General features: G+C 33.7%; 2 protein-coding genes, 1 long non-coding RNA gene and 2 pseudogenes across 3 annotated transcripts; 4 read left to right on the top strand and 1 right to left on the bottom strand.

The window, feature by feature from the left end:
• Positions 1 to 455: 455 nt before the first annotated feature.
• LOC112040086 (beta-hexosaminidase 2-like) lies at positions 456 to 11,070 on the top strand (annotated as a pseudogene).
• A 2,126-nt stretch (positions 11,071 to 13,196) lies between these two features.
• On the top strand, positions 13,197 to 16,489 carry LOC112040082 (beta-hexosaminidase 2). Its single transcript, XM_024072984.2, has 2 exons — positions 13,197 to 14,084; positions 15,480 to 16,489. The coding sequence occupies exons 1-2, from the start codon at positions 13,280 to 13,282 to the stop codon at positions 16,430 to 16,432; spliced, it is 1,758 nt and encodes a 585-aa protein (XP_023928752.1). The 5' UTR covers positions 13,197 to 13,279; the 3' UTR covers positions 16,433 to 16,489.
• A 107-nt stretch (positions 16,490 to 16,596) lies between these two features.
• Positions 16,597 to 22,126, top strand: LOC111999372 (G-type lectin S-receptor-like serine/threonine-protein kinase LECRK1; annotated as a pseudogene).
• A 1,721-nt stretch (positions 22,127 to 23,847) lies between these two features.
• Positions 23,848 to 28,716, bottom strand: LOC136067189 (ankyrin repeat-containing protein BDA1-like). Its single transcript, XM_065772692.1, has 3 exons — positions 28,683 to 28,716; positions 26,245 to 26,923; positions 23,848 to 25,799 (listed from the first exon to the last, which is right to left on the bottom strand). The coding sequence occupies exons 2-3, from the start codon at positions 26,851 to 26,853 to the stop codon at positions 25,032 to 25,034; spliced, it is 1,377 nt and encodes a 458-aa protein (XP_065628764.1). The 5' UTR covers positions 26,854 to 26,923; positions 28,683 to 28,716; the 3' UTR covers positions 23,848 to 25,031.
• Positions 28,717 to 50,911: 22,195 nt separating this feature from the next.
• LOC136067204 (uncharacterized) lies at positions 50,912 to 52,897 on the top strand. Its single transcript, XR_010628714.1, has 5 exons — positions 50,912 to 51,090; positions 51,277 to 51,462; positions 51,688 to 51,789; positions 51,964 to 52,075; positions 52,693 to 52,897. It is a non-coding gene; the product is annotated as an uncharacterized LOC136067204 (long non-coding RNA).
• The last annotated feature ends 8,051 nt before the right edge of the window (positions 52,898 to 60,948 follow it).

Here is a 60,948-nt window from a genome sequence, read left to right as displayed (position 1 = left end):
GTCAACCAACTATGGTAGAATTAAGGTTTCAAAATTTAAATAAAACAATTCTACAATAATAAAAAATTATTTTGCGATGAACATGATTATGAAATGCATTTCTCTTCATTAAGTTAGTTCAAATTACAAAATAATGATAACAATGAGACCTCCCTTAAAAAAATAATCACGCGCAATGCGCGGGTCTGCGACTAGTTTATATAAAAGAGCGGATTTGGAATAAGCTTCAAGGTTGGAAAGAAAAATTATTGTCACAAGCTGGGAGGGAGATTCTGCTGAAAGTTATTGTGCAAGCAATTCCAACCTTTGCAATGAGTTGCTTTAAATTACCCACGAGCCTTTGTCATGATATTGAGGTGATGATAAAAAATTTCTTTGGGGGACAACGAGGTGATAGTAGGAAGATTCATTGGAAGAAGTGGGAGACTTTATGTTTGCCAAAAAATGAAGGTGGGATGGGGTTCAAAGAACTTCAGAAATTCAACGAAGCCATGTTGGCAAAACAGGCTTGGAGGTTAATTCATGACAAAAATTCTCTTTTCTACCGAGTCTTCAAAGCCAAGTTTTTCCCATCAGGTGACATATTTTCTGCCCAAGTTAAGACAGGTTCTTACGCTTGGCGTAGTATCCTTAGTGCCCGGAAAGTGATTGCTACTGGTGCTAGGTGGAGAATAGGGACTGGTCAAAATGTCAAAGTGTATCAAGATTGCTGGTTGACAGGGGAAGGCTCTGGTAGGATTATTTCCTCAGCCTCTTCCTTACCTGTTGATATGGTGGTAGCTGATCTCATCGATGACAACACAGGTTGTTGGAATGGGATGATATTAGATACCTATTTTCTGCCCTTTGAAGCTCAGAAAATCAGGTCGATCCCCATTTGTTTTACCCCTCAGGAAGACATTTTAATTTGGCCAAAGTCTAAGGATGGGATGTATTCAGTTAAATCGGGGTATCAATTGTTGTGTGCTATGGAAAGGAGTGAAGTAGCTTCGGTTTCAGATAATGGAGAAGTAAAGAAATTTTGGTCCGCCCTCTGGAGATTAAATGTGCCTAATAAAGTCAAGTCTTTTGCTTGGCGGGCCTGCTCTGACTGCCTCCCAACTCTAAACAATTTGGCAAGAAGGAAAATAGTTCAATCCAATGTTTGCCTCAGCTGTAAGAAGGAGCCTGAGTCGGTGGTGCATGCTTTGTGGGGCTGTGGCAACATACGAATGGTCTGGGGAACTAACTTTGATGAGTTGCGTAATGCAACAAATCAATTTTTTTCTTTCTTTGATCTTTTCAGGTTGGCGCTGCAGAACAAAAAAGGAGCTGAACTCTTTATCACATACTGTTGGTCTATTTGGAATCGTCGAAACAAGTTAAGAGTCAAGGAAGCAGTAATACCTCTGGAGAAGATTGCGGACCAAGCTCAACAATATCTCACGGAATTCTAGCAAAGTCGAAGCAAACCTGTCAGCAAGAAATTGCCGAAAAAAAGCATTTGGAAGCCACCTGATCCTGGTACCGTGAAAACAAATTATGATGGTGCCGTTTTTGAAGACTTGGGAGCAGCGGGCATTGGTGTTGTGGTCCGAAATTCCTCTGGTTCTGTTATGGCAGCCTTATCCGAGATAATTCCTTGTCCATCATCAGTTCTGGCACTGGAAACTATTGCAGCTCGAAGGGCAGCACACTTTCTCCAAGAACTCAATATACGTGGTTCAATATTGGAAGGTGATTCAGAAACCTCAATTTCGGCAATCAAAAACCAATGTTTTCACCACCCTGACGTTGGTCACATAATAAAGGACATAATGTCTTTAGTTGGTTCTTTCCAGTATTTTTCTTTCTCTCATACACGACGGCAAGGCAATGCTCTAGCACATGCTCTAGCCCGGAGAGCGAGACTTTCTTTTCCTATTTCAGTTTGGAAGGAGTTTGTTCCTCCTGATATTTACAAAGTGTATGTTTCAGATTTCCTAGCAATAAAATAACGGTCTAACTTATCGCCGGATTCTCAAAAAAAAAAAAAAAAAAAAACAAAGGCAGCGTTTGGAGATTTGGAAAGCAAAAGAAACAGGTATGAACAAAAACGCAAATTAAATTTGATAGCTTTTTTCTTTGTCATGTTTATAGTCACGCATTAAATATATTAATTGTTTACTCTATATGTAAAATGAAAAAATAAAAATAAAAACCCAAATCTTAGCATTAGTTTCTAATTGTGATACATTTATAGTTTAAGCAAACAATATTATGGACACAACCATTCTTAGTGAATGTTTGGATAGCGACAAGCGTCCAGCATTTTGCGCATGGGTCTCGTGCACTATTCACGGGGAGCCACAAACCTCTTTTTTCAGTAAAACTTTCATTAAAAATGAGTCACATGACACTATTCACACATTTAAAAATTATTTTGCTACAGTGTTTTAGTTTTCAGTTTTTAGCAATAAGTGGTATCCAAACACACCCTCACATCCAATTTTATAAGTTGTTGACATGTACAATTGTGAGTGGTTAATAAAAAGTGTTGGGTTCAAATTGGCAGAAAATATTCATCACTCATGGTTGTATAAATTAACGAGTTATAAAATTTGGTATGCATCAAGAATGATTCTTTGATTAGACCAAAAAAAGAAGTATGGTACTATAGTGGACTAGTAGCTTTTAATGTAGATTGTTAACTTTTGAGTGATTACTAAAAGGGGCAAAATTTGGTTTTAAACATATTTGAAATTATCTTTTCCAACTCATTACATGATGTTTATATAAGATTATATATGTGTATTATTTAAACAAGTCACATGCCTCATAAAAAAAGTCATGTGACTAGAAGTCTAGACTACATATGAATGGTCTCTTTAGTTGCTACATAATGGAATGAAGCAAGATAACTCCAAACATGTTTAGAGTTAAACCTTTTCCAATTGGTTTATAATTAAATATAATTATAGCCTTTCTTTATTTATTTATTTTTTTTAAATTGATAGTATTTGTTTGAGCAATTAAATTAAGTAAGTGATTATTATATACTTGTTTGGTTTTAATTGATAATAATAATCTAGAAAAATTCAGTTCAATTGTTTGGTTTTAATTGATAATAACTTAGGATTGATTATTATTATTATTATTATATATACATATAAAGATTGCTAAAAAATTTAGTTATGAATTAATTACAAATAAAATTCCAACTCGATAAATACATATATATATAAATTTGTGAGTTTTTTTTTTTAAATGTTCTTTACATTAATAATTAACATTGAGAACCAAAAAAAAGAAAAAAAAGAAGAAGCATAATTCCAACAGGAAATATTAAGAAAGATGCACCAGTATGGCTCCCAAGTTTCCACCTGCATGGCTTACATCTATAATTAATACTAAACTAGTTAAGTTTCCGCACGATATGCGGTGTAACTCATTATTCGTTTTCTCTAATATTTCAATAAGATTTAGTTTAACTGCCTGACATCTCAATTTTTAATAAAAACATTCAAATTTAGATCTCTCGCCCTCAACTATCGATGTATAAAAAATAAAAAATAAAAATTCAATAAATTTTCTTGTAAAAAAAAAAAAAAGGTAATCTTTAGTTATTTTATAGTCAAAATAGAAAGACACTAACAATAGTGTAGAGATTTGATCATAGTATATATACGTGCGCTTAAATTTAAAATTGCATGATATATTGGGTCATATAAATAGACATGTTTCTTGCCTACAAAAAAATGCGAATATCCTTCAATTATATTTTTTTACATTTTGGATTTTGTGTTAGTAAAGTTATTTATTTTTTTCCCTTTTTTTTGGACATTATTTCAATAGTTGCAAAGATAACTAAAATTTTAGTAAGAATACCATATTTCAAATCAATTGTTCCCCACGTAAAATAAAAAATAAAAAAAATTCTCATATAAATCTTAGAAAAATGATATTGAAATTTCATTATGCTTAAAATAATTAATATTACAAAATAAACATATTCATTCTATTAGTTATCTTTCTAATTACTTAGAATAAATACTAAAATGTTAGTTTTGCGTACACACACACACACATATATCACATGTCACTGAAAGGAAAAAGGGTTAAAATAAATTTTTATTAAATTCACAAATATATAATTTTTTTTAAAAAATTTTGTGTCAATTTTTGTCAAAGCAACTAAACATGAGGAATAATGTTATATTGTTAATCTAATATTATTATTCCAACTAATTCTCAAAAAAATATTATTATTCCAACTAAAAATTATTTCTTAAATAAAGTTTATAAAAATAAATAAATTAATTTAATATAAATAATTAATGCACAACTATAAATAATTAGTATATACATTTACTCTATCAGCTGATTCAATGAACTAATAATTTGATATAAATGCAAATTCTTTAAAGTAGAAGCTTAAATAAAAAGAACTTCAAGAAATGTGCTATTTGACACAATCTCATGCTCTCTCTCTCTCTCTCTCTCTCTCTCTCTATATATATATATATATATATAGAGAGAGAGAGAGAGAGAGAGAGAGAGAGCATGAGATTGTGTCAAATAGCACATTTCTTGAAGTTCTTTTTATTTAAGCTTCTACTTTAAAGAATTTGCATTTATATCAAATTATTAGTTCATTGAATCAGCTGATAGAGTAAATGTATATACTAATTATCTATAGTTGTGCATTAATTATTTATATTAAATGAATTTATTTATTTTTATAAACTTTATTTAAGAAATAATTTTTAGTTGGAATAATAATATTTTTTTGAGAATCAGTTGGAATAATAATATTAGATTAACAATATAACATTATTCCTCATGTTTAGTTGCTTTGAAAAAAATTGACACAAATTTTTTTTTAAATTAAATATTTGTGAATTTAATAAAAATTTATCTTAACCCTTTAAATTTCCTGATTCCTTTCAGTGACATGTGATATGTGTGTGTGTGTGTGTGTGTGTGTGTGTGTGTGTGTGTGCAAAACTAACATTTTAGTATTTATTCTAAGTAATTAGAAAGATAACTAATAGAATGAATATGTTTATTTTGTAATATTAATTATTTTAAGCATAATGAAATTTCAATATCATTTTTCTAAGATTTATATGAGAATTTTTTTTTTTTTTTNAAAATTCAATAAATTTTCTTGTAAAAAAAAAAAAAAGGTAATCTTTAGTTATTTTATAGTCAAAATAGAAAGACACTAACAATAGTGTAGAGATTTGATCATAGTATATATACGTGCGCTTAAATTTAAAATTGCATGATATATTGGGTCATATAAATAGACATGTTTCTTGCCTACAAAAAAATGCGAATATCCTTCAATTATATTTTTTTACATTTTGGATTTTGTGTTAGTAAAGTTATTTATTTTTTTCCCTTTTTTTTGGACATTATTTCAATAGTTGCAAAGATAACTAAAATTTTAGTAAGAATACCATATTTCAAATCAATTGTTCCCACGTAAAATAAAAAATAAAAAAAATTCTCATATAAATCTTAGAAAAATGATATTGAAATTTCATTATGCTTAAAATAATTAATATTACAAAATAAACATATTCATTCTATTAGTTATCTTTCTAATTACTTAGAATAAATACTAAAATGTTAGTTTTGCGTACACACACACACACATATATCACATGTCACTGAAAGGAAAAAGGGTTAAAATAAATTTTTATTAAATTCACAAATATATAATTTTTTTAAAAAATTTTGTGTCAATTTTTGTCAAAGCAACTAAACATGAGGAATAATGTTATATTGTTAATCTAATATTATTATTCCAACTAATTCTCAAAAAATATTATTATTCCAACTAAAAATTATTTCTTAAATAAAGTTTATAAAAATAAATAATTAATTTAATAAAAAAAAAAAAAAAAAAAAAAAAAACTGCTTCCCAAAATTTATCTTCCAAAATTCAAACTAAATAGCAAGATTTGGGTCCTTTGATTTCGATTTAAGTTCCTAAATCTAAAGATTTGTATTTGGGCCTTTTAATACTCTGCTTTAGTCCACACACATAGAACCTCTTTTAAAATTTTCTGAATCTAATAATCACAAGCTTTGGCATAATTAAAAGATATAAATGTGTTTGGTGAGGTAAATGAAGTCTAAACAAAGCTTGCTAGGGACATGGTTTTGTAGTAGATTAGAGGTATGCCTAATTTTATCTTTAGATAATAATTGAAATTTTGGTTGCTAGATTTTTGAATGGCAACCTTGAGCAATAGGCTTTTTTTTGGATATTACATCAGTCTAATTTGCTATCGAATTTAGATAATCTGATAAACTAATATAAGCTTTTTCAAGCCTTTTAAGAGAGGTGATCGCTTAAAAACCAGCTAAATTTGAGATTTTTCGTTATTTAGCATTAAATGTGTTTAAATAGCTTTTCATAGCTTGAGATGATTAGGCTGAAATTTTAGGGACATAGAGAAAATTATACCTTTTTTTGGTAAATACAACAAATTATTCAAATATTCCCTTTTGTGTTTGTTGCTTGTTCATGGACTCATGGCTTTTGCAAGATTTTCAAGCCCACTTGACAAATCCACCTCTTGGGCCCATAGGTAAGCTCAAATAGGTCATACTCTTTGCTTTCATACCATGTTCCTTCAAAAATCCCATTAAAAAAATTAACAGATTTAGTCCAAACGAAAAAAAAAAAGAAAAAAAGAAAAAAAGAAGAAAGTGATGGACCCAAATATAAAAATGGCCAACGAAAACTTCAAGTTACGGTCACTAAATTATAAAAATAGATTGGGGTGACCAAATTATTACATTTTAAATATTTGAAAATAATGGACCAAAATCGAACATAAACAATATCTGAGGGACTAAAAGTGTAATTTACCAGAAAAAAACAGAAAAAATTGATGCATGAAAATAGCAAGTCTCTACAAACCAGAACAATTTATAATCAACTGAAAGGACTATTTTGTCAATTTCTTTTCAATCCCTTGACCCCAAAAAGGGTCCAATATTAATATATCCAAAATTCACAATACAACTGGTCTTATCTTCTTCATCCTATATTAAATACAAACTGGAAGGCTAAGTTTTCTACTAATAATAAAGATTACCTGTCAAGAGGTAAATTGACTTGACTAAACAAAGTAGATCTTAAATTATACTCATTCAATATTATTTCTTTTATTAGGCTTCAGCTAAGACAAAGTCCATCACTAGTAGCACACAAGCAAAGTCCCAAATAACAACCAAACAAAACTCCTGACCAACAATAAAAGCAACACATGTATTAACAAAGACTTCAAACAAAAAGTTCTATCAACATAGCATAAATCACAACTTTTATCACAATTATTCACGTGAAAATCTGTAAGCGGTGAAAAAAAAAATTGTAAATCCATGTAAATTCATATAAAAGTGACAGACAAGCAATTACAATCTGCCACATAGAATAATTGTGACATTTTATGTACTATTATAATTTCTCAAACTTTAAACTTAGTACCCGTTTGATAACGTTATTTAAATATTATGAAAATATGTGTTGTATTGTTTAAATAACGAAAACTGTTATTTAAACAACATGGCCGAATAGGCTTAGTCTAAGCAGTTAAAAAAAAAAAAAAAATTTAGTCTAAGCAACGTGTCACAAAGAAAACCATGTCCATGTCAATCATTGTTTTCATAGTGCTCAAACCCCTCCCCTTGTGAACAAAGGAAACATGCTTCTTCGGTTCTTCCTTTCTTCAATTCCATTCTCATAATTTCCACAGGACTAGCAGTGTTGTCCGTCCCAATCTCAACAGTTGAATCTACAATCCAAGTATGGCCAAAGCCACGAACTTTTTTATGGCCACAACCACAAGCCACTCTTCTCTCTCCCACCTTCACCATTTCAACTCCCAACCAAATACATATACACCTCTCCTCCACCATCAAGCGCTACCTCAATCTCATTCAAACCGAGCACCACGTTCCCTTAGTCCCTCCCACTCTCAACTTTACTACCTCCACCCCTCCTTTACAGACCCTTTTGGTCTCTGTCTCAGACCTCACTGCCCCACTTCACCACAACGTGAATGAGTCCTATACACTCACTATTCCCACATGGGGTCCTGCTAATTTGACTGCAGAGACTGTGTGGGGTGCCATGAGAGGCCTTGAGACTTTTTCTCAGCTCGTTTGGGGTGACCCTTTACGTGTAGCTGTGGGGTTGTATATATGGGGTGCACCACTTTTTGCTCACAGAGGGGTTTTGTTAGATACTTCAAGGAATTACTACCCAGTTGAGGTTATATTGAGGACCATTGGGGCTATAAGTGTGAATAAGATGAATGTGTTTCATTGGCACATCACTGACTCACACTCTTTCCCACTTTTGGTGCCGTCTGAGCCTGATTTGGCAGCTAAGGGGTCATATGGTCCTGACATGCTGTACACTCCTTATGATGTCAACAGAATTGTGCAGTTTGGCTTGGAGCATGGGGTTGGAGTGGTTCCAGAGATTGACACACCCGGTCAGTGAAACTTTTCTCGTTTGCCTTTACTTTTTTGTTTGATATCCTACTCTTTTTCTCTTTTCAGTGCGAAATTTCTGGGATTGTATTGCTAGTTATAAAGGTCGTATCTAGTACACAAAATTGTGACTTTTATGGGTTTGAGAGAGGTATTTTGTAGGACAATTAAACAAATTCTTAGCTAGCTGGAATTGTATATGCATAAGAACTTTGGAATCTCAGACTACATTAAAGATACTAGAATGAGTTCAAACACTGGATATGCAGATCTAACTCATCTAAGTGCATTCCAGAAGTGGCAAAACTTAGGTATAGTCTTGTACTTTGGGTTCCTAAATCATATTCCACAACACAAATGTATTGACCAAAGACCAATGCAGTGTGAATAGCGTCATACTATCATCCTCTGCCAAGGACAATTGAATTCAACCATGTGGTTTATTGGCCAATACAAACACAATTGAATTTACTTGAGGAACCTAAGGTTTAGTACATAGAGAACTGTACCTAAATTTTACCCCTCCAAAATAGTTATCTTCTTTAGCAGGTTCAGAAATCAATCAGGAAACATCGAAAGACAAAGCGATTGAATCTCACTATTTCTGGTGAACCTTTTATCCCAAAAAAGGAGAGAAATGAAAAAGGATTATGTTTAGTAAACTTGTTTCAACAACCTATTTACTACAATCAGCCTAAATCTAATCTAACAAGCCCCATATATGCATCTCTTGAGCTTATAATTAAAAATTAGAATGCTTAGATAATTTCTGATGAACAAGTGACCTTTGTTCAACTTACAAAAACATTGCATAGTAGCAAAAACAAGCAGATATTCAAAGCTGCCAGGGGTACAAACAGATCTTACACAACGACAAACAATACAGATAAAACTAACCATAACTACCATTACCATCTAATTAATCAACAAAACATGACAGAAATCACACCCTAAGCTTTTCTACAGTGACATTTATTCCTCTTAAGAAAACATCCCCCACTAACTGCATAGAATTTTATTTTGCATTACTGCAAAAATTCCCACGAAATCAACCTAAGCCCTCACCTCCTATTCAATTGAATGATGCTTTCCTCTGCCTTAACTTGTCCATGGTGATTCTTCCTTTGGCGTCAAATATGATAAAGGGAAGCAGCCCAAGCTAGTTTACACAGGATATTGGATTATCAAGCATTGAGCTTCCCATTAGATGCTTTCATTATTTTTTCTTTGTTTGCCAAAACTTTTTATTCATTTTATATATTTGAATTTGAATATGTACAAGATATAATTTCGAAATCAAACTCAAATATAATTGGAGAAACCTTGATAATTCTTATATTACAATATGGTGAATATACACGAGCTAATACAGCTTTTGACAGTGGGATTGGGTGAGGCTTATTGAAAGACATAAAACACAAGATGATTCAAATGATTGAACCATTTAATCCAGAACCATAATGCATACAATGATATCAAGTAAATTTCAGTCTATTCCTTTTTACTTAGTTAAACTTTAGTAATTGTTGTGCTGAAATGGAAGGAGTTAATTTTTTTTTTTTACTTGCAGCCCATACAGGATCATAGGCAGAAGCCTACCCTGACATTATAACATGTGCAAACATGTTCTGGTGGCCAGCAGGAAGCAAGTGGGAAGACCGTCTTGCCTCTGAACCTGGAACAGGCCAATTGAACCCCTTAAACCCCAAGACTTACCAAGTCCTGAAACGAGTTACTAACGATGTAGCCACCCTATTCCCAGAACCATTCTACCATGCTGGAGCTGATGAGATCATCCCTGGTTGTTGGAAAGCCGATCCGGCCATTCAGTCCTTCCTCTCAAATGGTGGAACTCTCAATCAGCTACTCGAGATCTTTGTCAACTCTACTTTTCCTTATATTGTATCCCTCAACCGAACAGTGGTCTATTGGGAAGATGTTATATTGGATGCTAATATCAAGGTACCAACCACAGCTCTTCCTCCAGAGCATACCATCTTGCAAACATGGAACAATGGCCATAATAACACCAAAAAGATTGTTTCTTCTGGTTACCAGGCTATTGTATCATCCGTGGATTTCTATTATTTGGACTGTGGGTATGGTGGCTTTCTAGGGAATGACAGCCAGTATGATCAACAAACAAGTGATAACTCTGGAAATGGAGGATCATGGTGTGCACCTTTCAAGACATGGCAAACCATATACAACTATGATATAACATATGGGTTGAGCAAGGAGGAGGCCAATCTAGTGTTAGGTGGGGAGGTGGCATTGTGGTCCGAGCAAGCAGACCCTACAGTTTTAGACGCAAGAATATGGCCAAGAGTTTCAGCAATGGCAGAGACACTATGGTCTGGGAACCGAGATGAGACAGGTAAGAAAAGGTATGCTGAGGCAACAGATAGGTTGAATGAGTGGAGATATAGAATGGTGCGAAGAGGTTTTGGAGCTGAACCCATTCGGCCGCTTTGGTGCATTAGGAACCCTGGCATGTGCAACATAGTTCAGTCTGTTGCTTAAGTATTTCCTTCTTATATGCTTGAAAAATAATAATACTAATAATAGTCAATGATTTGATTTTTTGTGTTACTTTACTTGGTAATGCATTAGTTGAGGATGATGAGTGGTAATGTTATTTAATTTTCCAAATATATTGAGCCTTCAACTTATGTGACAAATGGTTTGTCTCCTCTCTTGTTTTAAATCACTCTACTGTGTGCAACACAGTTTTAAGCAATAAGCCTCCTCAACTTAGATCAATCTAATGTTCTAATAATATTGTTACCGAACTTATTTATTGATATTTCTTTCACAATTTGTACCCTACATATCAATCTTTCTCTTGGCTAGCACTAGCTTGAGAGGGTGTTATGTGAATGAATTAAGATTATGGTGTAGCTATAGAGGAAAAGAATGACAAGAAAGTGGTGTTTTGGCTATGATACTTTCGTTGGTGGAGCTATAATACACTGGAACAGGTAATCTTGTACTCTAGTTTGTCACGGTGATTGGATGATTAAATTTTTGTTTGATGTTAACAAAATGCTTCCTGCAGTGCAGAAAACAGAGAAAGAACAGAGCAGTGAAACAAGGACTCCAGCCGCAATATATATATATATATATATAATATCAATTTTTTGTAGTCACATCTTACTGTTAAATCTTCATTATTTATTTGCAATTGTTTATGAGATATATAGGTTTGCTAGTAATATATTTGTTGCGTGGAAAGAAGAACATGGACTTGCCGTAGGAACTTGTTTTGCATATTGCTTATTTAACTCGGAACCAAGAATAAGCATGTGAAAGAATATGACAAAGCAACATTTGTCTGGTGACTTTCTTTGTTTTTGTTTTTTCCACCAAGCAGAAATACAAAGAAACGACAAAATTTAAGTAGATTAATTAATTCCAAAGCCACTTCAAAAAGAATTCTTTAAGGGCAAGACTAGCTGCTTCCCAAAATTTCTCTTCCAAAATTCAAATTATATTAATTTACTCATTCTTTGGGTAGCAAGATTTGGGCCTTTTGATTTGGATTTGAGTTTATAAGTCTAAATACTTTGATTAAATAGTTTAAATGTCAATTATTTGTATTTGGGCCAAATTCATCAAAGATTTAAAAACTTGAAATCCTTTGAATTTTTTGTTAGACAATTGAAATCTTTGGATTTGAAATAAGATTTAGCACCTTTAATTTTAGATTTAACACTTCAAAAATTTTAAATCCCCCAACTCCCCAAAAATTTTCATAGATGTTGAAGGAGAGGAGAACTACTTATGGTACCACACACGCATACAAAACCCCTTTTAAAATTTGTTGAATCTAATAATCATAAGCTTTGATATAATTAAGAAATATAAATGTGGTTGGTGAGGTAAATGAAGTCTAATTAAAGCTTGGGTTGGAACAAAGTTTTGTAGTAGATCATGGGTATATCTAATATTATCTTTAGATAATAATCGAAGATTTTGGTGATTGGATTTTTGAAATGACAACCTTAAGAAATAGGCTTTTTGGGATATTATGTCAATCTAGTTTACTATAAATTTTGGATAATTTGGTTAGTTATGCAAACTTTTTTGAGCATTTTCAGGAGAAATGATCGCTTAAAAATCACTTAAAAGAAAGACAAAATAATAATAATCATAATAATAATAATAAAGAGATAGTATTCACTTTTTTTGTGTGGGCAAAATATAGATTAAATGGAAGAGATGTATAAAAAAAAAACCGAACGGAAGAGAGAATAACAATATTTTTTTATTATTATTATAAATTGTCACGTTAAAGTATAGATTTGTAGGAGGATTTTAATATATAAGTGAAGAGAAAAATAAGATAGAAAGTATTGAAAATAAATACATGATGTAATAGTTAATGTACTTCAACGTAAACGTAACATTAATAAATACTATATTTTAATTTTTAGATATATAAAAATAAAAATAGGTATAGATATATAAATATAAATTGGACGGCAGGTTTTCCGCAAATATTAGAGATTACAAGTCGAAGAAGGGGTAAATTGACTGATAAACAAAGTAGATCTTAAATCATACTACCATTCAATGTTTCTTTTCGGCTTCGGCAAAGTAAAGGTCAATTCACTAATAAAGAAAAGCAAAGTACCAAAGAACAACCAAACAAAACTAAGACCAACAACCGAAGCAACACAAGTACTATTTAACTATATCTAGGCCACAACATGGAAAGTCAAGTAACTGTTTTCAGAGGGCTTCAATCCCTCGTAATTTGGTCAAAAAGTCTCTCTAACTCTAACCCACCTAACATTTTATGGTAAACAAAAAATCCATGTTTCTTCATTTCTTCAATTCCATTCTCATTATCTCTATAGGACTAGCAGTATTGTCCTTTCCAATCTCAGCGGTTGAATCCTCAATCCAAGTATGGCCAAAGCCACGAACTTTTTCTTGGCCACAACCACAAGCCACCCTTCTCTCTTCCACCTTCACCATTTCAGCTCCCAACCAAACGCATATACACCTCTCCTCCGCCATCAAACGTTACCTCAATCTTATCCAAACAGAGCACCATATTCCATTAGTCCCTCCCGTACTCAACTTCACCACCTCCACCCCTCCTTTACAGACCCTTTTGGTCTTTGTCTCAGACCTCACTGCCCAACTTCACCATAACGTGAATGAGTCCTATACACTCACTATTCCCACATGGGGTCCTGCCAATTTGTCTGCAGAGACTGTGTGGGGTGCCATGAGAGGCCTAGAGACTTTTTCTCAGCTCGTTTGGGGTGACCCTTTACGTGTGGCTGTCGGGTTGTATATATGGGATGCACCACTTTTTGGACACAGAGGGATTATGTTGGATACTTCTAGGAATTACTACCCAGTTGAGGACATATTGAGGACAATTGGGGCTATGAGTGTGAATAAGATGAATGTGTTTCATTGGCACATCACTGACTCACACTCTTTCCCACTTTTGGTGCCGTCTGAGCCTGATTTGGCAGCTAAGGGGTCTTATGGTCCGGACATGCTGTACACTTCTGATGATGTAAACAAAATTGTGCAGTTTGGCTTGGATCATGGAGTGAGAGTTATTCCAGAGATTGACTCACCCGGTCAGTAAAAATTCTCTCTTTTTGCCTTTACTTTTTTGCTTGCAATCCTACTCTCTTTCTTTTTGGTACAAAATTTTTGGGATTGTATTGCTAGTTATAAAAGGTCCTGTCTAGTACACAAAATTGTTACTTTTACAGGTTTGACAGAGGTAATTGGTAGGCCGTCTCTTACCCAATTTTGCATTGTATTGCAAAGAAACTACTAAACAGATTCTTAGCTAGCTGGCATTGGTTATGCAGATCAACTCATCTAAGTCTTATTCCGGGCAAAACTTAGGTTTAGTTCCTTAAGAGTTGTACTTTGGGTTCCTCAATTGTATCCAAGAACAAGATTGTATTGACCTATGCAGTGCGAATAGTGTCATACTGTCATCCTCTCCCAAGTACAAATGAATTAAACCAAAAATGAATTCAGCCATGTTGTTTTTTGGCCAATACAAACACATGATTGAATTTAATTGAGGAACCTAAGATTTAGTACATAAAGAACTTTACCTAAGTTTTAACCCTCCAAAATTATGGTATTCTTAAACAGGTTCAGAAATCAATCAGGCAACTTCAAAAGACAAAGCGGTTGAATCTCACAATTTCTGATGAACCTTTTATACCATAAAAGGAGAGAAATGAAATTGTGTTTAGTAAACTTGTTTCAAACAACCTATTTATTACAATCAGTCTAAATCTAACCCAACAAGTCCCATATATGCATCTCTTGCCCTTGTAATTAAAAATTAGGATGCCTAGATAATTTCTTGATGAACAAGTGACCTTTGTTCAACTAACAAAACATGCATAGTAGCAAAAACAAGTTGCTATTCAAAGCTTCGAACACCTCTTACCAGTGGTACAAACAGATCTTGCACAATGACAAACATTATGGATAAAACTAAGCATAACTACCATTACCATCTAATTAATCAACAAAACATGACACAAATCACTGTAAGCTCTCCTACTGTTACATTTATTCCTCTTAAGAATACATCCCTTAATCACTGCATAGAATTCCATTTTGCATTACTGCAAAAAAACATTACCACCAAAATCAACCCAAGCATACACCTCCCATTTTAATTGTCCATGGTGAGTTCTTGCATTCCTTTGGCATCAAATATGATAAATGGAAGCAGCCCAAGCTATTTTACACAGGTTATTGGATTATACACAAGCTAATACAACTTTTGACATTGGGATTGGGTGAGGATTTTAGAAAGACATAAAACCCAAGATGATTCACATTGTTGAACCATTTAATCTAGAATCATAATGCATACGATGATATCAAGTAAACTTCAGTCCATTCCTTTTCCATATCAGAGGGTTGTACTAAGTTAAACTATAGTAATCCTTGTGGTGAAAATGGAAGGAGTTTAAAATTTTGTTTTTTATTTGCAGCCCATACGGGATCATGGGCAGAAGCCTACCCCGACATTGTGACATGTGCAAACATGTTCTGGTGGCCAGCTGGAAGTATGTGGGAAGACCGTCTTGCCTCTGAACCTGGAACAGGCCACTTGAACCCCTTAAACCCCAAGACTTACCAAGTCCTGAAAAGAGTCATTAATGATGTGGCCACCTTATTCCCAGAACCATTCTACCATGCTGGAGCTGATGAGATCATCCCTGGTTGTTGGAAAGCTGATCCGGCCATTCACTCCTTCCTCTCAAATGGTGGAACTCTCAGTCAGCTACTCGAGATCTTTGTCAACTCTACTTTTCCTTATATTGTATCCCTCAACCGAACAGTGGTTTATTGGGAAGATGTTATATTGGATGGTAGTATCAAGGTACCAACCACAGCTCTTCCTCCAGAGCATACCATCTTCCAGACATGGAACAATGGGCATGAAAACACCAAAAAGATTGTTTCTTTTGGATACCGCGTTATCGTATCATCCTCAGATTTCTATTATCTGGACTGTGGGCATGGTGACTTTCTAGGGAATGACAGCCAGTACGATCAACAAACAAGTGATAACTCTGGAAATGGAGGATCATGGTGTGGGCCTTTCAAAACATGGCAAACCATATACAACTATGATATAACATATGGGCTGAGCAAGGAGGAGGCCAATCTAGTGTTAGGTGGGGAGGTGGCATTGTGGTCCGAGCAAGCAGATCCTGCAGTTTTAGATGCAAGAATTTGGCCAAGAACTTCTGCAATGGCAGAGACACTTTGGTCCGGGAATTGGGATGAGACAGGTAAGAAAAGGTATGCTGAGGCAACAGATAGGTTGAATGAGTGGAGATATAGAATGGTGCGAAGAGGTATTGGAGCTGAACCCATTCAGCCACTTTGGTGCATTAGGAACCCTGGCATGTGCAACACAGTTCAGCCTTTTGCTTAGCTATTTCTTTCTTATATACTCGAAAAATAATAATACTAATACCAATTACGGATTTAATTTGTTGTGTTACTTTTCTTGCTATAGAATGCATTATTTGAGAAAGATGAATGGTAATTGTATTTAACTTTGCAAATGTCTTGAGCCCTTAACCCATGTGACAAATAGTTTGACTCCTGTCCTGTTTTAAATCACTCTGCTGTGTGCAATGCAGTTTTAAGCAATGAGCCTTCTCAACGCAGTTTTAAATCTTCTTCTTCACCTATCAAAAAATAAGTTAATTTTTCTCCTGGCTAGCACTAGCTTGAGAGGGTGTTATATGAAGGAATTAAGATTATGATGAAGCTATAGAGGGAAAGAATGACAAGGACGTGGGGTTTTGGCTATGATACTTTCGTTGGTGGAGCTATAATACACTAGAAGATGTAATCTTGTACTCTAGTTTCTGTCACAGTGATTGGATGATTGGATTTTTGTTTGATGTTAAAAAAATACTTTCAAGGAATTTTTAGAATTATTAAAATGAAGGAGTTTACATTAATTAATAGAATTGAAATTCTATCAACTCAAATTTCTAATAATTGAATGAGTATAATTAATGCTAAAGAAAATAAACATTATGAACATGACCATATGATGGTAATGGTGGTGAAAATAACTAGGTAATAGTGGAGGTGTGAAGTCCTCGTTGTAGACCTCACAGGAATTTATGAAGCTATGTCTACCACATAAAATAAAATGGCTTTGATTTATAAAATTATCCAATTTCTAAGAATGTATGCCTGGTTGTAAGCATTGTAATCAATTTGTCAATTAAATTACCTAAAGCCAAAGACAACAATCACAACAACAACCTAGAACCATAGACATTGTACAATAAAATGTAGCTTGGCAGGGAGTTGCAGATGGAGAGGGAAAAAACTAATGTTAGCAGATAAGACACAAAGATTGCAACAAACAAGCCCTTATCATAAAGAAAGAAGCTGCAATTTTCTGCAGCAAATAGAGAAAGAACAGAGCAGTAAAACAAGGACTCCAGGGCTTGATTTTTATTCATTCACTGTTTCAGCTAGTAAATTTAGTATGTATACATGAACATGGCTCATATTCAGCCTTACAAGTTACAAGTGAATCACTTCATAATCAAACAGCTATTTTTCAGTTGACCAAACCAAACACAAGTTAAAACTAGTGTTACAACTTATTTTATTTGAAGTAACAGTTCTGTGAACAGTGTCTGAATTTTCAGCCAAAATGGCTTTATATTTTTCCATTGCTTATATAGACAGTTAAGTTTCCTTTGTCTTTTTCCCCTGTAGATAGAAGGCGGCATAATGATATCATATTTAGCATGGCTCATTATTTCTTGTTTTTTGATACCATAGTTCCAAAAGTACAGAGCAAATGTTGAGAGAAAAAAGAAGTCCCAGAGCTTTAGTTGCTATTCTAGGTAAAATTTTATAGGACTTGGAAGCAATATTTGCTAATGCTAACGGTTCAGCTAAACTGAGTTTGTCCACTTGTCCAATCTACGCATTTGTCATCTGCTTCTTTACCCTGCTTAAAGTCTAGCATAACTGCCTCCATAGACCAACTAGAGCTACACATTCCATTACACAAATCAGACACTGCTTTGCTGCACTTGAGTGCTAGAACTGAGTGAATATCCCTACGCTGAAGCTTCAGCATAATTTGGCTAATAGCAAGAAAGGCTGCAGCCTGCAGTTATTTTAGAAATTGAAAAATCACTTAAATTGTTTTTTGACACTTACTGTTTGTTCTTCTTGTCACCTATACAGATGAAAATATATTTATTGATATTTGGAGGTTGAAACTAAACATAATCAAGTTTGTGCATTGCGACCAGACTAACAGAGTTTTACCTTATTCCAATCTGAAGTATAATTTATGTTCAACATATTCTACTGGTTATTGCTGTTTGTTGGGTGCAAAAAGAAGGAAGGGTCATATGTCTTGAAGTCAAGACGTTAATGCCAAATTATTTCTTGTAGAAACTGTCTTCCTTTGATATTGATTTTTTTTGGTTGTTTGCAGATAAAATTTGCTGATATTTGTCAATCTTTATCACTTAGCTTTTGTCTCCACTCAAAGCATTAGCCTTCCTCAATCCTGAGTAGATGAAAACCCACCTGAACATGTCAAACTATCCATGATTAATTTATTTTGTCATTTTCAAAGCACGTGCCGGCCAAAATTGTCATATTGAGTTTGAAAATCCAAGAAATAAGTTATCCAAAATAGTGCGATTTAAAAACTTTGTGATCTATGAGATGTATCAATTAACTACCTGCAGCTTGCAATTAGATTTTCCTGACTATTTTGACCATTTGCAAATTTCAAAGTCAAAAATATTTACCAAGGCTACACATTTAAGTTCTTCATAAGTCTACCATTGACCACTTTGTATTAGCACTATCTTTGTCCAATGGTTTCATTACTTTCTCATTTCCATTTGCCAATTGCTTGTCCTTGCTATCGGTTATCACCCTCCTGTTTCCTGCAATAGCTGAAGTTAACAATAACGTATGTGCTGTTTCAACTCTCTTTGCCACTGACAATAACTCCACATGGTCTTCACCATCTGGCGATTTTACATTTGGATTCCACTGGCTTCTAGGTGAACAAGATCAGTTCCTACTTGCTATCTGATTTACTAAGATACCAGATGAAACTATAGTCCGGTTTGTAAAGAGAGACAATCAAAAGCTAGCAGACAGCTTGTACTCAAAGCTTCAAGTGCATTGGAGTTGTGAAGGTCCAACAACAGTGAGAATCATGAAGTATCAAATGGGGCTATGCTAGACACTGGGAATTTTTTGATAGAAAATTATGAGGGGGGAAATTTCAGCTTCATTTCACTGGCATAGAGCAGACATCCTACAATCTAATGCTTAATCAAATAGATGTCGACACCAAATATCCTTATGGAGTTTATTATAGTCAAGCTACCTTCAAGTCAAGAACTCATAGGGAAATATATCTAACCTTAAATCAGAGGGTGTGGTCTTCAGGACAGACTCTTACTATAGGGCAACACTTGATTTTGATGGCGTTTCAGACTCTATGCTCACCCAAAGCTGGCTTGCCAATTGGTATGCTTCTGATAACTTCTGCTTGGATATTGGCGGCGATTTTGGAAGTTGCACTTGTGGTTATAACAGCATACTTACTCTGGAAGCTTATGGTAAGCCAGTGTGCCAATGCGCCCCAGGCTTTTCTCTCTTGGATGTAAATAAGAGGAATATTGGCTGCAAACAAGATGATTTAAGCTACATAAGTGAATCTTACAAGATAGGATCCTTAATTTCAAAGGATCAATTTGAATTCTTGGAGATGGAGTGTGTTGTTTGGCCTTTAGCTGACTATGAACTGCTATAGCCTACAACAGAATCTACATGCAAGATTTCCTGTGTGCACAATTGTTATTGTGCAGTTGCCATTTTCCAGCAACCTGAGTATTACAATGGTACAAGAAGATGTTGGAAGAAGAAATTACCACTTTCTCACAAGAGGCCCAACAGCAGTGCAGTTGAAAGAAAAGTACTGTTCAAGAAATTGAAATTGAATAGCTCTTCACAAAGTCCAGGCCTAGGAAAGTAGAATCAAGCAATATTGATCCTTGCAATCCTTTTAGGTTCTTCTGTATTTTTTAACTTCTTTTCTGTAACTGCAATTTCTCTAGTTGAATTCTTCTTGTGGTAGGAAAACTATCAAATTTCTCCAAAATTGTTCTTATAAAAGATCTTGATATGAATCTCCATTCATTTACATATGAAGATCTTGAAGAAGCTATTGGTGGGTTCAAAGAAGAATTGGGTAAGGGTTCTTTTGGCACTGTTTATAAAGGGGTATTAGCATCTAGTCATAACAAATATGTTGCTGTCAGGAAGCTAGACAAGATGGTGAGGGAAGATGAGAGGGAATTTAAAACTGACGTGACTTTGATTGGCCAAACTCACCATAAGAATCTAGTTCGGTTACTTGGCTACTGTGATGTGGGTGAAGACTGACTTTTAGTGTACAAGTTTATGTTCAATGGCTCATTGTCAAGTTTCCTCTTTGGAGTAGTAAGACCAAGTAGGCAACAAAGAATGCAGATTGCTTCAGCAATTGCTAGAGGACTGATGTACTTACATAAAGAATGCAGCACACAAATCATTTATTGTGATATAAAACCTCAAAACATACTATTGAATGATTTTTTTACAGCCAAAAATTTCTGACTTTGGACTAGCAAAACTTTTGATGAACCACCAATCCTGAACTCTCACTAGCATCAAGGGGACTAAAGGCTATGTTGCATCAAAGTGGTTCAGGAACACACACCTGCCACAATAAAGGTGGATTTTTATAGTTTCGAAGTCATGTTATTGGAGATCACTTGCTGCAAGAGATATGTGGAAATTGAGATGGAGAGGGCAGCAATTCTAATGGAATGGGGCTTATGAATGTTACTGTAATGGTAAAGTGGAAAGATTGGTGGAAAATGATGAGGAGGCTCTTAGTGATCTGAAGTAGTGAAGAAGTTACTGATGGTGGCAATTTGGTGTATCCAGGATGTGCCATCATAAAGGCCTTTCATGAGGGAAGTCACTCATGCTGGAAGGCATTTTTGAGATTTCTACACCCCCGTGTCCTTTTCTCACGGTTCAACATCTGAACCTGATTTTCAGTCATCCTAGGTGGGATTTTCAGTCATCTTACGTTTGCTGTGGATGAATATTGTGGTCTAGGTGAGACTAGCTTGGAGCTCCTTTGGTTACGTTGGCCTTTTCAAGATTTGGGGTCCCTCTTGCTTCTACTACTGCTGTCTACTATGACAACAGAAGTTCCATTCAGATTTCCTGTAACAATGTCATCCACTAATGGACCAAGCATAATGATATCGATTGTGATCTTCATCATCATCTCCTCCAGGGCTCCCTCCAACTCTACTCCGTTCCATCGGATGATCAACCTACAGACATTTTCACAAAGTCACACCCTCGTTGTCATTTCCATGACCTCATATCCAAACTGAAGTTGGTCTCTCATCCTCCACCTTGACGTTGAGAAGTATCGTCCCCAAGCTCATTCTTGGGCCTATTGTACTGCTACAAATTCCTTGGTACTCTCTTATACTATTGTACTGCATTGTGCCACCTGTGTAGTTGTATTATACTACTCTTGAGTTGATTGATTTCTCTATATATAGGCTCCCTCTATTTAGTACTTTTCATTAAGCAATGTACTTATTCTCAGTTTCTACCGATACAATCCTCCAATTTCTTAAACCCTACACTTGGGCTTGGTTGCTTAATTGTTATCAATTTGCTAGTTGAAGTACTTGGAGACGAACACATTGTACTATAAAATAATGCTTGACTGGGAGTTTCATATGAAAAGGGGAAAAACTAATGTTAGGCTGTATATTCCAGCAGATAAGATGCACAAAGATAGCTTAAAGGTTGGAACAAACAACTCTTTCTGTAGAGAAAGAAGCTGCAATTTTCTGCAGCAAAACAAGGACTCCAGACCTAATTTATATTCTTTCACTGTTTGAGCAAGTACAAATATTTATACATGAACATGGCTCATTTTCAACCTTACAAGTGAAACACTGCATAATCATACGATTAATTCTTTAGTTAACAAAACCAAAGACAAGTTCAGTGAATAGTCTCAGAACACATTGCCCATAACAAGGGACGTGATATTCAGCTGAATGGCTTTTTATGTTTCCATTGCTTAGATTGACAGCAATTGATTTTAATTTTTACTCCCCTGTAGATAGAGGGTGGCATAATAATGTGATTTTACATTTTCACTAGGCTTGTCTTACCACAACACAATATTTTCTGTTTTTTGAAACCACAGTTCCAAAAGTACAAAACAAAATGTTGGGAGAAAAAAAAGGACCAAAGAGCTCTATTTGTTTTACCAGCTATTCATATAAGACTTGAAGCACTATTTTCTATTGCTACAGTTCGGCTAAAATGAGTTTGTCCAGCCTACACATTTGTCATCTGCTTCTTCAACAATTGACGGTCCAGCACAAGTGCACAATTGCCTCGTGGAGCAGCTAGTGTTCCCATTCCATTACACAAATAAGACACTGCTTTGCTACTTGGGGTTATATAACTGAATGCATACCCCTACACAGAATAGCAAGGCAGGCTGCACTTAACAAAGTCAAAAGTCCTGAACAGACCAAGCTAGAACCACGCCACTTCCTTCTCTTGATTTTGGACATAGAACAATCATATTTAAAAAAAATGAGATGACAATTACTATTTGTTCTGTTTGTCACTTGTTTTGAAGAATAAACGTTTATGGATACTTATTATAGGTTGAAATCAATCATAATTAAGTCTATGCATTATGACTTAATTATTCTGATTCAAAGTAGAGTTTATTTTTTCTAAAAGTTTCGCTCTATTACTGCAAACAATATAAGTATGACTAGTGTTTCATCATCATGATAGTATGCTTCCAAGACGTGATCTTATTAAAATTTAAAGCACCCAATAATATAAGGTATGTTAAGAGTGTCATTTGAGGTGAAAGTTGTTGAAATTGAAGTGTCATTTGCATGGGATGTTGGTATAAGGGATATGATAGTTGAAAGTGATTCCAAGATAGTGGCTGACACTCTACTAGGGTTATGTACTCCTCCTATGGTTGTCTCATATGAAGCATCAAGGCAACAAACTCACACATCTCCTGGCAAAGTTTGCTAAAGAAATAGATAATATTGATAATTATGTAACATGGATAAAGGAAAATCTATTGCAAATTAAGTCAGTTATTGCTCATGATGTACTAAATTTATCTTCTTAATAAAGTTACAGTTTTCTCATTTATTTAAAAAAAAAAAAAAACCATATAAGGTATGTGAGAGTTTTGATTATAAATTCGCTATGCAATCACACACTGCTTTATGCAAAATACATTATATTCATAGATGACATTGGGCACTTCAACTATGCCCTTAGAAACATAGACTAAATCTTATTGTTGAAGAAACAAAAATAAAATTTGACACACATTACAGATTCTTACAGCTCCAAGGTCGGCTAATATTTTTTTTCTTTCCCTTCAATTCTTCTCCCATGATTGAATCCGCAAACTACTTAGCCTGACTCTTTCCAAAGTTGGGAAATTCGCTGGTGAGATTGCAAAAATCAAGGCCAAAAGAAAAACTGAAATAATCGACCAATTTGGAGTCTAGGTAATGGTCATGAGTGAAGAAAAATAACAAAAGCAGGGGAAGTAGGCATTGATTACAAAGAAATTAATGTGCCCATCTAGAATGAGGAGAACAATTACTTAGTATGAGAACACAATTACTGAGTCCGATCATTGGTATCAAGAAGCACTGCTAAAACAGAAAATATGGCCGAAAGATATGCCAAACAAAACGCCAAAAATTTATCATCGATTATGGCCCGAACTGAACAAAAATAGCTAAAACAGAGGGTGAGGTTGAGTCCCAAGAGCAGAAACTTCATGCGCTCATTTAGAACGGCAAGAACAATTAATGAGTTTGAGATCCCAAATATCAAAGAATTACAAATGAGGAACAGCCAAAAAAGGCCATCTTTCAAAGCAATGGCTGTCCCTGCTTTATGTTCACACACTAGGGTGGTATTGGACCGAGTCAGATGAATGGTAACAGGATCATTACTACTCCCTACCGTTGTATTGAAGGGAGTCTGATCATTGGTTCCATTATGACTACTCCCTACCTCTGTGGTATTGATGCACTGACCATTATCTTGCCAAACTCCACCAGGAGGGCTGAGCACCGCTTGAAAGCCGATTGTTACAAGCAGTACTGCAACCAGCAGAAGCATACTGCGCTTTTCTTCTGATAAGCTCCTTAATTCACTTTTAATATACAAGCTCGAAAGCATAGAAGGATTTGGTATTGGCAGCCATTCCATTGGATGCCATTTAAATCTAGAAAGAGAAACACCCGAATCAGCTCCAGCACGGCGTAGCATAACTCTAATCTCTCTATTGTCTACTTCTTGTGTCTGTCCTTGCAAGATGTCCCATGCTGTTTGACCCTCTATATTCTTATGGTTTACAACGACAAAACGGGAACTCCAAGCCAGTAAGTGTCTCACGGCCTGCGTAATGTAAATTAGTCAAGTCTTGTCCTTGGTCCGTTCTTAATCCAAATGCATAAGTTTCTTCTTTTGTATATAAAATTTATAATTATAATTAAAAGGAAAAGAAATGATCATATATTATTGATATTATTTGCTGAGATATCATAATGTATTAAATATGGATGTCAAAAAAAAAAAAAATGTATTAAATATAATTACAAAGCCACTAGATCATTAAAAGAGAATGAAACTGTACGTAAACCAAAGGAAGCCATCACTCCCTACAATTTTAAACATCTTTATTAAATGGTAGATTTAGGTATAAAATATTTTGAATTTTGAAAAATAAAAAGAAAGAAATTTACTTGACCCAAAAAATGAGTTTTGTTTCAAAAGTAAAATGTTCATCTAGACTATTCTGGTTGGTTATTTTATGTTTTTCTTTTTCCCCCTTTTATTCATAATTTGTTAGCACTTAGTAGATGTTAATGGAGAGAGCTTGCCTGGGTTTGATTTTTTGACACTGCAATGTGCAACACAGTGTTGCCTTCATTGTCCTTCCAGTTCAAGACTACTTTTTCATTAAAATTTTTAGAATAATTTCTTTCAAGCCATCCCATCAAGAATTTGAAAGCCTTAAGATTGTCATATTTGAGGGCAATATGCAAAGCCGTCTCGTTTTGCACCATCACATCTGTAATAGAATTAGGACAAACTAATATAAATTTGTCCAATAGATCAAGATTATCACCGTTTGCTACTACATAGTGTAAAGGAGTGATATGCTCTCTTCCTTTGACACGAACAAGGTCTCCATCAAATTGTAGAAGCCGACGCACCAGCTCGATTTGCCCATTTTGTAGTGCGATGTGAATAGGGGTAAACCCATTTTGATTTAGTTTCCGAGCAAATGAGGGCTTTAAACCTATCATCTCCTTGGCAAATTGGATGTTCCCAACAGATGCGGCTATGTGTAAAGGAGTATTAACAAATGGTAGCTCATCAATGTGCTCCAAAAGTTTTACATCCTCCCCAATTAAGTTGTAAAATTCATCAATATCATTATAATCGCTTCGAGTAACTGCAGAAAGAGAGGAACCTGATGAAGCTCCAGCATTGCGTAGCAAAATCCTAATCTCTCTGTTGTCTACTTGTGTTTGTCCTTCGAAGATGTCCCATGCTGTTTTACCCTCTGAATTCCTAGGGTTTACACGGATGAATCCAAAACCCCATGCGAGTAGGTGATTCACAGCCTGCATGATGTAAATTATTCAACCTCGTCCTTGGTTCGTTCTTAATCCAAATGTATAAACTTCTTTTTCTTTTATAATTTGTTAACTAAATTTATAATTAAAGAAGAAGAAAAAATTATCATAATACATACTATTACAAAGCCACTGAATCATTAAAAGATGAAATAATTTTTGATATAATACCAGTGATAAAAATGGAATTGTGCATAGACCAAGGGAGGCCATTGCTCCCTAAATTTTATACATTTTTAAATTGTATATTTAGATATAAAATATTTTAAATTTTTAAAAGAAAAAAAATTTTACTTCTCCCTAAAGAAATATTTTTAGTTCAAATAATTCAAAAAAAATAAAATGCTCACTTAGACTATTCATAGTTAGTTATTTTATTTTAATTTTATTCCCTTTTATTTTTATTTTGTTAATGAAGAGAGATAAAACTTACTTGGGTTTCAATTTTTGATACTGCAATGTGCAACACAGTATTACCATCATCATCCTCCCAGTTAAAGATTGCTTTTTCATTAAATGAAGCATTTTTTGAACAATTTCTTCCAAGCCATCTCACCAAGAATTTGAAAGCCTCAAGGTTGTCATATTTGAGGGCAATATGCAAGGCAGTCTCATTTCGCACTGTCATATCTGCAATAGAATTAGGACAGACTAATAGAAATTTGTCCAATAGATCAAGGTTATCACTGTTTGCTACTACATAGTGCAAAGGAGTGATATGCTCTCGTCCTTTGACACGGACAAGGTCCCCATCAAACTGTAGAAGCTTGCGCACCAGCTTGATATACCCATTTTGTAGAGCGAGGTGAATAGAGCTAAACCCGTCCGGATTTAGTTTCCAAGCAAATGAAGGCTTTAAGCCCATCATCTCCATGGCAAATTGGATGTTCCCAGTAAATGCAGCTATGTGTAAAGGAGTTTGAACAAATGGTAGCTGATCAATGTGCTCCAAAAGTTTTACATCCTCTCCAATTAATTGGTAAAAGGCATTAACATCTCCACTTTCAGCAACCTGCTTCATCCTCTCAATTCTCTCATCCATTTTAGAGAAGGCTGATATATAGGGTTTTTCTTGATTTGAACTTGTTGATGTATGGCTTGAATAAGTAGTGCTGCATGCAACAAAGCCAATATTACCGCCTCATCCTAATTAATTTCAAAGATCTCCAGCATGTCACCTAATTAAAACTTTCGGTATGTTTTAGATGCTTGTTCCTACGTGGTTTTGACTGCTTCGGAATATTATTTCTGTTTGCTTTAGATTATGCTTCTTGCCAAGCTTGCTTTAGATTAGCATATATTTTAACTCACTCTTTATTCTTTATCTATATCATGACATAGTCGACTTTCTTATTATTTTGAGAGAGGACACTTTCTCTACTTCAAATCCCCTATTCCATTGTTGTTATTATTGAATCGTCAAAAAATAAAAACAAAAAACCAAAACAAAAAAAAAAAAAAAAAAAAAAACGATCCATCTCAAACTCAGTTTGGAACTTGAGTTGAAACAGGTTTGTTCCGACTTCAATCATCTGAACGCCTTCCTCCAAACCCCATGCCCTTTTCAGCGTAGTTATGGCTGCCTTTCTGTTAAACGACCGACAAGTAAGAAACTTCCCAATCAAACTAAGTGCACAACTCTCCATCCCTTCTTTGCGTCCCTCCTCTAGAATCTCAATAACCTCTTCCTCTTCCACCGTCAGCTTCATCTTTTCCATTATACGCGTAACGTCGTCTGCCATGGTAACCGGATTAAGAAAAAAGAAAAAGCAAACCCTTAAGAAACCCTAAGGGAGACCTATCTCATAGTAACGAGAGAGAGAGCTCCTACAAGCGAGGAGAGAGTAATCGTCAAGCCTTCTTGGTGAATATCTTGTATGATGATTTAAAATTTATTTCCTAGAAGGAAAATAAAAGTTCAGCTGGAAAGCTCGGATATGACTACAATTAAATCTTTTCAATTTAGAATCGAATAACATTTTTACATCTAAGTCGTCTATACCACTTAGAAGGAATTTTATCATTCAGTGGTGTCATCTTTTAGATGTCTAAAATAGTCATATAAAAAATTGGAATTGGACAAAATTTTAAGATTTAGATTCAAATTTTTAATCCACTAATTAAACACGCGCAGATCAATGTGAAGAGGCTAATATACCCTAAATGAAAATTTATTAGACCGTTAAAATGGCGCAACATGCATTCTAAATACATGAGTAATGCTAATTAAGGAAAATCATATTTCAATATACCTATAACGAAAATTTATCACACCCTCAAAATGTCATAACATGAATATTATATTAAATATATGACAGATGTTAAATATATTAATTATTAATTTTACTACATATATCTTATAATGATGTGTCAACTTTTTTATTAAGAATCAAAAAAGTAACAAGGAATTTACCTAGTTTGGGATGTGACGATTGATTATCAATATTCCGATTTGAATCTTAGGATCTTACAATCCTAAGATCCTATACATACCTAAACCATCTTGAATCTCACTGGAATTTTTATTAAGGTCAAATTCGTGTTGGATCCCAATATGGATTTTAGAATCTTATAGGATTCCGATCCTATAGTGATATTAAAGATCCTTTGATATAAAGAAAAATTCAATTTTTTTTTCCTTTTTTTAGGCCTCCAAACAACCCAAATTGATATAAAAAAAATAATAAAAAATAAAAGAAGAAGAAGAAGAAGAAGAAGAAGAAATAAATAGATTAGCCCATAACCCTAGCCCAATTGATTAAAAAAAAAATGAACCCTATGGGCCACGTCAATAATAAGTCATCACCTTAACGATGTACTCTAATAAGCAAAATCACAAAAGACATAAGAGAAGAGAGGAGACTAGATTACCAGAGAGTTGAAGGCGAGTGCAAGAATCTGAAAAATCTGACAATGAAGCCACTGTGAAAAAGACAATCGACAACAACAGTGAGTTTTGTCTTTTGTAATTTCACTGTTAGTTGCTTACTCTTGAGATGTATTGGCTGTCAGTTGCTTACTTTTTATTATGATCAATAAAACTATAATTGATATAATGTGTTTCTGGCTAGTGTATGGCTTAATTCATCATAGTTATTTGTTGTGAATTGTGATGACTTAATTTTCTAAACTAATCTCATGAGAAAATTGTGTTCCCAATGAGGCAGTGATAATGTCTTTAGGTGACATTGGAAGTGGTGGTGGTGGCAATGGCACTCCCCCTAATAAATCTACACCTACTCCTTTGAACTTTGTTATGTATTTGTAATTTAGTATTTTACTTTTTATTAGTAAATTCACTAATTTGATTAAAAAATTACTTTTTTTCAATGTTTATTTAATATATATATTATGAATTATGATTATGAGTATCTTTTAGTATATTCTTTTTAATCAGAAAATATGATCTTATGATCTCTCGTACTAATCTTATGATCTGATCCCCGAACTCTCTCACCGATTCCATGTAGGATCTCGATCTTGATAATTTTCATGTATTATATTCATTATCATTTTAGTTTGTAAGTATCTTGTAGTTAAATAATAATAATAATAATAATAAATAAATAAATAAATTCCAGACAAACTTAAAAGTAAGAAAAAAAAATCCTTAAAAAATCACATTTAGTGATGATTTATATATATAAATTAATGGTTAGTGACGAATTCAAACCCATTAGGAGGAAGAAACAAAAACAATAGAGAAAGAAAAAGAAGAAAAGAAAAATCCAACGTAAATTTTACCTCAAGATGCACGTAGTTCGCCCTTTGCCCCTTTCTTCTTTATATATATATTTAAATTGATGGTTAGTGACAAATTCAAACCCATTAGGAGGAAGAAACAGAAACAATAAGGAAAGAAAAAGAATATAAGAAAAATCCAACGCAAGTTTTACCTCAGGTGCTCATAGTTCGCCTCTTTCTTCTTAATTTTCTTCTCTTCTTCTTTGTCTTGCTGCCAGCACCCTTTGGCCTTTCTTATTGCTTTATAGAAGCTATGTACTCACCTCTACATTACCAATTTGTTTTTCTAATTTTATTATTATTATTATTATAACTTTGTGATTCTCATCCATGGGGCCAATCGGATCCGGATCCTCTCTATTTCTATTTGAAACGGAGAGTGGCCATTTAATGGATAGGATTCGTTTGAAATAAATCTAAGGTCTGAAGCATGCCACATCAATTAAAATCCAACTAACTTAACTCAGCAAGTTCAACCGGGGTTAGTTGTAAAGGTTATTGCCATTTAATATAAATATTCTTTTTTATTTATTTATTTATTTTTAACTATTTCTCTCAATCTCTCTTCCTCTTCCTCTCTTTCTCTCTCTTCCTTAAAGCAACCAAAATCCACAACAACAATAACTCCACCACCATGCCAGAACCACGCCACCACACAACAACCTATTAAAAAAACTACTAAAGAGACATTGCAATACACTGCTTTTACCATGCTAGAACCATACCACTGCCTCTACCACGCCACCACCACCACCACCATACCGCAAACCTGCATCAGCAAGTTCAACCGGGGTTAGCTGTAAAGGTTGATACCGCATTGCAACTTGCTACCACTTTACTTAAAAAAAAAAAAAAAAAAAAAAAACCTCTTCTCTTTGGATCTAGATACTAAATACCGCATTGCAACTTGCTACCACTTTACTTAAAAAAAAAAAAAAAAAAAAAAAACCTCTTCTCTTTGGATCTAGATACTAAACATAGAACAAAGCAACTGAATGATCTAAGAAGTCTAATATTGTTCCTAGCAACTGGATTTTGGACATTTAAAGTAATAATAAAATAATGTTTATTTCCTAATTTTTCTTCTCTCTACCCTTTCTCTCTCTGTCTCCTCATTATTTCATTTATCTCTCTCTCTTCCTTCTCTTCAAATCATTATGCTCTCTCCTCTTCAAACCTGAACCACTTCCTTCCTCTCTCTCTCAAATCAACATGGAGACGACCCCAGCAGATCAGCTGGGTTTCAGTTTTGAGTGAATATCAATTTTGTAAATGGGTTTCAGTTTTGGTTGGGTACCAAAGTGAGAGGGGTTTTAGTGGTGGTGGGGTGGGTTGTTGCTATTGTGGTTTAGTGGGTGGTGGGTGTGTTGCCATGGCGATGAGGTGGGTGGCGTGGTTGTTGCGGCGGTGAGATCAGCGTGGTGTGAGTTTATATAATCGAATTTGGTCGTGGGTTTGATGAGTGTAGGTGTGGGTGTGGGTTTGTTTGGGGGTTGCTATGGTGCTAGGTGATTAATGGTGATGGAGGTGGGGGTTGCCGTGTTGGTTGTGGGGGGTGGGTTTCACTGTTTTTGCTGTTATGTTGTGGGTCAGGTTCATGGTGGTGGTGAAGGGTTGTCGTGGTGGTGGGGATGGGTGATTGATGGTGATGGTGGCTGATGTGGGTTTGCAGTATGTTGGTAGCAGTGTCTGTTTGGTAGTTTTTTTAATGGGTTGTTGTGTGGTGGCGTGGTTCTAGCGTGGTAGTGGAGTTATTGTTGTTGTGGTTGTTGGTTGGTTTAAGGAAGAGGGAGAAAGAGAGGAAGAGGAAGAGAGATAGAGAGAAATAGTTTTTTTTTTTTTAAAAAGAATAAAACAGAATATTTATATTAAATGGCAATAACTTTTACAGCTAACCTCGGTTGAACTTGCTGAGTTAAGTCAATTGGATTTTAATTGACATGGCATGCTTCAGACCTTAGATTTATTTCAAACAAATCCTGTCCATAAAATGGACACTCTCCATTTCAAATAGAAATGGAGAGGATCCGAATCCGAGCTAACCACTCTTCCCTGTCTCTCTTTTAATCTTGGCAAGCCTTTTCTTTTCTCCATTTTATTTTTTGGTTAATCCTTTTTAAAATATCTCTCTCTCTCTCTCTCTCTCTCTCTCTCTCTCTCTCTCTCTCTCTCTTTGTGAATCATTTATAAATTTTGGTTAAAAAAGAAAAATTCATTAGTCCCTACAACTTCTCTCAAAAGAACATGCGAGGGAGTGGAAGCAGTAGTAATAAGTGCCCTAAGAGCAACCACATCAATGGTTGCATAATCTTGCAAAATATAAAAAGTAGGTCATTTTACGCATTTTGACAAAAAAAACCCCTACATGAGTGGGTGTAAAATTGTGTCTAAATGAACAGTTGCTACAGTAACTGTGCATATATGTATGGTTACTGTAGCTTTGCATCTTATTATTTTATTAATTTCCTAATTTGGCTCCCTTTTTCTCTCTCTTTTTCCTCTGAAATGAACTCAGGCTTTTCTTTTCTCCCTTATATTATTGCTCCTTTGTTACAGACCAACACACCCACAAGGACAATCCAACACAAAACACACTCACACGAACAAACCAACAGATAGCTTATGGATTGGCAACGCCGGCGGAGATACCGTTTGTGGGTCAACGAAAGTGGATCGGTGGAGTGATGGTGGAGATTAGCATTTCTGGGTCGACTGGATCGATGGATCGATGCTTGTGGAAGAGATCGGTGCTTATGGAGGAGATCAGTATCTTCTTCTATCCAATAGCTTGTGTTTTTTTCCTCTCTACCCCTTTATTTGGCTCTTCCCCTTTGACTTCTTCTCACAACAAAACCAAAAAATAACCCTTGCCCCAACCTCAACCACTAAGTTTGAGAAATCTGTAGAAAAAAAAGAAAAGAATAAAGAGTAGAAGGAAGAAGGAAAAGAAGAAAAAGAGGCCTAAGATGGTTCAAAGAAAAAGAAAGAAAAATGTGGGTGGGGCCATGTGGGGATTTGTTTGTTGGATATAATAAAAAATTAAAGAAATATGATTATTTAAATAAAATAGATGGTAGATTAAACAAATTGATATGAGTGTTTTGTAAAAATTGGTGTGTAAAATAGAGAAAAGTAGGTTTTTCTTGCAAAATAGACAGAAAATTTGGACGGACTGGTGTGGTTTCTCTAACAGTGTCTATAATGTGACAAAATTTAAGTTCAACAGAGTCATTTTGTTGGGAAGTATCTAGACAAAAGATATAAGTGTAGTACAACTAACCTATAACTATGGGTTCATTGTGCTTTTATTCCAACACTTGCAACAGTGCACAACCCATACAATGATATGAAGTGGCTGTTAAAAATCATTTAAAGTTGCTTTGTAAAACAAAAGAACTTATGCAGCCAGTTATGCCCGTATGAACTATGAACCAATAATTTACATTTTTGGAAATACTAAACCAAAATGATGTACTGGTGAATTTAACACTCCTTCCAGGTATAAAGACTTGTAATATTTTTTAGATTCTTCTATAAAACAACCTCTACCTAATATGTTCTCTATTTTTTTTTTTTTGGATGCGAATATGTTCTCTATTAGTTGTTATTGTTATCATGGGATATGGACAATAAAAAAAATTGGCGGCTACAATTTACTCATAGAAAATTCAACCCCATCCTAGCCCATCCACACCTGCTTTTTAAAAATAAAAGCCCAATATAAGTTTTTTTTTTGCTAAGACCTAATACAAGTTTATACCTTTTAGATTATTGTGAGATTTCAAAAGGTCATATGTTAGTATGAACTAATAAATTTTTTTTTTTTTTAATTTTTAAAATTCTAGCCTTCTTAATAATTGGCTAAGATGATAGGTCATTCGAAAGTTCTTCATGTTCGAAACATGGATTATGAAATAATTGAGGAAATTCTTGCATTACAAAGAAAATTGTTTGTGTTTTGTGTGTTGTGAATTACATTAATAAAATTATTTATTTGTATCTTTCGTTGCTGGATTTTCCAGAAGGATTCTCCAACTGATTTAGGGATTTGGGGCTGTCAATTTCACTAAGCCATGATGCTTCATGCTAAGAACCAAGTAGCATCATATCAATATTTTCCTTAAAAATAAGAAATAAGAAATAACCATCATATCAATATTTTCCTTGATAGACTTCATTTTGTTTTTGTAATTCTAAAAAAAAAGATTTTTATTCTCATTAAATCACCATCTAAATTTACCTACCCTAAGAGTTAAAAACTCTTTCACAATTTAGAAATTTTCAATTTAATTATATTATTGAAATATTAATTTAATTTATATATAGTTTTTTTTTTTTATCAAGTCATACATCAAGTCGATATAAAATATTTTAGAAGTTTTGGTGGTTACAACAAGTGGATATGTTACCTAATTACCACGCGTTTTGTTTTAATTTATACTTTTACTACTATTTTATTTGATTTTTTTCAAGTTTTTCTTTTTTATTGGGTTTTATCTATATTCTCTGTCCACCAACAGGATTTTCTTTTTGGAATTAGTTTATTCTAAATTTTATCTATAGTTTTTTTTTTTTTTTTTACATATATTTTTTTTAACACACCACTTTTAATTTAGTAAACTTCAAAAATTATGATAACCCAGATTTATATTTGGCACTTTATTTATTTTTTGATATCAAAGTTTTATAGGAATGTTAGAGCATTCACGTTAGACTCTCCGGCATTTTAGCTAAACTAACCTCAAAAATTTCTCTCTTTACACACATACATAATACATTAGCATCAATATTTATTTCTCTATTCTAATTTTTTTTAAGGAAGAAGATGGGTCTTTATTCTAATTAAATATTATTTTTTCTCTCTTTTTGATAATTTTTTTTTCTTTTCTTCTCCACCCAAAAATCATTAAGACCCACCTTCAACACCACCACTGCCAATCACCATACCACCGAACACAACATACAAAATCACAATTCCAGGCAATTCATACAACCAATCACCAGCAACCGCTAAAGATCACTACCAATCACAAGCAAAATCACCAAGTACTACCAATCACAAATCAAGCTCAGCCAAAGCGAAACCCTTCAACCACCAAACCCAATCACTTGCCAAACCCATTCGCACCACCGAACTCACCAATCACCAGCCAAACCCACAAAGTCAAGACCCAAAAATATAAAGAAATTTCACAACAAACCCACCATCCATCCTAAACCCATAAACCAGAACCATAAAAAACTCCAATTTCTTTCTCAAACTTGAAGTCAGCAGTAGAGAAACCAAGATTCACCGATGTTCGTTGCGGTGGAGGTCAACGGCGAAGGACTGAGGTTGTGGTCTTGGCATTGGATGCCTCACGGTAAAGAGAGAGAGAGAGAGAGAGAGAGAGAGAGAGACAAGGCCAGTGGTGAACGACAGTCTAAGGAAGGAGCAGCACGGCTTGAAGTTTGGCTATGGAGGTCCAACCTGTGAGAGAGAGAGAGTCATATGAAATAAAAAATAATTTATTGAGTGATGGCTTTTTTCCTTTCTATATTCTCCAGTGAGGAACAAAGCATGCCTGAGGGTACTCCCCAGTGTTAAAATGGTGGGACAAAAGATTGAAACTGACAGGTGAGCATTCGCACCACCGAACTCACCAATCACCAGCCAAACCCACAAAGTCAAGACCCAAAAATATAAAGAAATTTCACAACAAACCCACCATCCATCCTAAACCCATAAACCAGAACCATAAAAAACTCCAATTTCTTTCTCAAACTTGAAGTCAGCAGTAGAGAAACCAAGATTCACCGATGTTCGTTGCGGTGGAGGTCAACGGCGAAGGACTGAGGTTGTGGTCTTGGCATTGGATGCCTCACGGTAAAGAGAGAGAGAGAGAGAGAGAGAGAGAGAGAGACAAGGCCAGTGGTGAACGACAGTCTAAGGAAGGAGCAGCACGGCTTGAAGTTTGGCTATGGAGGTCCAACCTGTGAGAGAGAGAGAGTCATATGAAATAAAAAATAATTTATTGAGTGATGGCTTTTTTCCTTTCTATATTCTCCAGTGAGGAACAAAGCATGCCTGAGGGTACTCCCCAGTGTTAAAATGGTGGGACAAAAGATTGAAACTGACAGGTGAGCTTTTTTGCGCCTTTAGCTGTATATTTGTTGAAATAGTAAAATAACTATGCTGATGTAAATTCTCGCAAATTCTCTCTCTCGTTCTTTCCTACTGCCCTCTTCGCTGCGTCTGATCGAAAAGGTAAACTCTTCTTCAACTCTATGAAATTCTCGTCAAAGATCATAGTAATTCAATAATTACAAATTATTTTATAATATTCATATTACAAGATATTGATGTGACTAATCTCTTATTAGTTTTTATCCAGACTTATTATTAATATAACTTTTTTTATTTATCAATAATCACTTACCATATCAGTAGTTTGTAAAAAATTTTATAAAATAATTTGTATTTCTAACATTATTCTACAATTTATAGGAATGTTATCACGAATTTTATTTTAGTAAACTTCAAAATTTTTGGTAAAATAGTTTGCATCTCTAGTATTATTTTAAAATTTATACAAATGTTATGACAAATTTTATTTTAGCAAACTTCAAAATTTTCGGATAACTCAGATTTATATTTTGCCCTTTATTTATTTTTTTTAATATCACCAAAGTGTATATGAATATTTTCATTTTTTTTTATATAATTTCAACATATGGTGTCTACTCATAATAATAGTTTTTTATCATCATACCAAGACATTAATTAGTTTTTGATATAGACGAAGATTGAATCTCAGATTTTTTATTTAACTATCAGAAATTTTACTAGTTGAACATCAAAATTTGACCTTTTTATATTTTTAACTGTAGAGTTGTAGGCAAAGACTAAACTCTCGCAAAGTCTTTCTCTCGCCCTTAGCTATTTGTTCGCTTCGCTAAGTCTTTGGGTCGAAAAGGTAAACTCTTCTTCCACTTTATGAAATTCTCACCCACTCCTCAAAATCGTAATTATATTCAAGATTGCATGTAATCTTTTAGCTTGAGCTTTGTAAATGAATATTCGTTTATGAAAAGCAGTCAAACATTGAGCTGAGTGAATTGGGGCTTCTGGTTAACTTTTATATAAATGCCTGTTCAATTCGTTCATATGACTATTTCTCTACTTAACACTGCTACCAATTTTTATTAATGTTTAGACAATTGGATTATTTTTAATCATTTTGAATTGAAGTTTCTCTAAAACTTTTCTTTCAATTGTGCTTTTGGTTGTTTTTAAACATTGAATTATAGGCTTGTGTGTGCGTGGTGCGTTGATTTCCGCTTTCAATTTTAATTATTTTTTCAATGTTACACATTTAGATAGATTTTATTTTGTGAAATGAGGGCTAAAAATGTCATTATGATATATAGACAATGTGTTAATTGAGAATTATGAAATTATGCAATAATCATTCAGTTAATTATTGTTTTTCAAAAACTATATATTTAACACTCCTTCATAACCACTACCGTGCAATGCATAGGCTTTCAACTAGTTATTAAATGGAGAATAAAGTTTTGCTATAAACATATATGGAGCTATTTTTTTAACCACTACAAAAGTTAGACGCTTTTATAGTGGTACTTTAGTTATGTAATATATTATAAGCTTGTTTAAAAAACTCTATATATTACTTTCGTGTTTGTATGTTCTAATAAGTATTAGTGTTTTCTCAACAAAAAAAAAAAATATATATATATATATATATCAATGTACATTATTTAAACAAGATACATAACTCACTAACAATGTCATATAAGTAAAATTCCCCATAATGATCTCTTGAATTGCCATATAATAGGTTACAAAAAGATAGCTCCAAACACATTAGGAGTCAAACTTTTTCCTTATATAAAATAGAGAATTAGTTTGAAATTACGTACATGTCATTTAACCATCTATATGTCCTATATCAACAAGTCACATGACTGATGACCCAATTAATAGGTCACGTGTCGCATGAATTGTTTTAGCAACCATCACAAGAGTTGGAGGAATTTTCCTTCAAACCGGTTTAGAGGTTAACTTTTTCATTTTAAAAATAGTTAGCATTTTTTGTTTTTTCGATAAAATTTGCCTACAAACTTAGTTGTAACCTAAAGTTACAACTCTCATTTAACAAATTAACTTGGCTACATATTTTAAAAATCTAACCGTTGGATTGTATGTTCCTTACCTTCTTAATACACATAAAATTTCATGTTAATTGGATTTTATATACTATTCGATTTATAAAATGATTTTTTATGCAAAATTTTAAACTACAAAATTTTAACTTTAAACATTTGATTGATGACATAGCTATTAATTTTTTTAATTTTTGGGAAATTTTGCAAACATGGAGGATATAAAAAATATATATAATCTAACGGATATAAGAAGAAAATATAATCTAACGGTGAATTTGTCAAAATTTACATCCAATAAAAATATATTGAATGAAGTTGTAACCTTAAGCTACAATCAAGTTTGTTTCCAAATTTCATCTTTTTATTTTCTTTTTTAATATTCTTATTGTAGAATAGTAGAACAATTTTGGCTAAATCCTTTTTTCTGGTTTTGAGTAAAATTTTTGGCTTAATGCTAAATGTACGCAAATACTCTCAATTGTTTTAATAAATTAATAATGCAAAGTACGTTCCTTTTAAAGCTATTTTCCAACTATCACCCATCATCAATAAACATGAATAATAAATTGAGTTAATAAATTTCTGACACTTTTTCATTTCTAGTTTTGTTTTCTCTCGATCTAATATATTCAAGTTTTCTTCTCTATCTCTCAATTTCCCTGTTATTTGTATATATAATAGTCTTTATTCATCAAGTAAAAAAGTTACATCAACTATTGATATAATTGTGCTTTCCCAGATTATATCTTGTGCTTTTTTTGAAAGTCTTTGCATTGTTGAAGAAGACCTAGACTACGCTTGGCATCCAAGGCATCTTTCCACCCACTACCATGAAGATCTTTTTATATTTTACTAATAGTATAAAATAAAAAGGTAGGAGAAGATCATTCATTTTCTTTGATGAATATGTACTTTTTAATTGATTAACTCCTATGATTGCCTTCTTTCTCAAGTTTTTGCAATTAGGTCCTACTCAAGAAGACCTAAAGTCAAGGGTCGATGGTGCTTATTTTCAAATTGTGTATCTATTAGTACTTCTTGGAACATGCTATAAATTGATGACAAGCCCATACTAATGGTATTATGAGTTTTGCATTATTTAACAAAACCTATAAACTCAAAAAGACTCAGCCAAAATCTTTGGCATAAATGGCACTATCCTAATCTCTATCTAGCACCTTCTTTGAAAATGTTTCATAATGATGACTACCTCAAATATACTAATAATATTATCAGCTTTGTGTTATTTAAATGAACTTGATTCAACAAAAGGCAAAAGACTTGGCACGTCATTTTTGTGCTTTCTTAACTTGTAATAAGTGGTTTCTTGGAAAGTGCTTCATAGTGAACGGTGAACACTAATCCATATTACTAGTAGCATATGAACTTTGCATTATTTAAGAACACCTAGACCATGACAGTCAAAACTTCACATTTTAGTGTCTTTCCGCTCACCACCATTAGAATTTATTTAATACTAATATTTAAATTATAAGAAAAAAAAAAGGTTTGAAGAAGATAATTCCTTTTCTTCAATCAATAAAGAATTACATTAAGGAATGAAAAGATTGAAAGGCCTAGCATATATGCCTTCACCAAAGAGATAAAACTGCTAAGAATACATGAGACAAGGTAGGCCACTGGGCCTCCAAGATGAAGCCATATTGGCCAAACAGGAAGATGAGGAAATTTCTTGTGTCTTTTCGAGTAAAACCATTGCCCCATAATTCATCCGTATAGTACTATTCATTAAGCAATGTACTCAGTTATATTCTCAGTTTCTACTTACACAATCCTTCAATTTCTTAAAGCCTACACTTGGGCTTGATTGCTTAAGTTAAGTGTTATCAATTTGCAAGTTGAAGTACTTGGAGACGGAAATTGTACTGGCATCCATATCATCTTTCCACCCCAATGCCATGACAATCTTGTTCTAATAAGTTGAAAAATTAATAATTAGAAGTGTTAAAAATAAGAGAGAGTTGATTGTTTTGAATGTTCTTTTTTTTTTTTTTCCTTTTTTTTTTCTTTTATGAAATTTGCGCACGTTGGATTTTTTTTTTTTTTTTTTTTTGAAGTGGTCTATATTCTACAAAATTTTGTGGTTTGAAAGACCTTGGTTTTAATGGTTTTCCTTTCACATAGTGCAATATGAGGTCAGGGGATCAGAATGTGTGGATTCATCTAGATTGTGGGATAGCTACAGTGGAGTGGATACTTTGTTTTCCTACTACCCGGATTCACCATCTAGATGTGTTTCATTCGGATCATAAGGCCATTCTTCTTATTTTAGATTCAGAACAACAAAAGTTTTCTCGTAAAGGTAAACCATTTTGATTCGAAGCTATGTGGCTGAAAGATAGTTCATGTGAAGATGTGGTAAGACGGTCATGGGATGAAGTTTCTGCATCATCTCTGGAGGTAGTGTTGATAAAAAAGTTAGACAAGTGCCAAGAGAATTTGAGAACCTGGAACCGGGAAACATTTGGGCTGGTACGGACTACACTTACAAAGAAGTTAAGAGAGCTTAGTGGGGCAGAGGAGGCTAGGTTATATGTTACTGCACCTGATCGTATCTACAAGCTAAGGAAAGAAATTGAGGTGCTAAAGTCCAAGGAAGAGACCATGTCGAAGCAAAGAGCACATGCCAATTGGTTGAAGGATGGTCACCGAAATACTAGGTATTTCCATTGCCGTGAAACCAAAGGAACAAGCATAATTTAATTTTGGGTTTGGAGGATGAATCCGGGTTGTGGGTAGAAGATGAAGACCGTGTGGGCAGAATGGTGGAAGAGTATTTCCTTAACATTTTTTCTACATCAAATCCCACGGGTTTTGATGAGGTTTTGGCTGGCATGACTCCCAATGTTACTACAGAAATGAATTTATATTTGGACAAGAATTTCACTGGTGAGGAAGTTTTAAAGCTCTCAACCAAATGGCCCCTCTCACTACCCCCGGACCCGATGGTATGTCGCCCATTTTCTATAAAAAAATTTTGGCACATTGTTGGTAAGGATGTTACTGAAGTTGTCCTAAATGCACTTAATAATGGTCATGTTCCTGCTAATTTCAACTCTACTTTCATAGTTCTCATACCAAAAATTAAGGATCCTAAAAAAGTTTCAGACTTTAGATGTNTACTGAATTTTTTGTGACAACTTTTTTTTTTTTCCTTTTTGCTGAAACAACTTAAGAATATTATGACTTTAGTTAACACGTGTTAGTTGTAAAACACGTCAATGATATAAAAAATAGAAATGTTTAAATATTTAAAAAAAAAAACATTTTTAATAGTTTGGAACTATGGTTTGGCAAATTTGATATTTTGAGAGATACAATTAGTAGAAGAAAAAAGGATTATGTATTAGTTTTGAATGCCTTGGAAGCACCCTTCAAACTTGGATAGTTTATGTATTTTGACTACCATGGCACTGGAGAGTATCCTAATTGGCCATATTTAGAGTGTTTGCCTCCTTTAGGGAAACTGCCATCCCTCGAATCATTAAAGATATTGGCTGCATATACTTTGAAAAAGGTGAGAGTTGAGTTTTTTGGAATAGAACCCAAAAACAAGAAAGATAACGCAATTGTATTCCCAAATTGAAATCTCTCGAATTTCAGGAATTTCCAAAGTGGGAAGAATGGATTGACATTGGAGGAACGAGGAAGAAGAAGAAGAAGATAATTATAGGTTTGTTACTGTAAAAATAATGCCACGCCTTGTTCCTTGAAAATCTGGAGATGCCCCATGCTAAAGTCGCTACCAGACTTTCTTCGTACTACACCATTAAAGAAATTGGATGTTCTTCGAAGTCCAATTCTTGAGAAACATTGCGAAAGAGGGACAAGGGAAGACGGGCACAAGATTTCTCACATCCTAAGCAAGCATCAAGTTTGATTCAGACTAACATTCAGAGGTAACTCTCCTTTGTTTATTTCTGCAAAAATATTAATAAAATATTGTTGATTGTGCAAATAGAAGGAAGTCATATTCTTCCTTTTCTTCTTGTGATGCTATTACGTTTGCTTTATAATCCAAGTTTCCAACCTTTATGGGCCCAGGAATGTTTTGGTCTCATTCAAGAACATCATGCAAAAATGTTCCATTCTAATTCGCCCACATTTAATCTAAACATCATACAGAAGGCTGTGTGTACAAATGGCTTGTTATCACTTCCAAATGCAGCAGCATGTTTAACCTGGAATACTGGTTCTTTAGCAGTCCATCTAGCTTATAACTAAGAAAGGAAACTACGTTATTTTTCAATAATACCTTTATTTAGCCATCCATCTATGATTTGAATGCTTAAAATCTTTTTTTTTTTTTTCAAAGAAATAAATTTTTAGAAGAATGCGGGAAGCCATCATAGCTCAAATCTATACTTGCTAATCATCTAGTCTTAATGTTATAGGATTAGGTAGTAGTACTTGCTTTCTCATGTTTCTAAGTCAATATCTAATGCTTGTTCTTTGTCTCAGACCCAGAAGTGCTTTTCAATATGGAAGAGGCTGCCATTAGGGATCAAGATATTGTGAATACTTTGACTTCATTAGTTGGATTAGGTAACCATTACACAATATCTATATCTAGAAGAACATTCTTGGAAGTGAACTGAATTTCTTATTGGTTTATTGTGACTTCATTACTGTCTCATGTCAATCATGTCTCACTCAAAGAGTTCCTTCCGGTGTGTAGTAATCGAAGGTGAGCCAAGATGAGCTGAATTTGAGTTCATCTCCAAACAAGATTACATATTCAAGCCTTCATTTTCTTGTTAAATAAACTCGAATTACTTGATTAAAATTTTCTTTACATAAAATGATGGTAGTGTTTAATACATATATATATATAATATATTATTTGTTTAATTAGATAAAGTGATTCATTAATAAACTCTTAAAAATTAGATTCACTAAACATATATTGTTAAAAATTATACATAATTTTTACTATAAAATAGGCTTTATATTATCAATAAATTACAAATAATAATTTGATATTATATCATCTTATTTATAAACTTATCAATCTCAAGTTCTTTATTATGTTTTTCTAGCAAAGTGGCATAGTTCGTATGGTGTTTTCCACTTGTAGAATGAAGGCATTCTTTCTTCATTTTACCATGAATTTAAATATATATATAGTATCACATTTTGTGTAGCAGTCATAAAGAAAACACAACAATTTCGTTGCCGAGTTTTTGTGAACCTCATGTATAATTCTAGTATTTGTGTGGATGGGTAGGTTTTGCGTAAAATGTACATATTTTCACAGCAAGGGCAAACTTTGATCTTTAAGAGCATCCAACAAAGCTGGAGCTGAACAAACATCAGAAGCAATAATTGTTTACTCGGTGGCAAAGATATCTTCTAACAATATTTATATGTCAATATACAATGAAAAGTTGTGTGGACCTGTAACTAAATTCGAGTGTTGTTGGTCCTGCTTCCCTGTTCTTGTGTGGACCTGCTGCTTCCCTTGGTTAATGAAAAATTGATGCCTTTGATTTGTCCAATATTTGTACTTTCTGGCACCGCAATGCAACGTTTTCTCTCCATGGTTAGCCTGACAGTCATAAATAAAATATTCTTCATTTTTCGACAAGTTTAAAAATATTATATGCAGTATAAGTAGGTTTGCAAGGTTGTTCAGCAATCCACAACAGTCTAAAATCTAAATAGCGTTTCCAAAAAAAGGGGCTAAACAAAGGCCCTGACACCTTCTAAACTTTAGGTTAGTGGCCATTACACATCATAAAATTTTATTTTAATCCATTTAGTCCATAAACTTCCTTCTGAATATTAAAAAAAATAAAAAAATAAAAAAACAAACAAACAAACAAACAAACTTTGTAAACTTTATACATGTGCCAAATAAGTACATCAATTAGTCTACGTACCATTAATAAAATCATAGACTATATACATGAGACACACGTGTAACATAAAAATGATCAAAATCAAACGTTTGAAAGTGAAACCCACGAAGAGAAGAGAGAGAATGGGGAGGACCAGAGGAGATTAGAGAGAAAAATCTTGGTGGGTTGGCCGTGACAATTTTTTGGGAATAACCGTAAACTGGAGGCTTTTCACCATCAATCCATTATTAATTTTTCTTCCTATGAGACCGAACTCCTAGTATTTTACTTCCTTCTACATTTTCTCTTATTTTATCTTTAAGAATCCGTTTTGTTGGAGTGAAAAGTGGAGGAATGGAAAATAGATGAGAGAAAATAGGAGAGAAACTAAAAATTGGTGTGTTTGGTTGGATAGGGAGAGAGGGGAGAAAATAGTGGAGCCCAACAATTTTCTCTTCGTGCCCATTGAAATTCAATCCTCCTAAATGTAATAACTCATTTACCCCCAATCCTTCCTCACAACAATGTAATGTTAATTTTTTTTTAAAAAAATTCTTTTTCCATTTTAACTTACATCATTTGGTTTTATTTTTTATTTTTTATTTTTTAACTTAACTTTTTTTTTTCAAATAAAATATATATTTTTTAAGTGATAGACCAAAAATGTATTGACCCCTTTGGCAAATTAATTAATTAATAATATAAGTTAATTAATTAAATCAATTTTAGCACAAACAAATCACCAATTAAACTAAATGTAGTAGAAAAAATTTGACACGGTGATTTGTTTACAAATGGAGAAAACTTCCAAGGTAAAACTCCACTGGGTGAATTTAAGGTCACCACTCCCGAGAATCCACTATTATCAAAACAAGCGGTTATAAGTAAAAGAAATTCCAGTACCTAATACCAATCTACAATTGAACCCTTACCCTAATACTCAATTGAACTTGTAATGTAGCAGCAATCACTCTTTTCAATGCATGAATCCCAATTTGTGACTAACCAATGATGCACGGATCTCAGTACATGACTAACACACCAACTTAAGAAAAATGTTGGCTGCAAAGCTCTTTAATTCATCAACATAAAGATCAGAAGCTCCTTGGTCACAAAACCCTAAGCGTAAAGACGCAGTAGCTTCTATAGAGGGAATGATGAATTAGGTCACAATATGCTTTTGGTCACAATATGCTTTTGGTCACAATATGCATGTATTCCAATTGCATCCACTTGAACAACTTATGACGACCTTTAAAATAATTTTTATATATGTTTAGGGTTGTGAAAAAAGAAACCTTACACAAATACTCAAGGATATGCGTTTAATCAGATCTGGAAATTTTGATTTCGTAATTCTCGACAGATACAACTTGTGTCGAGTTTCAACATTAATTCTCAATAGAAATGATTTTGTCGAGGCTTTTGTTGAACTTTAATGAATAGCACTTTTTCACTTGTTTTTTTGTCAGACTTGCATAGCTTCAATACTCAACTTGAACACTTATTTATTGAAGTACTAAACTCATCCTAGATCTATCCAATTACAAGTAAAGTGCGTTTTGTCAAAGGATTAGCCAATTACATTATATATGTCCCTAACATAAAGATTATCTACTAGGGACATGAGAGTAAATTTATACAATTTATTTTTTCTTTCATTTTCCACCTTTTTAATTTTCCATCTTTTTAACCAAACACATATGTGATAAAACTCTCTTGTATCCTCCCATTTTTCCATTACTTTCTTATTTTCTATCTTCTCACTTTTTCACCCCGACACCCAAACGGACCCTAAAGTTTCATAAACTTCCTTTTTCTTTTTAAATAAAAATTTTAATTTGTAATTAAACAAGGGCTTTTCTTTTTGTACTTAAGAAACTTTTAGAAGACAGCCTAATCTTGCAAACAGGAAAGCAATTGATGAATTTGCTGGGGTGGTGGAGTCTTTAATTTCCATAAGAAGAATTTTAATTTAAGTTCACAGCCAATCTGTATGAGTAAGCATCAAGCTTTCGAAGTGCAAAAAGTAAAGCTATCATATAGTCTCTTTTTAAAGCTTAAACCAAAACTAGAAGCATAAATATTCTATCAAAAGACAAGAAGCTCTTATAATATGGCCAAAATGGGCAAATGCTCTTTTCGTGCAAACTAAGCAGCGTTCTACCTTCTTTCCCAAACTAATTAGAAAAATGCCTCTCTTTTGAAAATCGATTTTCTCAAAATTGAGTTTAAAAAAAAAAATTATGAAACCTATAGTGGCGTTTTAAGGAGCCTATAGTGACATTTTAAGGACCTATAGTGGCGTTTTGGAACTCGAGTGAACTCGGTCCATGCAATTTTTATTTATTTTTTTGCCTATAACTTGAGTTCATAGAGCTCGAGTTCCAAAACGCCACTATAAGCTCTTTAAAGTGTCACTATAGGCTCCTTAAAACGCTACTACAAGGTTTAACTCAATTTTGAAAAAATCGAGTTTCAAAAGAGGTCATTTCCTACTTAGTTTGGAAAGGGGCAGTACGCTGCTTAGTTTACACGAAAAGGGAATTTGCCAATTTTGTCCCTTATAATATCCCTTGCGTGAATCTGCATTAATTTTTAGCAGCATTAAAAAAGCTTGACCGTAACACATACCTCGTACACTTTTCTTCCTATTTCAGTATTTCTTTGCTTCGCTCTCAGGGGTTGTGCTTTTCTTTGAATGGACAAAGCATCAAGCTTTTTTAAAGTGCAAAGAGTAATTATATACCATAGCCTCTCTTTGAAGTTAACATTAAACTAGAAACGTAAATATTCTATCAAGACAAGAAAGAGGCAAGGCTTATAATCTTCCTTGCCTTAATGTTCCTCTCTTAGCATCACCCATAAAAGCTCGAGCCTATCAAACAGCAGGAGGTCGTCCTTCGATTCTTTACTACCTATTTCTTTTCTCTCTTTCTCGCTCTCAGGGTTTATGGCTTTATGCTTTACCTTATTCGGTGGCAAAGATCTTCTAGCAATTATATGCCAATACGCAATGACAAATTATCCCAATAGAATTGCCTTTAATCATAACTAATCATAGACTCACGCAATGCATGAGAATAGATAATTATTTTATAATTGTGATATAATGTAAAATTTGTTTTCTAAATTTTGTGGAAGCACTACAAAAAACAAGTGTATTTGCAATGTTTTGGTTGTAGCTTTCAGTATATAGTAATATTGAAACGTTTTTAAAGAATATTACTAAAATAGATTTATTTTAGCAGTTATTATAGTGAACGCTACAATATATCATGTTATTAAATAATTTCTAAAATTATTTTCCATCTATCCATCTCTACAAATATATCACATTATTATTTTGGGTGTGTTTGATTGATATTATTTATTTTTTAGGAGGTTCATATTTTTTTAAATTATGTTATAGTAGGTTATATTTTCATAATTTTTTTTTTTTGTACAACTAAATTCTTTAACTTTCAAATAAATTATTCTCTAAAAAAGAAAAATAATTTCAAATATATGATTGAAATTTCTCATTCTTTTAAATGAGATTATCATGATAATCAAGTTTCATTATAAAATTACACATGATATTACTCAAATAGTTAATAGACACATTCAAGTACATAGCAATATTGTATTTTGATATAAACTCAAATTCTCACTTTAAAAATAACTAAGTATTATGTCAAACATAAATCAAACAAAAATAATAAGAGGAGAGAGAAGGCTTGTAATGGAGAACTCAAAAAACACACCACCAAATCATAATAATCTAAAATAGTGTTATAAAAAAACGTATTGATTCATCAACTTAAAGTAGAGTTCCAAGAAATAATAAATAAGAGAGAGAGAGAGAGAGAGAGAGAGAGAGAGAGAGAGAGAGAGAGAGAGAATAATCACCTTTTGGGGAGATACCTGAATTAGATAAATTTAGAAAATAAGATGAGAATAAGAAGAGTTAAAATGAAAGATACAGTCATCACTATAAATACCAAATTATTCAAGTTATGCTATATAAAGAAAAAGTTATATTCTTATATACTATATTTATAATGCAATATGATAACATTTAACAATAAAGAAAAAAATAAAAAAAAAAATAAATTGCATCGACTAAAGTAGTTTTAAAGAACACAAAAATTCATCAACATAAAGTAGAGATAAAAAAATAAAAAATCTACCAAAAAAAGGAGAGAAAAAAAAACATGAAGAGAGGGAGAGAGAGTGATAAACTCTTTTGTATGGGAAAACATGTATAGACTGGGAAAGAGGATATCAAATTTATAGTAAGAGGATGAGGATATGGAGAACCAAAATAATTTTTTTAAAAGAGAGAGAGAGAGAGAAATGGATAAAGAAAGAGTGACATTAAGGTTAAAAATAGTAAATATATGAAAAGTGAAAATGATGAGAAAGGTTGGAAGAAATCTAATATTAAGCTACAAAATTAAAAAGAAAAAGAGTAAAAAAATAAAAGAGAAATGGTTGGAAATAAGTGGGTGATGTGGTCATTGACTGGCTTAACTGAACCTTTACAACTATGGCCAATGAAATCTTTGGCCTTCTCAGTTCATTATAAAAGCTGGAAAGAACATTAACAACACCTCAGATTACCTTGTCCTCCTCTTTCTGTTTCTTCTGTAGTTATTTACCAAACTTCCATCTCCTAGTATGGCTGACACAATAGTAATTGATCTCTTGAAGCAGTTGGGTTCCCTCGCTGCTCAACAGTCAATACAAGAGATAAACTTGATTGTCGGTGTTGATGAAGAAGTCAAAAAGCTTAAAGACAATCTGGGAATCATCCAGGATATGCTGGACGATGCCGAGGAAAGGCAAGTGAAGCAGCGTACTGAGAAGCAGAAGCATTGGGTAGAGCAGCTCAAAAATGCATACTACGAGATCGATGACGTGTTGGACAAGTGGGACACTGCAAGGATTAAATCAGAGATTGAGAAAGCTGATAACGCTCCAGCTATGAACAAGTCGGTATGCTCCTTCTTTCCTCCCCATCATTTTGTTGCCGTCTTGTTAGAAACCTTGCTCTACGTTATGACATTGGTCACAAGATTAAAAAACTTAATGAAACATTAAATATGATTGCCAAAAGCAGACTGAATTATAGGCTTGATTCGAGCCAAGTTTTCGTAGTTGAGCGACCAAAAACTACTTCCTTTGTTAATACCTCTGAAATAATTGGCCGTCATAAGCAAAGAGATGACCTACTGAGTGACCTACTAGATGAGGGTCATCAAGAGGAAAGAAATCCTCGTGTCATCTCTTTAGTGGGCATGAGTGGTATTGGAAAAACAACCCTTGCCCAACTAACCTACAATGATCCTAAGGTGCAACTCTACTTTGAGAAACGAATATGGTTTGTGTTTCTGAACATTTTGATCAATGTAGGGTTGCCAAAGCAATGTGTCAAGAGCTTGACCTTGCATTCCCCAATAATATTATTGAATTGCAAACACAATTGCGTAAACTTAGTGATTTGATTAGGGGAAACAGGTTCCTCCTTGTCTTAGATGATGTATGGAGTGAAGACTCCACAATGTGGGAGCCATTCAAACCTGCTCTTGAAAATGGTGCCCAAGGTAGTAAAATTCTAATCACCACATGTAAACAAAAAGTTGCGGAAGTGATGGGAGTTCCCTCATTATAAATTTGAGGCTGTTGTCTCATGATGACTGTTGGTTCATTTTTAGTAAAATAGCATTTTCTAATGAGGATGAACATAAGAGTCTAGAAGATCTTGGTAGAAAATTAGCAATTAAGTGCAAAGGCTTACCACTCACTGCAAAGTCTCTAGGTAGTCTCATGCACAAGAAGAGAGATTAGTACAATGGAAGAAAATTTTGGATAGTAATTTGTGGAATTAGAGAGCTGTTTTTTAGCACCATTGTTATTGAGTTATTATGAATTGCCCTCAGCAATGAAACGTTGTTTCTCATATTGCTCTTTATTTCCAAAAGATTGTCTCTTTTCTAGAGATGAATTGGTCTTCCAGTGGATGGCACAAGGATATATCAAGTCAAACACAGATATGAAATCATAGGAGAAGAATACTTTGAAAATTTAGCCCTACGCTCTTTCTTTCAAGAATTTGAGAAAGATGGCAATGATGGAAAGATAATAGGTTGCAAAATGCATGATATAGTGCATGACTTTGCCCAATCAATAACAACAAATGAATGCTTTCAAATCAATTGTGACAAAGAATTGGATAAAGATTGTAAAAGTGCTCGCCATTTGCGTTTAAAAATTCCAATAGGAAAACAAGTCTTGAACTTGTCTACCAAGCAAAAAATCTGCGCACTCTCTTTCTTCTTTCTGATGAAAGGGATTATATCTTTGACAAGCTCCTATTTGATTTACTCCAACACTTTAGATGGTTACGGACATTAATTTTGGATTGTCCAATTAATAAACTTCCGAATGCAATAGAAAATTTGATACATTTAAGGTGTCTCCTTATGTCTAATTACGTTCAATTAGAAGAATTGCCTGAAACCATTTGCAATCTCAGTAATTTACAAACTTTGTGTATCAAGTATTGTTACAATCTCAAGAAATTACCGCAAGGGATGGGTAAGCTAATTAACTTAAGACATCTTAGTTTTATTGGATTTTCTTGTCAGAAATGTCCAATATTTCCAAAAGGGTTTGAGAAATTGATTTCTCTCCGAACATTAAGTGATTTCAACATAGGTGGTATGGATGAAAGAGAAGGATGTAGGCTTGGAGAATTAAAAAAGTTGAATCACCTACGAGGACTCTTCGAATATATGGATTGGGAAACATGATAGATGTGTCTGATGCTGAAGATGCACAACTCAAGATGAAATATACCTCCATAGTTTGGAACTATGGTTTGGCAAATTTGATATTTTGAGAGATACAATTAGTAGAAGAATAAAGGATGATGTATTAATTTTGAATGCCTTGGAAGCACCTTCAGACTTGGAAAGTTATGTATTTTTATTACCATGGCACTAGAGAGTATCCTAATTGGATGATGTCTCTAATCAAATTAAAAAAGCTTTGTCTCTCTGAGTTGCCATATTTAGAGTGTTTGCCTCCTTTAGGGAAACTACCATCCCTCGAATCATTAAAGATATCGGCTGCATATTCTTTGAAAAGGGTGGGAGTTGAGTTTTGGGAATAGAACCCAAAAATAAGATAGATAACGCAATTGTATTCCCAAATTGAAATCTCTCGAATTTCACGAATTTCCAAAGTGGGAAGAATGGATTGACATTGGAGGAATGAGGGAAGAAGAAGAAGATAATGGTTTGTTACTATAAAAATAATGCCACGCTTTGTTCTTGAAAATCTGGAGATGCCCCGTGCTAAAGTCGCTACCAGACTTTCTTCGTACTACACCATTAAAGAAATTGGAGGTTCTTCGAAGTCCAATTCTTGAGCAACATTGCAAAAGAGGGACAAGGGAAGACGGGCACAAGATTTCTCACATCCTAAGCATCAAGTTTGATTCAGACTAACATTCAGAGGTAACTCTCCTTTGTTTATTTCTGCAAAAATATCAATTAAATATTTTTGATTATGCAAATAGAAGGAAGTCATATTCTGCTCTTCAATTCTAATTCGCCTACAAGTATCTTTATATTCTTCCTTTTCTTCTTGTGATGCTGTTACATTTGCTTTATAATCCAAGTTTCCAACCTTTATGGGCCCAGGAATGTTTTGGTCTCATTCAAGAACATCATGCAAAAATGTTCCATCCTAATTCGCCCACATTTAATCTAAACATCATACAGAAGGTTGTGTGTACAAATGGCCTGTTATCACTTCCAAGATGCAGCAACACGTTTAACCTGGAATACTGGTTCTTTAGTAGTCATCCATCTAAGAAAGGAAACTAGGTAATTTTTCAGTAATACCTTTATTTAGCCATCCATCTATGATTTGAATACTTAAAATCTCTTTTTTTTTTTTCAAAGAAATAAATTTTTTAGAAGAATGCGGGAAGCCGTCATAGCAAAAATCTATACTTGCTAATCATCTAGTCTTAATGTTATAGGATTAGGTAGTAGTACTTGCTTTCTCAAGTTTCTAAGTCAATATCTAATGCTTGTTCTTTGTGTCAGACCCAGAAGTGCTTTTCAATATGGAAGAGTGAAAAGCATGGGAAGCGGCTGCCGTTAGGGATCAAGATATTGTGAATACTTTGACTTTATTAGTTGGATTAGGTAACCAATACACAATATCTATATCCAGAAGAACATTCTTGGAAGTGAACTGAATTTCTTATTGGTTTATTGTGACTTTGTTGCTGAATCATTACTTTTGAAAGTTATACACTTTGGTACTTGCTAGTTATCAAGTTTTAAATCAATATCCAATGTTTGTTTCTTGTTTCAAAGGCTGAAGTGTTCTGTCAAGTATGGAGGTGACAACCAGGCGAGAAGAAGAAATCACAATATCTTGGCTTTGTTAATTGGATTAAGTAAGAGTTGGATACTATTCTATAGTAAGGTATATCTGGATATTCTTCTTAGTCTTCTGTCTAGTTTCCTTATCATTTTCTCCCTCCATAATATTTTCTGCTGAAGCAACATTTGACAAAGGGCCACAAAAGAAAATCTGTTTATCTTTTTGTAATGGTAGGAAGGCAAGTGTGATGTTTCATTTCTAGAGTAGTCTATTATATCGTGGCAGATGGAAGTAAGCTTGGTAATTGACCAATTGTCAATGTATGAATTTTCTAGCTTTAATTTTTGAGGTTTATCATCTACTTTGATAATTATCAACGTTTAGTGTTGTGGATCTAGGAGGTTAAAAATAGAAGCATGTAGATTTCTTGTCTTAGTGATTGAAGAGTTATGTGCCTTGGTAGAGGGGAAAGAGTGGGATGAAGCCTGGTTTCTTACCATTGGTTTGACGGTTGCACAATTTTGGAATGAAATTTTGAAAATGGACATACCTGAATTAGAAGTCAATATTGGGAAAGCGGGGGGGGGGGGGGAGACGAGATTGAGGCATTGAATTCATATTACATAGGTTGAATCTGGGCTCTTCAATTCTAATTCACTCACAAGTACCTTTATATTCTTCTTGTGATTCTGTTACATTTCCAACCTTAATGGTCCCAGGAATGTTTTGATCTCATTCAAGAACATCATGCAAAAATGTCCCATTCTCATTCGGCCTTATCCAATCTAAACATCATCAGCAGAAGGCTGTGTGTGTACAGAAGCTCCTATATCACTTCCAAGATGCAGCAGCAATAAGTTTAACCTGGACTGTTGGTTTCTTTGATCGTCTATCTAATTTGATCACATATGAAGGCAAACTATATATTTTGTACAGTAAGTGTAACACCTTTATTTGGTATTCCATCTATGATTTTGAATGCTTGAAACCTTTTTTTATTTAAGTAACATTTTTTTAGAAGAAAGAGGGAAGCCCTCATAGCTCAAATATATACATGCTAATCATTCAGTCCTAATGTTATAGGGTTAGGTACTTGCTATTTATCAAGTTTCTAAGTCAATATCTTATGCTTGTTCTTTGTCTCAGAGCCAAATTCTTTCTCAGCATGGAAGTGTGCAAAGAATGGAAGTGGCTGCCAGTAGGGACGAAGATATTCTGAATACTTTGGCTTCATTAGCTAGATTAGGTAACAATCACGTAATCTATTTACCTTGAACAACATTATTGAAGTGAAATGAATTTATTATTGGTTTATTGTGACTTCTATGCTCTCTCATGTCAATCATGTCACTCAAGGAGTTCCCTCTGTTTTTTCCCAGCTTAAAGATCTGGCAATTACAAAACACAAGACAAACAGAAGTGCTCTATCCCTCTTCCTCTCCCCTCCTTTGTCTAAGATAAAGTATGTTACTTCTAATTGATGCTTATTATCCAGCCACAAGAAACAATTCCCACTTTACAAGGGAGTTCCGAGGGCGAGCACTTGAACATATGAGCATGGATTCTGAACTGCCAAGGAAGTATGTGTTCCCTTTGTACATTTAATGTTGCCCCAAATTTGTCCTTCAAATATTGCTCGGATACCTTATTAGGTTCTCCATTTGGCAAGCTGTTGGTCAGTTTTGTTCTATCTTTCTCTCCGTTAATCTGTTGGTTTGATTGTCACTCATGATTCAGATCACTGACAAGGCTCATTAAGCCAGTAGCACAACCCTTTTGAAGTTATTAGCATGGAGAATGTGTGTTGTATGCTAGACTATTATTGTGGTGATGATCTGAAAGATGGCCTCCAATTTCACTCTTCATAGCCTTGCTGTCCTCTGTTTTCTCCTTGTCACTATGCTTATATGAAGGTTTGCATTTTTTCCTGTGGACTTGAAGTGTCTTGAGCATATTTATGTGACTGTTAATAAAGTCCTTTGTTGTCTAATCATCACATTTTTCTTTGCAGCCTGATTGTCCACACTATTTGTAGAGTTCGTGCACAGTCTGGTATAGATTTTGGTGCTACTACTTCATAACTTATGTAGTCTAGGTAAACAGTATTTCTTCTTTTCATGNTGGTGCAGTGTTCCAGAGCACAAATTCTATAGGTATTGGCGTGGTGATACGGGACTGGCAAGAAGTTGTCATTGGTGCTCTTTCAATGCGTATTTCCCTCCCACAAATAGTAGCTGAGGTCAAAATCCTTGCATGCCGCAGGGCTGTTAGCTTTGCTTTGGAATTGAGTCTTCATGAGGTAGTTTTCGAAGGTGATGCTACTAGGGTTATCAATGCTATCAAGTCTGGATCAGCTAAACATTCTTCTTTTGGCCATATCATTGATGATATCTACCATTCGTATTCTCATTTGAATTGGTGTGATTTTTGTTTTGTTAATCATTCTTGTAATAAGGTTGCTGATGTTTTGGCAGAGAAAGCAAAAAAGGGGGAAGACTTTAAGGTCTGGTTAGAAGACATATATACTGACATTGCCCCCTGGTTGCTTCTGATGTTTCTTAATTTTATTTGTTTAATAAAGTTCCTTCCTGGACTTCTAGGTTGGCTTCTCAAAAAAAAAAAAAAAAAAAAAAAAGTTTATATGTATGTATGTATGTATGGTACACTAAACTTTTTTAAGTTTAAATTTATGATTCAAATTTTTCTTTCTTTCTCTTAAAGAGATTATCATGATAATCAAACGTTATCACAAATTTATAATTGATATTACACAAATAATTGATCTATACAACTTACATGGATATTACTCAAATAATTGATAGATACATTCAAATACATAGCCATGTAGATTGTATTTTAATATAAACTCAAATTCTTAGTTCCAAAATATCTAAGAATTAACTCTAACCAAGACTATAAGACTGAGAAAGAGTACAAATCAATCTAAATTAGTGTTACAAGAAAGAATAAATAAGAGAGAGAGAGAGAGAGAGAGAGAGAGAGAGAGAGAGAGAGAGAGAATAATCACATTTTTTGGGCGAGAATGTGAGAAAAATGGTAAATTTAGATAAAAGAAGATGAGTAAAAGAATACTCAAAAGAAAATGTATAGTTGTAAACAACGAATTATCTAAGCCATGCTACATAATAGAATAACATTATATCATTATATACCATATAATGTTATGGGATAAAATCTATTGATCAAAGAAAAGAAAAGAGAAAATATAACAAATTAAAATATAATCAAATCGCATCAACCTAAAGTAGTGTTCAACACAAAAATTCATAAACCTAAAATAGAGATGCAATAAAGAATTAAAAATCCACCAAAGAAAGAAATGTATACACACACAAACACACACACACACACGCACAGAGTTCACCTTTTTGTGTGGAAAAAATATAGATTGAATGGAAGAGAGAATAGCATCATTTAATTGTAAATAAAATGGGAGAAGAAGAGTCAAATATAAGGAAGGTGAAGGGATGGAGGAATTGAACCATTTAGATATAGAATAGTGGAGAGATAAAAATGTAAAAGTGTAGGAAAAATATGGATTGAATGGAAAAAAGAATAGCAAAATTTTATATGTAGTAAATAAAATGGGTGAAGAAGAGTCAAATAAATGGAAGGTGAAGGGATGAAAGAATTGGAAATAGGTGAATGACGTGACTGCTGACATGTCTCAATTGGAACACAGCTACAATAAATACTACGTTTCAGCTTTTACCACTCTTGATAATAGTTTTTTATCATCAGACCAAGACACCAATCAATTTTTTTTTTTATACAACCATCAGAAACCTTACTAGTTAAACTAACTGAAACCCACCTACACTTCAATTTTTAGATATATATATATATATATAAATGCTTTAGATATATATAAATGCAGATGTAGATGTAGATTTGGAAAAGGTTTGTTTCCAAACTTTGTCTTTGATATTTTTATTCATATTTTATTAATACTGGGTACATTTTAATTAGTTTGAACCATGCACTATCTTCTTCTTCTTCTTCATTTTTTTTTTTTTTTTTTTTTTTTTTTTTTTTTTTTTTTGCGGTGTAATTGTTTATTGCAGGGGATAGAACCCCTGCGCTAGCGGTTACAAGGTGAACAGAGTACCACTTGGCCACAAGGCCCGGTGGTTGAACCATGCACTGTCTGATCACGTTACAAGGAATGGAATACATGTAATAATGGGCCAAACCAAGTAATCCTGTGAATGCACCAACAGGCCTACGGGCAATTGGTTTGAATTGTCTGGATATATCAAATATTAGATGAGTGGCCGATCGAGTGAAAATCAAAAGGTTGTAGACAATGAGTTAATGTGGGCCCAAGTTGGGTCATAAAGAAAAGGAGACCAGCCTCAGTGTCAGTGATCCCGAATACACATTGCAGTCGATAGCCAATTTGCCATTTCGTTTAGGATTAAATTATCAATTGCGCTATTCACATTTTCTTATTTCTAGAATTTTGTGTATTAACTTAGAATTAGATACCACATAAAATGTGGATGTATTTTAATAATTAATGGATGTCTCTTCAAAATATGATTATTACAATCAGTATGTTTAATGAAATGTTTGATAAATAACATTGCCGGCTCAATGGTGTAAGTTATTGATATGGTCGCCTAATGCTCCAACTAAAAAAAGCCCTAAATTTTAACTTAATTAAGGCGAAATATTAATCAATAAATAAAATAAATTTTTTTATCAAATAAAACAACAAAAAAACGAAGGAAATAATATGTCCACAACACTTTTACAAACAATCATATATAACATGTAGTTCAAGCTGTTATTGATAGCAAAAAAATAATTTAGTGGTAGGTTTAAATAGAAAACAAAAAGTAACTTCTTTTTTCATAAGAAGCAACTAATACTTAGATTTGTTTTGAAAAATATTATGAATGTAGCACTTCTAAAAAAAAAAAAGAGCAATACACAAAAAATTCACAACATTTTTCACAATTGAGTTAGTAAATATTGACCAGTTCTCATGTAGGTCCACCATAACATCACTCTTTTGCTTACCGCTATCAATCTTCCACATCAACAAATGTAAAAAGTTTTGTTAAAATTTTTGTGTTTATACACTTCTATAAGAAAAAAAAAAATCTATGTGATTCATATTAATTACTAGTAATTTTGCATCTAAAACAAGATAATCAATTTTCGCCTTAACCTCCCAAATACATCAAACTGGCTGATGACTAATTCTCAACTAGAACTACAATCCACTTGAGATAGAGAGAAACTAGTCCCAAACATTGAATAATAATTACTACGTCTAAACTATCTTGCAAACATGGAACAATGGCCATGAAAACACCAAAATGATTGTTTCTTCTGGATACCGGGTTATCGTACCATCCTTGGATTTCTATTATCTGGACTGTGGGCAAGATGGCTTTGTAGGGAATGGCAGCTAGTATGATCAACAAACAGGTGTTAACTCTGGAAATGGAGGATCATGGTGTGCACCTTTCAAGACATGGCAAACCATATATGACTATGATATAACATATGGGTTGAACAAGGACGAGGCCAATCTAGTGTTAGGTGGGGAGGTGTCATTGTGGTTTGAGCAAGTAGACCCTGCAGTTTTGAATGTTGGAATATGGCCAAGAGCTTCGGCAACGGTGGAGACACTGTGGTCTAGGAATCGAGATGAGACAGGTAAGAAAAGGTATGCTAAGGCAACAGATAGGCTGAACGAGTGGAGATATAGAATGGTGCGAAGAGGTATTGGAGCTGAACCCATTCAACCACTTTGGTAGGAACCCTGGCATGTGAAACACAGTTCAGTCTGTTGCTTAGCAATTTCCTTCTTATATACTTTAAAAATAATAATACTAATAACAGTTACTGATTTGATTTTTTGTATTACTTTTCTTGCTATAGAATGCTTTAGTTGAGGAAGATGAATGGTAATTGTATTTAATTTTTCAAATGTATTGAGCCCTCAACTCATGTGTCAAATAGTTTGATGACTCTTTTGTTTTAAATCACTCTGCTGTGTGCAACATAGTTTTAAACAATGAGCCTCCTCAACTTTTTTCATTGATATTTCTTTTACAATTTTTATCCTGCTTTTAAATCTTTCTCTTCACCTATCAAAAAATAAATTAATCTTTCTCTTGGCTTGCACTAGCTTGAGAGGGTGTTATATAAAGGAATTAAGATTATGATGAAGCTATAGAGGAAAATAATGACAAGGACGTGGGGTTTTGGCTATGATACTTTCATTGGTGGAGCTATAATACACTAACAGGTAATCTTGTACTCTAGTTTCTGTCACAGTGATTGGATTATTGGATTTTTGTTTGATGTTAACAAAATACATTAAGGAATTTATAGAATTATTGAAATGAATGATTTAACTCACTTGGCATATAAAAATAAAAAATTACATTAGATGAGATATGTGGCACATAATTAAACTCTAATTGAATTCCAATTTGTAATCTAATTGGATTTTCTCTCAGTTTTACCTACTAATCTCTCTCTCTCTCTCTCTCTCTCTCTCTCTCTAGAATTTGAAATTAAAATCCAATTTTGCGTAATGTGTCTAAATTTATGTGGGGATCACATCATAATTATCCACTTAAGTTTGTGCCATATGTCCACCTAAGTTTTTTAATCTTTGTGCCAAGTGAGTTAATGAGTGCAAAATTCTAAAAATCTAATATTAATGAACTAAATTAAAAAAAAAAAAAAAAAAAAAAAAAAAAATTAAATTTTTAGGTAAGAATTTTAATATGTCACTAATTATGTTTATATTTATTTAAAAAAAATTTACTAATTATTTATATTTTTATAATAAAAATTAGGCTCATACGTATGCGTGTGTTCATGCTAATTTTTAAAATAATTTCACTAATTATTTATATTTTTCTAATAAAAATTATGTTTAATTTTAAATGCATGTATGCATTTGCATGGGTTACATGCTAGAATATAAAGGCAGAAACCTCATGCGAGAGAGCCCAAGTTGAACTTGGATTTCTTAATACCATTAGGTAATGGTTTGAAAGTAATCAAATAACAAGAGTCCTCCAAGGACTCGGTCACTTATCAGTTGACCAAAAAACAAGCTACATGTAACATTTACATATAAAGATCTTGAAGAAATCACTACTGGGTTCAAAGAAAACTTGGGTAAGGGTTCTTTTGCGAACGTTTATACAGGGGTATTAGCATCAAGTCATAACACTTGAAGAATCTAGAAAAGATGGTGACTGTGAACAAGTTTATTTGGCAACAAAAATTGCAGATTACATTAAGAGTTGTTAGAGGACTAATGTACTTGCATGAAGAATGTAACACCCAAATCATTCATTGGGACATAAAGCCTATTATGAACTCTCACTAGCATCAGGGGGACTAAAGGCTATATTGCACTAGAGTGGTTCAAGAACACACCCGTCACAATAAAGGTGGATGTTTATAGTTTTCGAGTCATGTTGTTGGAGATCAGTTGTTGTAGGAGATGTGTAGAAATTGAGATAGAGAGGGTAGCAATTCTAACGGAATGGGCTTGTGAATGTTACTATCAAGGTAAAGTGGAAAGATTGGTGGAAAATAATGATGAGGCTCTTAGTGATTTGAAGTGGGTGAAGAAATTAGTGATGGTGGCAATTTTGTGTATCCAAGATGTGCCATCATCAAGGCCTTCCATGAGGGAAGTCATTCATATGCTAGAAGGCATTCATGAGATTTCTACACCTCCTTGTCCTTTCCTCTATAGTTCAACATCTGAACCTGATTTTTGATCATCCTAGGTGGGATTTTCAGTCATCCTACGTTTGCTAAGGCTGAATATTGGGCTCTAGATGAGACTAGCTTGGAGCTCCTTTGGTTACGTTAGCTTTTTCAGGATTTGGGGTCCCTCTTGCTTCTACTACTCCTATATATATTATGACAACAAAGGCCCCATTTAGTACATCCACTCAAACACATACTTGTTGGGAAATTTAGATCTCGGTTGATAGAATTAACAAGTTTTAAACCCAAGTTGTTAATTAGATTTATTATGTATAAAACTTGTTAAAACAAACAAACATCAATATCATGCAAAGTGGAAAATTAAATAAGACAAGATATGATGACTCAGTAAAACTAATGAAACAAACTAGTTTTATAGTAAAAAATCTAGGGGGAAACCTTCCCAAAAAGCAATTCACTATAGTAAAGAGAAGTTTCAGATCTAGTACAAAACCTTGTCTCTAGACTCTACAATCCCCGTAGATGAACTTATAGCAGAAACCTTCTACCGCTTCAGAACCTCTGAGCTATTCAATATATGAACGCCACCCTTTTGCCCGGATCCTAGTATGTGACTAACCATGATTCACGACTCCCAATACGTGACTAACTCACCAACTTGAAGAAAATTGTTGGCTGCAAAGTTCTTCACTTTATTAACAATGAAGATCAAGAAGCACTTGGTTACAAACCTTAAGGCGCAAAGGCGTAGTAGCTTCTTTCAGAGAGAATAAGCATTTTGTCACTTTTTGCATCAGTTCTCCTCATATGTGACGGTCTTTAAAATAAGCCTTATATATTTTTAGGATTGTGAGAAAAGAAACCCTACACATACATGTCAGCATGGGCTGAAAATCAGATCTGAAAATCTGAATTTCGTAATTCTCGATAGATACAGTTGTCGAGCTATCTGTCGTGACATCGATAGATATTATCTGTCGGCAGTTGTCGAGAATCTATCCAGCTTTAATGAATAGATTTTCTTCACTTGTTTCTTAGTCCAATCTTCATAGCTTTAATACTAGACTTGAAGTCTTGTTCTTTGAAGTGTTAAACACATCCTAGATCAACCCAATTACAAGTAAAGTGCGTTTTGTTAATGAATTAGCCAATTCTATATGACATATGTTCATAACATGATTCATATATGTCCTAAATATATTTTCAGTTTTTAGACAACATTACACATATTTCCA

The sequence above is a fragment of the Quercus suber genome, unplaced genomic scaffold (assembly GCF_002906115.3).
Source record: "Quercus suber isolate HL8 unplaced genomic scaffold, Cork oak 2.0 scaffold_62, whole genome shotgun sequence".
Taxonomy (NCBI): domain Eukaryota; kingdom Viridiplantae; phylum Streptophyta; class Magnoliopsida; order Fagales; family Fagaceae; genus Quercus; species Quercus suber.
This window is presented reverse-complemented; position numbering and strand designations above follow the sequence as displayed.

What these genes read in the sequence shown, in the direction of transcription:
- LOC112040082 (XM_024072984.2), top strand. Translation starts at nt 13,280, where the DNA reads ATGGTAAACAAAAAATCCATGTTTCTTCATTTCTTCAATTCCATTCTC. An exon ending in TCCAGAGATTGACTCACCCG is followed by an intron (nt 14,085 to 15,479) that starts GTCAGTAAAAAT and finishes TTTTATTTGCAG; the next exon opens with CCCATACGGGATCATGGGCA.
- LOC136067189 (XM_065772692.1), bottom strand. Translation starts at nt 26,853, where the DNA reads ATGGATGAGAGAATTGAGAGGATGAAGCAGGTTGCTGAAAGTGGAGAT. An exon ending in TATCAAAAATTGAAACCCAA is followed by an intron (nt 25,800 to 26,244) that starts GTAAGTTTTATC and finishes TACATCATGCAG; the next exon opens with GCTGTGAATCACCTACTCGC.